At 39.3% G+C, this 72,089-nt stretch overlaps 1 protein-coding gene across 1 annotated transcript; it reads left to right on the top strand.

Moving 5' to 3' along the window:
* Positions 1-1,731: 1,731 nt before the first annotated feature.
* wnt7ab (wingless-type MMTV integration site family, member 7Ab) lies at positions 1,732-17,316 on the top strand. The gene is made up of 4 exons (XM_073822643.1): positions 1,732-2,006; positions 2,562-2,788; positions 8,658-8,929; positions 14,615-17,316. The coding sequence occupies exons 1-4, from the start codon at positions 1,936-1,938 to the stop codon at positions 15,095-15,097; spliced, it is 1,053 nt and encodes a 350-aa protein (XP_073678744.1). The 5' UTR covers positions 1,732-1,935; the 3' UTR covers positions 15,098-17,316.
* Positions 17,317-72,089: the final 54,773 nt, after the last annotated feature.

Raw genomic sequence — 72,089 nt, forward strand, 5'->3', positions numbered from 1 at the left:
TACACACAGCTGGGTAGATTACTTACAAATTGCAATCTGTTACTGATTGCAAATTATGTGACAAAAATTGTGGTTAGTAACGTACTGTAATCCATTACATTACACATTTTAGTAATATAATCAGATTACTTTTAGATTACTTTTGAACTGTCTTGATTTCAGATTGATTTAAATACAATAATCAATGTAACATATTGATATAAAAATATACAAATACAAAAAATAGGAAAATAAATTCCACTTGTTGTTATCAACAACATGAAGTGCATAAAAAATTATATGGCATCAAGGTTTCCCAAAAAGAAAAAAGATATAGAAGATATAAAAAGAATAGAGAAGTTTTTTTTTAAAGAATAGAAATAGAAACAGAGAGTGCTAGAGTTTGACGGTCAAATAAAGACCAGTGTTGGGGGTAACGCATTACAAGTAACGCAAGTTACGCAATAATATTACTTTTATCAAGTAACTAGTAAAGTAATGCATTACTTTTTAATTGACAAGAAAATAGCTGAGTTACTTTTTCCACCATTTATTGATTATAAGCTGTCTCCTGTCTCCATGTAAAGAGAAATTGTAAGATGTTACTTTAGTTCTAGAATAAATGTGAACATGCATTAATTCATCTCACTCACTAAAAAAACAGATGCAGTATTCCTCAAAATGAACAAAAACAGTGAAATTCAACTCAGAATATGATGCAAACCTGCAATAATTAAATATGTTAAATAATACAAATATCCTTTATGTATTTAATCCCATTTTATTAACCGATGTCTTTGCTGCTGACCTTCGATGAATCCAATTCATCCATACTAATAAGCAAAAATTACTCAAGATAATCTAACATTTGTTTTGCTTTGAGTTGACATCTTTTCTTCTGCGGTCTACTGTACAGACGTGAATTTACTTTTCTCTAAACCTGAGACTTTTGGTCTGAAAAGACTTTTACATTTGAAAAAAATAGAACTTTTTATATTAAAAACAAACAAGCAAGCCCTGCACAGATTTAAAAGTAACGCAAAAAATTAATGTTACACATTACTTTCCATAAAAAGTAACGTAAAAAAGTAATGTAACTAGTTACTTTTTTAAAGGAGTAACTCAATATTGTAATGCATTACTTTTAAAAAGTAACTTAAATTTAAAAGATGAAAAATAGGAATTATGGAGAATCGATAAATTATGAATACAATATTACATTTTGTAATCATGTAATCCATAAAAAGTAACTGGTCAACCTCGGTCAACCTCGGTTGTTTTTAAATTGTGCTCTATAAATAAAAATTGTATTGTATTGTATTGTAACTGTAGTCTGATTATGAGTATTTTAAAATGTTAATAATTACAAGTTGCTACTTATTTTTTGGAATCTGATTACGTACAGATTACATTGTAGTAATACATTGTAGTTAAACACCTAATATAAAGTGGGACCACAGTACTTTACATCACACTGCTTCAAACGTGTGATGTAAAGTGTCACCTGTTATGTTAAGACATGTTAAGGAATGTTAGTGTTAATTGATTATTCAACTATAACTGCTGTCTTCAAAGGGGTTGTTTTTAACAATAGTAGTATTTATGCATCTGAAAAAAAAACGCAGACACACGACTTCTGTGATGCATATGAGATTGTATGGGTGGGCTCAACAGCTCTAAAGAACACGCCCAGATATATAAACTACAGTAGGAGAATGAAGAGGTCAGATCACCCAGCCTGAGACCGGCACATCTGCTCTACCTGTGCCGCTATGCGCGCTCAACACAACCTGGATACACCTTGACGGTGGAGCTACATGTGCGGCCAAAGGAAAAGTGTACTAGTTGGAAATCACAGGCTACTTCAAACGGACTTTATTTGCTGATAAACTGATTATTCAAACGGAAAACTCTATTTCAAGATACTTTTGTGTACTTTTGCAAAACGAGTCCATCATGAGCAGAAGAACGCGACGTTGGATATTTCACATTTTCCTTTGTCTCGGAATAATCTACTTGAAAATGGGGTGAGCTGATGGAAAAACTCACAAATGCACAAATGCATTGTACACTATTATTATACCAGAATGTTGTTAGAATAATTAATGCTGCCTGGTGTTTATTCTGCATTAGACGAACTTTGTAAATTGCTCTGGATATCCAGTTGCCCTGCACTCTTAAAAATAAAGGTGCTTTAAGAGGTTCTTCACAGCGATGCCATAGAAGAATCATCTCTTTCTTACCTTTTTATAATCTGAAGAATTCAGATTCTTCAATCTTCAGATGTTAAAGGTTCTTTATGGAACCATTTTGACAAATGGCATCGTGAAGCACCTTTATTTTTAAGGGTGTATTTCACAATAGGATATCATACAGCAATTATTTTGATAAGGATCTAATGCGCACTTCGCGTGGATCTTTGGAAACCTCCAGTGGACAACCACTGGACCCCTCCGTTGCGCGCTGTGCGTCCGGAGGTGTCCGGTGGTGCTCCATGTGCCCGATTATTTTTGGTATCCAATATTTGTTTGATTAGCAACCAAATGTTACATATCTAAACGTTCTTCACTCATCAATTATAGGCGGTTCTCCACTGTGCTGGCGCTTGGAGCGAGCATCATATGCAATAAGATCCCCGGACTGGCGCCCAGGCAGCGGATCATCTGTCAGAGTCGGCCGGACGCGATCATCGTGATCGGACAGGGCGCGCAGATGGGCATCAACGAGTGCCAGTTCCAGTTCAAACACGGCCGCTGGAACTGCTCCGCGCTCGGAGAGAGGACCGTCTTCGGAAAAGAGTTGAAAGTGGGTATGTTGGAAATCTTCTCTCGTATGTCTTAAACAAGAGTTTGGATGAATCTGAAAGAGGGAAGTGTTTCCTGGTCTGGTTACGGATTATATACAGTTTGTTTAGTTTTGGGTAAAACAGTTACCTCCTTTACTAGTCCCAGCTCATAGGCTACGTTATAAAGATCGACCGGTTCAAGATTTCAAGATTTCCGTGGCACATGCCTGAAATGTCTGGCAGATGAGACACATGAGCGTGTTTCTTACCTGAGCTCATACATGAGCATCTCAGAAACTACCCTTACCAAAAAGAAGTGTACTTCAAGTCAGTGTTGGGGACATTTACTTTTAAAAGTAATGCATTACAATATTGAGTTACTCCCTAAAAAGTAACTAATTATGTTACTTAAGTACTTTTTATGGTTATATAAAGTAATGCGTTACGTTACTTTTGCGTTACTTTTAAATCTGTGCAGGGTTTGCTTGTTTGTTTTTAATATAAAAAGTTCTATTTTTCTCAAATGTAAAAGTCTTTTCACACCAAAAGCCTCAGGCTTAGAGAAAAGTAAATTGACGTCTGTACAGTAGACCGCAGAAGAAAAAATGTGAACAGCAATAAAAAAAGGAAAACAAATGTTAGATTATCTTGAGTAATTTTTGCTTATTATTATGGATAATTTGGATAATTGAAGGTTGGCAGCAAAGACATCGGTTAATAAAATGGGATTAAATACATAAAGGATATTTGAATTATTTAACATATTTAATTATTGCAGGTTTGAGTTGAATTTCAGTGTTTTTATTCATTTTGAAGAACACTGTATCTGTTTTTTAGTGAGTGAGATGAATTAATGCATGTTCACATTTATTCTATAACTAAAGTAACATCTTACAATTTCTCTCAACATGGGGACAGGAGAGCTTTAAATCAATAAATTATTTGAAAAATTACTAGTTACTAGTTACTTAAAGTAATATTATTATGTAACTTGTGTTACTTGTAATGCGTTACCCCCAACACTGCTTCAAGTTTATTTTATTAAGTATACATACTAAGTAAGGTTCAAGTATATTTTTAAGTATACTTTATGCAGTAAGTATACAAATATCAGTGTACTAGTAGTGTACTATTTCAATACTCTGGGACTAAATTGGCCTACTTTCTTGTATATAAAAGTATACTTTTAAGTATGACAGTAGTAAACTTTGAGTACACAACTAGTTGACATCTATGTTTTCAGTTTGTACTGCAAGTATACTAAAAGTGAACTTATAGGTATACTGATAGTTTACTAATTAAATACTTTTTATGCATGTTTAGTTGTATAGTCTTAGTAAACTACTAGTTTAGTAGTTTTATACTGCAAGTATACTCGCATGTTACATCATACTTTAAGTATACTACTATGTCCCTATTTAGGTATTAATTATTATATATTTTGTTATATGAATATATGAACATACTGTACAAACCATCAAAAGAAAGAACAGGGTATCTGCTTGTAAACAAAAACATTTTATTCTAGCTTCATGCATTGTTTGTTTATAAACACCTGAATGTGGGTAAGTTTAAATTAATTAATGAAATAAATAAACAACATTTTGAACAGAAAGCTAAAAAAAAGACTATTCGTTAATTAAAACGTAGATGGAGTTGATCAACACCTCAAAGCTTGACAGTCATTATTTCCTCTTCATGGGTCGTCATTTTATTTCATAACGTTACACAGTTGTCCATATCTATGGTTTTGATGCTGTTTTATGTCTGACGATTGTGTTAGATTACATGTGGAAGCATCTGTTGTTTCGGGTTCGTCTTGTGTTTTGGAAAATCTGTTCAGCATATGTGTAATAGCTCAAAAATCAAAGAATAATCAAAACACGGATTCCCAGAGCACAAGTATAGCTCAAATATAATTTTTTCTCAGTATAAGTCAAGTATACTCAAATGTCATTTAAAGTATATTTCTGAGAAGCATATAAAGCACATTTCTGAGAAGTAGACTGAAAGTATACTTTCATATTTTAAGTTTAAAAGAAGTATACATAAGGGTAGTCATTAAAGATGGCAATATCAAAAAAAGCTACATGTTCTTCAGTGGTTCTTAGGTTCAGCAAACAAACCACTTCTAAAAGACAACCATTTTGGAGAACCATCTTGAATTGCTGTATAGGTCTTTGAAGCTGAAACGTCCTTGCAGTTTTATTTTATGTAGCTACTTGAGATCAGTATTGATGTAGATGGTTTTATAAGAACTACACTCTTAAAAATAAAGGTGCTTCACAATGCCATAGAAGAACCTTTTTTGTCTAAATGGTTCCATAAAGAACCTTTAACATCTGAAGAAGCTTTCTGTTTCACAAGAGGTTCTTTGTGGCGAAAGAAAGTTCTTCAGATTATAAAATCTAAGAAAGAGATGGTTCTTTGTGGAACCAAAAAATGGTTCTTCTATGGCATCGCTGTGAAGAACCTTTTAAAGCACCTTTATTTTTAAGAGTGTAAGTAATATAAAGTTATGTGTGGGACTGTGGTTCTCCTCTCATGTAAGGTATAAACCATTTTTGGTTCTTGTTAAAGCTTTATTTTTAAGTTTCAACAAGAAGCCTCTTTTCTGTCTTGTGAGTTTGGTATTAACATTTTTCAATGCATGTATCAGTGTTTGGGTTGGTATTTGCAGCCTGAAGAGTTTTTCCACAGGTGTAAATTACAGAGCATGATAAGATGTCACCTGAGCCAAATGGACTTTAACTTTGCCAGCCCAACCTGCTTAAAAATAAGCCACAGCAAACCACACATGTTTATAAAAGTTCGTCAAAGATCCATCTGAGTAGTTAAATTAATAGAGGAAAATCTGGGTAACAAAATAAAAGTCTGCTGGTGAATATATATGCTTTTATTATTCTGCTTTGAAAGAGTTTCTTGATTCAGGATTTGGAAGGAAAGAATAATAAATTTACAATTTGAGTTAATTGTTAAGCACCTGCCAATTATTCAAATACAACATGTTCGTCAGTGATTTATGGAGAAGGAATGAGTGATAACCTCAGGAAGTAGATCATTCGTTTTTTTGCCTTTAGCTCATTCAATGCAATGTTTATTGTGCCTAATAAAATTTAATAAATGTTCTCTGTTGGTAATACACTCAAAATACTACCTGTGATTATTTACAAAAAGCACACGCTTATTATAATGACTACATAATTGTCTGCACATATCTGTTTTATGAATACATGTGCACTAGTGGTCTGAGAGATTTGGAAATAAATCTGTTTTAAAGTTTCTAACCAGTTTAAGTTATACATTAATGCAGATATTTCATGCTTTATTTAAAGTATTGATTTTTGGCCACCCAAAGCTAAAGCTAACTATTCGAAGCTTGTCTCAGTGGTATGCAGTAATATGATAAAGTCTTGTTGTTTGAAACTGTAATAATTATAGTAATAATTGCTGTTTTACAATATTAGATTTTTTACTGTAGTGTAAATGTAATTGAAATATTTAAAATACATTACAAGAGAAAACAGTTATTTTAAACTGTAATAATAATTACAGTAATATTTAATGTTTTACTGTATATTTTTACTGTAGTGTAATGTAATTAAAATATTTCAAATACATTAAAAAGACGTTATTTTAAACTGAAATAATAATTATTGTAATAATTATTTTACGGTATTATTTTTACTGTAGTGTAATAAATGTAAATTAAATATTTCTTACTGTAGTGTAATAAATATAATTTAAATATTTAAAATACATACCTTTTTAAACTAAATTAACTACAGTAATAATTACTGTTTTACTGTTTTATATTTTTACTGTAGCATAATAAATGTAATTAAAATATTTCAAATACATAAATTTTTCTAAACTAAATTAATTACAGTAATAATTACTGTTTTACTGTATTATATTTTTACTATAGTGTAATAAATGTAATGAAAAATCTTTTGAAAACATTAAAAGGGAAAACAGATATTTTAAATGGAAATAATAATTATTGTAATAATTATTTTACTGTACTATTTTTTACTGTAGTGTGATAAATGTAATTATAAAACGGTTAGTTCCATTCCTCAATTCTGATTGGTCAGCAGCTGTGTTTTATTCACGATACAGCACAGCTACGACCGCTTCACTCAACATTCTGTGTATCATTGAACCTCCTTAGCAACCACCCTTAGCAACGTAAACAAAGCTTTAGCAGTTAGGAACTACTTTTTACAGCGGAAGGCAGTTAATGATTTTACTTTATGAAAACGTACAACTTAATATATATATAAATTAATATATATTTTTGGATTTTAATATTTTTATTGTGTGGTAACCGTTTTATAAAAGCAATAAGGTACTTGAGGCCGTGCTGTATCATGAATAAATCACGGCTGAAGGGGTTGCAGGCACTCCGCTTCGCGTCGTGCCTAACAACGCCCTTCAGCCGTGATTTATTTATGATACAGCACGGCCTCTCGTACCTTATTGCTTAATTAAAATATTTCAAATACATTAAAAAATAACTGTTATTTTAAACTGAAATAATAATTATTGTAATAATTATTTTACTATATATTTTTACTGTTGTGTGATAAATGTAATTAAAATATTTAAAATACATACTTTTTTAAACAAACATAATAAATGTAATTAAAATATTTCAAATACATAAATTTTTCTAAACGAAATTAATTACAGTAATAATTACTGTTTTACTGTATTATATTTTTACTATAGTGTAATAAATGTAATTAAAAATATTTTGAATACATTAAAAGGGAAAACAGATATTTTAAATGGAAATAATAATTATTGTAATAATTATTTTACTGTACTATTTTTTACTGTAGTGTGATAAATGTAATTAAAATATTTAAAATACATTAAAAAACTGTTATTTTAAACTGTAATAAAAATTATAGTAATTACTGTTTAACAGTATTTTTTACTGTAGTGTAATAAATGTAATTTAAATATTTAAAATACATTAAAAAACTTATTTTAAACTGTAATAAAAATTATAGTAATAATTACTGTTTAACAGTATTTTTTACTGTAGTGTAATAAATGTAATTTAAATATTTAAAATACATTAAAAGAGGAAAGTTATTTCAAACTGAAATAATTATAGTAATAATTACTGTTTTACTGTATATTTTTAATGTAGTGTAATAAATGTAAATAAAATATTTCAAATACATATTTAAACTAACTTAATTACAGTAATACTTACTGTTTCACTGTGTGCTATTTTTACTGTAGTGTAATACATTTAATTAAAAATATTTTGAATACATTAAAAGGGAAAACAGATATTTTAAATGGAAATAATAATTATTGTAATAATTATTTTACCGTTTATTTTTTTACTGTAGTGTAATAAATGTAATTTAAATATTTAAAATACATAAAAAGAGAAAAACTGTTATTTTAAACTGAAATTATAATTATTGTAATAATTATTTTACCGTATATTTTTACTGTGAAGTGTAATAAATGTAATTAAAATATTTTAAACACATTAACAAAGAAAACAGTTATTTTAAATGGAAATAATTCGAGTAATAGTTTTACTGCATGTGTAGAGTAATAATTACTGTTTTTTACTGTAATACATGTAATTGAAATATTTAAAATACATTTAAAGAGAAAATAGTTGTTTCAAACTTGAATAATAATAGTAGTAATAATTACTGTTTTACTGTATGTTTTTACTGTAGTGTAATAAATGTAATTTAAATATTTAAAATACATTAAAAGAGAAAATAGTTATTTTAAACTGTAATAATAATTAGAGTAATAATTACTGTTTTACTGTATTTTGCATCAAATAAATCCAACCTAGGTGAGCACAAGGCAGTTGTTAAAGTCTGTGTTTTCCGTCCTCTGTTAACAGGCAGTAAAGAGGCTGCGTTCACTTACGCCATCATCGCTGCAGGAGTGGCTCATGCCATCACCGCCGCCTGCACGCAGGGAAACCTCAGCGACTGCAGCTGCGACAAAGACAAACAGGGATTCCACGGTCATGCCAACGGCTGGAAATGGGGCGGCTGCTCAGCAGACATCCACTACGGCCTAGGCTTCTCCAAAGTCTTTATGGATGCTAGAGAGATCAAACACAGCGCCAGGACACTTATGAATCTGCATAACAACGAAGTAGGACGAAAGGTATGTATCTGATTATACAAGCAAAGGTTTGGCTTTGTATGTTTCCTGTAAATACAAACATGACATGATTCAGTTTTGAGTGCTTGCTTTAAAGGAACAGTTGACCCAAATAGGGATGCACTGAAATGAAAATTCTTGGCCGAAACCGAACAAAATTACACTAGGCCGAAAGGCTGATTACCGAACATGGTTTTTCGTGTTTTTCCTCCATGTATTTTGCCAATTTTTTTCACCATTGCATAAATGAAATAGCCAAAATGTGCTTTTTACAGTTTTGTCTTGATTTTCAAAAAAATAAATAAATAAATAAATTACAAAACAACAATTTAAAAATATTTATTTAACACTGAACTTTTTTAACATTCTATTGGAGCTGGGGAAGGAGAAGGGTTTCAGAGGAACTCTGAAAGCATGCTGCGAAATGCCCAAGTGAATGCTACCAGCCATTTAAACGTAAGGCTGCAAGCTCATTGGTTGCATATGCAACATGAACCAATCAGCTTGTGCCAAGTCATATAACTCTGTGAGCTTGTCAGTTACGTTAACAACCCGTCAGCCTGTGCCATCTAGAGTTTAATGGCAGAACTAGGTATTTCTGTCATGATAACTCTCAGAAAAGTTTAGCATGGTAATGGATATGACAGTGTTAATGTATTTGGTCTTGGTGGAATAGATCTGCTACGCTGCTGCCACTGCTGTAGTTGTTGATTATTGCTGCTGCAAGCAAGTACAGGAATTGCTACTGCCAAGACATATGCTATATGGTGCTGTGAGTATTTAAGACATAAAGCTGCTGCACAAATATCATAAAATAACCTGTAGCAGATCTATACAGGTGGAGCTGGAGAAGGTGGGGGGTTTCAGAGGAACTCTAAAAGCACGCTGCAAAATGCAAGCTGCAAGCTCATTGGTTGCGTATGCAATGTAAACCAAGTCGTATAACTCTGTGATATCAGTTGCGTTAACAACCTGTCAGCCCATCTAGAGTTTATAATCAGAACTATGCATTTTTTGAAAACCCATATGACCTGCTCTTTAAGTTATTATTCACTGAACATCTTCCCATACGTTGCAGCTCAAATCTCATTTTTTATGCATATTCAAGCTTGATGTATCATGTTCAGCTATGAGACGCATGATGTTTGGCCATGCCTCATCATGTCAAGTCTGAAAATGAGCATGTGGGTGAGTTAATGAGCAAATTTTCATTTTTGGGTGAACTATTCCTTTAAGAGGTATTATCTATCAGTGAAGTGATGTTTTGGTTACACTGAACGGATCAAGTGAAAGTCAAGTACAGGGAAGGATTCAGTAACTATGGCACTGCGGTTAGCAGCCGTCAACAATCCGGCACCGAAGCCAAGACTCAACTGGCACAGTGATAATAGGAAGCTTTTAGGGGTAAGAGCAGTATAAGTGCTAGAGTTTGATTACAAATCAGATCAGCTCTAACACACCGAGCTCTGTGCAAAACCACTCCCACTTTCTGCTCAGTTAAATAGACATTGGCTTACACCAGTATCCCCTATCGCTATCTTTGATGGAAATGTTTCATCTTTGATGTTGTGTTTTTGTCTCAACTTTCAATGCTCAAACCGCCAAACATCCCTAAAAGGCTTTTTCACTTTCACCTGCATTTAGAGGACATGCATTTCTGCATATACATTTGTACGTTGTCTTTGATGTGGAATAAGGGAAACAGTCCCTTGGGAAAAAGAATTGTACTGAACTTGTAGTACAACTTGCACTTGTAGTGTATCTTAAAAACATATAATCATAAAGCAGGCACTATATTTCAAGTCTTCTGAAGCTTATGGCGCAGTTTGGACATGATTGTAATCAAAAATTATTGGTGCTTGTACGTCTCAAATGTGATTATTGTCAAATCTGTTGAATACAGTTTGACAGAAATTGCCTTTATCAGTTAAGTAAGTCCCCAAGTAAGACCCCAGCAGGTCTGTCAGCCAAAGAGAGAGCAGAATAATCACTCTTGCTCTCCAGTCAAGTTTAATGAGGGGTAAAGAAGCTTCCATCTTATGTCTGGCTTGTTTCTCGTTTGGTCACAGGGAGTTGATTCATGGCACCAACACTTCTCCTCATTCACCCCGGCCCCCACATGCAGCCAGCAGAAGGAGCCGCGTTTGTACCGTCTTATCTGAGCAGCTAAATTGCCTCTTAGTGAACTGACTAGCCTTACAGGATCATTCTAGCTGCAGGTTTTGTCTCGAGCAAACTAAAAGAGTGCTCTGTTTGACTGTTCCCCTCCCATTCGTAATTCATGCCTAATGTAATGACGTTGGCTCGTGGTGCCCATCTCTGAAGAACAGATAGCAGAAGGTCTTGGTATTTAAGACGATTTTGATTGATGTCATTGGTATGATGTTGAGGAAAATAACATTGGATGCAATGACAATAGTTATTGTACATTTGTTCTTAGAATGTGAATTAATGGGTTGAGCAGATACTTCAGATACTTCAACCAAGTGGTAATCAGTCTTTCTTTTCGGGTTAGACCAAAAATCACCAACAACAGCAGTCTGATTGCTAATACTATTTTTTTTTTTTATGTAAAAATTATAATGTTCCAACCGCTTCATGTTTTCATATTATTGTGCGTTTCTCACCTGCTTTAAATCTGAACAGATTTCAAACACAATTGTTTGTAAATGGTTACAGAGAAAAACTGGTGATCATACACTAAATGACTGAGGATTACACACTAACAGACTGTCAAGTCATTCTGAACTTTACAAGCTCACGCAGAAATGAATGCATTGTTGCTAAAGAAGATACGTAATAAATGAAAACAACCTGTTACTTATAATCAGTGTTTGGAGGTTCTGCATTGCAAGTAACGTGAGTTATGTAATCAGATTACTTTTTTCAAGTAACTATCAAAGTAATGCATTAATTTAATAATATCTCTAACATATTTTTGTTAAAAATTTCTCAGTCCTTTCGCGTCAGCATATTGACGCCAAGGGTTTCTTATTTAAAGCCATGGAGAACCCTGCACGTTGAAAAATGGTGCTAAAGGGGTACTTTTTGTGTCAAAAAGTGCTGCCAAGGGGTCCTGACCAAGTGTCAACATGTGAGAATTTGTTGGTAAAGCATCACCCATTTTACCTTGTCGGAAAAGAGCTCTGTTCACAGTGAGCCTTTTCTCTTTAAATGATAATGACCCACTGCTCACCTCACCCCTCTCTTCCATGGGGCGTCCCAGAACAAGACACCTAACTATATCAGTATGTGGGTTAGAGGTGGTCTTATTCAAATAGCTAGCTGTCTACATTGAAACCGGCTAGAGATTCCAGTTTGCTGAATGACACAGTTGACTCAGACATAACAATCTGGCTGAAAGTTTTCTTTTCAGCTGGCAAACATGGCAGGAACAAAATGCAAAGAAAGCTAAAAAACTGAAAATCTGATGTCTCCTTTAAATTTACATCGAAATATCTGAATAAGTAATGCAAGTTACTTCGTTTTCCCATTTATTTATTGACACCTCTGCTGTTCCCATATTGAGAGAATTTGGGACTGAGAAGCAGAGGCACTTCTTTCAGCCTGAGGTTTATTAAAGGATTACTCCACTTTCAGAATAAACATTTCCTGGTAATTTACTCACCCCCATGTCATACAAGATATTCATCCCTTTTTTTTCAGTCTGAAAGAAATTAAAGTTTTTGAGGAAAACATTGCAAGTCTTTTCTCCATATAGTGGACTTCAGTGGTGATCAGCAGATTGAGGGTTAAAAATGCAGTTTAAATGCAGCTTCAAAGAGCTCTACACGATCCCAGCCGAGCAATAAAGGTCTTATCTAGCGCTACAATCACTAATTTTCTTAAAAACGTAATATTTATACACTTTTTAACCTCAAATGCTCGTCTTGTCTAGCTCTGTGATGCGCATGCGTACTCTGTGTATTCCCGTTCAAGACAGTTAGGGTACGTCAAAAAACTCCCATCTCATTTTATCCTCCAGTTTCAAAATCATCCTGCATCACAGTTTTACCAGTTTTTTTGTAAAAGGTGTTTGACCCTTCTTGCATGTTCACTTTGTAAACACTGGGTCGGTAGTTCTGCAGCGATGTAGAATGATTTAGATGTTGGAGAAGAAAATGAGATGGGAGTTTTTCGACATACCCTAACTATCTTGAACCAGAGTGCACATGCGCAATGCAGAGCTAGACAAGACGAGCATTTGAGGTTAAAAAGTATATAAATTGTATGTTTTTTTAGTAAATAACCAATCGTTTTGCTAGATGAGATCTTTATTTTTCATCTGGGATCGTGTAGAGCCCTTTGAAGCTGTACTGAAACTGCATTTTTAACCTTCTGTCCATCGAGCACCATTGATCCTGGAAAGTTCTCAAAAAAACGTAATTTTCCTTTGCAACTGAAGAAAGAAAAAGAACATCTTGGATGACATGGGGGGTGAATAAATTATGAGTATATTTTTCTTTTGGAAGTGGAATAATCCTTTAATTTTACTTTTGGTGTAGTTACTTAGTTACTGTTTATGGAAAGTAATGCGTTACGTTACTTTTGTGTTACTTTTTAAATCTGGGTAGGGCTTGCTCGTTTGTTTTTAATATAAAAAGTTCTATTTTTGTCAAATGTAAAAGCCTTTTCACACCAAAAGCCTCAGGCTTAGAGAAAAGTAAATTCATGTCTGTACAGTAGACCGCAGAAGAAAAAATGTTAACTCTTTAGCAATAAAAAAAGGAAAACAAATGTTAGATTATCTTGTGTCATTTTTGCTTATTAGTATGGATGAATTGGATCATCAAAGGTCAGCAGCAAAGACATTGGTTAATTAAATGGTATTAAATAAAGGATATTTGTATTATTTAACATTTAATTATTGAAAGTTTGTGTTGAATTTTAGTGTTTTTATTCATTTTGAAGAACACTGTATCTGTTTTTTAGTGAGTGAGATTAATTAATACATGTTCACATTTATCCTAAAACTAAAGTAACATCTTACTCACAATTTCAAACTCACAGGAGAGCTTTTAATCAATAAATGGGGGGAAAAGTAACTGGTGTTACTTATTCGAAAAAGTAACTCAGATATTTTCTTGTTAATTAAAAAGTAATGCGTTACTTTACTAGTTACATACAAAAAATAATATTATTACCTTTATTTATATCTTTTTTTAGACGCGGTTCATTACGTAACTTGCATTACAAAGTAACATAACACATTACTTTCTATAAAGAGTAACTAAGTAGCACAATTAGTTACTTTTTAACAGAGTAACACAGTATAGTAATAAATTATTTTTAAAAGTAACTTTCTACAACACTGCTTATAGTCAGTAGCGGACTATCAAAAAAGTCAGTGCCCATCATACACTACACAATTTTTGGTGAAATTGGTCCAAATGATCAGAATCTGCAGACTGGCTTCTGACCTTCAGGAACTAGTGTTGACTCCTGCAGATTGTGAATCAGGTCAAAAATCTCAATAGTCATGTAGTCTAATCCAGCCTTAAGTTCAAAGCAAAGCTTTCCAGTCTAAAGACTGAATTTTAAACAAAGCATCAACATGAAATGATGTTGCAAGCGCGCATATTTCCTCACAAAGAAGTTTGTGCAATTTGTGAATTTATGGTCAGGAATGAATCATTTGATTAATTAAAGCACTCATTTTTCACTTTCTTGCTCCTGTGTTTGTCCCAGGTCCTGGAAAGGAACATGCGGCTGGAGTGTAAATGTCACGGTGTGTCTGGATCCTGCACCACCAGAACCTGCTGGATGACCCTTCCCAAGTTTCGCGAGCTCGGCTACATCCTCAAAGACAAATACAGCCACGCCATCCACGTGGAGCCGGTCAAAGCCACGCGCCACAAACGACCTACTTTCCTCAAGATCAAAAAGCCGTACTCGTACCGCAAGCCCATGGACACGGATCTGGTGTACATCGAGAAATCGCCCAACTACTGCGAGGCGGATCCCGTGACAGGCAGCGTCGGGACTCAAGGGCGGGTGTGCAATAAGACGCTCCTGCACCATCCCAACGGCTGTGACCTGATGTGCTGCGGCCGAGGATACAACACGCACCAGTATTCGCGCGTGTGGCAGTGCAACTGCAAGTTTTTTTGGTGCTGCTACGTCAAATGCAACACTTGCAGCGAGAGGACAGAGGTGTACACATGCAAATGAGCGATGCTTATGGACCTCCTCTTTGAAAAGGTCTTTTATCCTGACCTTAAAAGAGTACTCTTTCACTTTGTTCTTTTGCACAAGACCTTACTTCAGACAGGCTTCCTTCACTTTGATGGATTGTCAAAGCTTTACTCTGAAGAAAGAACTGCGTGAGAAGGAACGTGGAACTAAAAAGTGTAAATTACAGTACTTTAGATGCCACACAGTTGACCCTGCTCTCTGCGCTAAATCTGCAGGATCCTGAAGCTGTCTGGATTAAAATAAGGCTCTCTCTGCTGTAAAACCCGTAACAATTACCTGCACCTTGATTTTACCAATGGAGCTACTTGGACGCCTTGCAAACATGCAGTGAAGCTTATAGATATTAACAAATACCCCCCTTGTCCAAAAATCCTAAAGGATTCCAATAAGAATTTTGTACAGGATTCTTATTGGAATTTCTATCATATTTTAGAATATGATAAAATATTCTTATAGGACAAGACATATATATTCTGTAGTATCATTCCTATAGGATTTTTTTATGGGATCAAATTGTTCATGGGATGCTTGTTCATGTCTTTATGGGAACTCTTTTTTTATCTAAAGGTGCACTTTTCCACTGTTCTTGTTTTACTACCAAATAGTACTTGCAGTTTGCGGTTTACATCACCCTGATGTAGATGTTGTTCATTGTATGTTGCTTGTCAACAAAATCCTAAAGGATTCTAATAAGAAACGTGTACAGGATTCTTATTGGAATTTCTATCATAGTTTGGAACCGTATCTATAGGATTTCAGAATGCTTGAAATATGCTTTAAAATATAACAGGATGCCATTAAAATCCTGTAGAAATTATCCTACAGGATATTTATGCCTTGTCCTAAAAGAAAATCCTATAAGACAATTTCTAATGGAATCCTTTAGGAACGGTTCCAAAATATGATATAAATTCTAATTGGAATCCTGTAGAGGATTTCTATTGAAATGTCCACTGAGGTGAGTTCAAGTAAACTGCAAGACACTAAACTATTGGTTAGTAATATATACAATAAAAAGTGTACCTTTAGGATTCTTTAAAATGCTTGAAAGATGCTTTAAAATAAAACAGGATCCCATTAAAATCATGTAGAAATTATCCTACAGGATATTTATTTCTTGTCCTATAAGAAAATCCTATAAAACAATTCCTAATGGAATCCTTTAGGAATGGTTCCAAAATATAATAGAAATTCTTTTTGGAATCCTGTAGGATTTGTAGAAGATTCCTATTGGAATTCTTTAGGATTTGTAGAGGATTCCTATTGGAATGCACATTAAGGTTAGTTAAAGTAAACTGCAAGACACTAAACTATTGGTTAGTAATATATACAATAAAAAGCGTATCTTTAGGATTCTTCAAAATTCTTGAAAGATGCTTTAAAATAAAACAGGATCCCATTAAGACAATTCCTAATGGAATCCTTTAGGAACGATTCCAAAATATGATATTCTAATTGGAATCCTGTAGAGGATTCCTATTGGAATCCTTTAGGATTTTTTGACATAAAGGGGTAATAGAGCAAAACAGCATGGTTCCAGAGGTAGAGGACAATCCTTATACTTTTTTTTTTGCTTCAAATCAAAGTTTGCAATGATTCATCTTGAAGCTGACTGGTTCAACTCACGACTTTGATTGCCTTATTGAGGATTTTTAATTGAAAAAAAAAAATCCTGGAACCAAGGTTGCTGAAAATGTGGGCAATCACTGTTGTTAAATTCTTCCAAACTACTGATTTTATTTATTTATAAAAAAAAAATGTTAACTGTAATTCACGAGACACTGGAAAGAATTAACGGATCTGGGTTAATGTTTATGCATTCACTTCTGAATAGCTTTTTTAGTTTACATAATGCATTGTTACATGACAACAAGCAATATTTTTTTTTCGTATGAGAAATTGCCTGTATGCTGCTAGTCTGGAATAATCACATTTGCTGTAATATTAAGAAACTACTGACCACAAAGCTTTTTGTAACTGGTATAGTGATGAATCCAGATATAGAATTACACTGAAAATATTGGTAAGAGAGTATATTTTGTGAAAGAATATTTTTATATGAATGTTTTATTTATACCTTGTCATTTCTGAACACCCGATGTATTGCATTTGCATTATGCAATAATTTTAATTTGTGGGTGACAAAGTTGGAATGTGTATGTTAATTATTAAAATCAAACGTAGATCTCATGCAACCATGGCTATGTTGTTAGTATTGTTTGATAGTTGTAAGTAACACTATTACTAATGCTCTTACTGAGATTTAGTGATTTAGTGAACAAACATATGGTGGATTTTTTAAATTGGGAACTGAACCATATGTGACCATGGACCACAAAACCAGTCATATTTGGCAGAGATATAACTACACGCTTAAAAATAAAGGTTCTTTATTGGCATTGATGGTTCTATGAAGAACCTTGGAATCTTTCAAATGCAGAAAAGGTTCTTTATATTTGAAAAAGGTTCTAATATAAAGGAACTATTCACTAAAAAGGTTCTTTGGGGAACCAATAATGGTTCTTCTATGGCATTACCACAAAAACACCACTGGAGCCTTTATTTTTAAGTGTGTATAAGAAAATCTGAGGGTGCAAAAAAATCTAAATATTGAGAAAATCGCCTTTAAAGTTGTCCAAATGAAGTTCTTAGCAATGCATATTACTAATTAAAAATTAAGTTTTTATATATTTACAGTAGGAAATGTACAAAATATCTTCATGGAACATGATCTTTACTTAATATCCTAATGATTTTTTTGCATAAAATCGATAATTTTGACCCATGCAATGAATTGGCTATTGCTACAAATATATCTGTGATACTTCAGACTGGTTTTGTGGTCCAGAATAGTCGAATGTTGTGTTTGGGCTCATCTGCACTGCACTAAAACACTTAAAATTAAAGTTAAAACACCCTAACGTCGCACAAGTTTTGCACAGACATCACTTACGTTTCCTTCAGAATATGTGTTTTTTGTTAGTAGTGTTAGTGATACTGGCACATTTCGTCTTGCTGAGGAATTCAGGCTAAATAAACATTACACAACAGCAACACCTACAAATGCTTGGTTTTGGACAGTAATTCTGGGCTCCTCATGTAATTGATGAGCGCAGTCAGTGTTATGGTGATGACTTGCTTAAGTGGGCGGAGCTGGAGCTGTCAGGTGATTGATGACTTTGACATTTCTTTCATTCAGACCTTTGCTACTAGTTGCTAAACAACTCCATTGCCTGCTGCGAAATGTCAGTCAGTCACTTAGGTAGTCAGCTCGCCCATTAGCGCTTACATGTGATAGCATTCACATAGCTTTCTTAAAAACACACTCATACACAGAAATTACCACAATTAAGAAGTCACCTTTATTTATAAAGCACCTTTAACAATACAGATTATGTCAAAGCAGCTTTACAGTGTTAAATAGGTAAATAGTGTGTCAATAATGCAAAGGTCAAGAGCAAACACTCAATTTTCAGTTAAAGGCAATTCATCATTGAATTAGAAATATGTGACTCTGGACCACAAAACCAGTCAAAAATACGTTGCATGGGTCAAAATTATTGATTTTCTTTAGGATAGAAAAATCATTAGCATATTAAGCAAAAATCATGTTCCATGAAGATATTTTGTTCATTTTCTAGCGTAAATATATCAAAACTTAATGTTTGATTAGTAATATGCATTGCTAAGAACTTCATTTGGACAACTTTAAAAAACTTTTTTGCTCAGATTGCAGATTTTCAAATAGTTGCATCTCAACCAACTATTGTCCTATTCTAACAAACCATGCATTGATTTAAATCAGCTTTGAGATTATGTATAGATCTTAAGCTTTAAAAAAATTACCCTTATGACTGTTTTTTTGGTCCAGGGTCACATATTAATCATCAAAACTCAAGCTTCTGTTTGTAACTGTGTTGTAGTCAATTGCCAAAGGGTAGTAAAAATTATCACCTAGATCGCAATTAAATTCACAGCTGTGTTTGTACATAAACATCACTTTTTCACTGCCAAAGCAGACACTGTCAAACTTGTGTAATATATTAAAACTTAATCTTAAACCGATGTCATGACCAAAAACCAGTCTGCGGTCTGATATTTCTCAAAATTTCTCAATAAATTAAACCAAAATTGAATGATCTGTCAGTTCTGAGCTTTGCTATCCATATTTATCACTGCAAAAATGCTTTTCTTACTTAGATTTTTTGCTTGTTTCCAGACAAAATATCAAAAAAATTAAATCAGGAAGTATTGTTTTCAGTAAAAACAAGTCAAATTTAAATGCATTTTTGCTTGAAACAAGCAAAATAATCTGCCAATGGGGTAAAAAAAATAATCTTGTTTTTTTGTTTGAAATAAGATTTTTGGCAGATTATTTAGCTTGTTTTAAGCAAAAACTCACTTAATTTTTTGAAAACAAGAAAATAATTTTTACTTGTATAGAAAATCCTTCTTAATTTAAGAATTTTTTAGATATTTTGTCTGGAAACAAGACAACAAATCTAAGTAAGAAAAGCAATTTTGCAGTGCTGGAAGTCAGTTGGCTACATCATGTACAAAAAATGCTTTTCTTACTTAGATTTGTTGTCTTGTTTCCAGCCAAAATATCTAAAAATTCTTAAATCAAGAAGGATTTTCTAGACGAGTAAAAATTATTGTCTTGTTTTCAGACAAGTGAGTTTTTGCTTAAAACAAGCTAAATAATCTGCCAAAAATCTTATTTCAAACAAAAAAGCAAGATTATTTTGCTTACCCCATTGGCAGATTATTTGGCTTGTTTCAAGCAAAAATGCAATTAAATTTGACTTGTTTTTTTCTGAAAACAAAAATAATTTTTTGATATTTTGACTGGAAACAAGAAAAAAATCTAAGTAAGAAAAGCATTTTTGCAGTGATGAATTTGGATAGCAAAGCTCAGAACTGACAGATCATTGAATTTTGGTTGAATTTAATGAGAAATTTTGAGAAATATCAGACCGCAGACTGATTTTTCCAACTCTATGGATACTGACACATCATGATATCGGTTTGAGATTAAGTTTTAATATATTTTAATAGGCCACATATTGAGATTGATTTGGTACATTCTCCAATCATTGGACCGCAGGGACAGACGTCAGAGCTGAACTTTAAACAGACATGCTTTTCCACAATGCTTGGTCTCGCTTTACACAGTCCTCGTTGATTATAATGAACAGTAAATGTTGATCGGACCATTTTTCAGTCAAATTGAGGGTAAAAACCACAAACTATCAGTAGTCCAAAGATAATAATAACAGCAGTAATTGCATGTAGTGAAGAGAGAGAAGAAAAGTGTGTTTTGCACCCGCTGCCTGTCTATAAATCACCCAACACATAATTCCATCAGTCATACGTTTGTTTTTCATCTGGTTGAGACATGCACATGCACCTTAGAGGAGTGCTGCAAATTGCAAAGCAGATTTCCTCTGCTCTTCATACATGTGCAATCCGTACAATAAGTGGAATAGGTGTGTTTCTGACTTCTGCAGGAAATATGGTATGGTAATATCTGACATCCACCGGCAACGCGTCCGCGTCCTCTGTGTTATGGGATACGAACTGTTGTTTTTGACAGCTTCTCTTTGCCTGTAACCTTTCCAAAAGGTTCAAAGCTTCAGAAACCCCACAGGGAACATTACTAGACGCTTAGATTAGACTTGTAAAGTTGCAGCTCTCAGGCAAGCAAAGCTGATATTGTTGAGGAGAAAAAAAAAGCTTCCCCTTTAGGTCTGTATTTCGCAAGACTGTTTGCGATATGGGGAGATGGATTTGTGAGTGAACTTAAGTAACAATTGCCTTTGAAGATCATGCGAGAATTCTTGTTCTGGGATTGGTACAAATCGTGGAGTCCCATATGATACTTTTCATCTTGTGCTGTGTGGTTCGGTGTGGGGTATGGTGGTCCCTCATGCGCCCCTCCAGCTTTAATGCCATCTGAGAAACGATTACTGCAAACTTCACGTGTTTGAAATAACTCCATGTGGAAAACGCAAACAAAAGCCTTTGAGAAATGATCCCATTTTCTCTTTGGGTGTGAATTTCTGACACAAACCCCATGGTTGTGTTCGGGTCAAATTGACCCGGAAAAGATTTTCTTTTTCCTGAAAATACTAGTTAATGTTATCGCATTGGACTCAAACTTCCTGACTTTGGTGTGAGAAACAAATATTCATAATTTCTTATCAATTATTGTAAAAATTATTTATAAAAAATGCTTTTTTCACTCAAAAAAGGAGGTGCCTACTTTCGGAATAAATGAGGCCTTTGATTAATCAGATGCAAATAGAAACACAAAACCAGTCCTAAATGAAAGAAAACAAGTTGACAAAAAGAATGAATCTAACATTTGGTGATAATACAGGTCCCTCTCAAAAAATTAGCATATTGTGATAAAGTTAATTATTTTCTGTAATGTACTGATAAACATTAGACTTTCATATATTTTAGATTCATTACACACAACTGAAGTAGTTCAAGCCTTTTATTGTTTTAATATTGATGATTTTGGCATACAGCTCATGAAAACCCAAAATTCCTATCTCAAAAAATTAGCATATCATGAAAAGGTTCTCTAAACGAGCTATTAACCTAATCATCTGAATCAACTAATTAACTCTAAACACCTGCAAAAGATTCCTGAGGCTTTTAAAAACTCCCAGCCTGGTTCATTACTCAAAACCGCAATCATGGGTAAGACTGCCGACCTGACTGCTGTCCAGAAGGCCATCATTGACACCCTCAAGCAAGAGGGTAAGACACAGAAAGAAATTTCTGAATGAATAGGCTGTTCCCAGAGTGCTGTATCAAGGCACCTCAGTGGGAAGTCTGTGGGAAGGAAAAAGTGTGGCAGAAAACTGTGCACAACGAGAAGAGGTGACCGGACCCTGAGGAAGATTGTGGAGAAGGACCGATTCCAGACCTTGGGGGACCTGCAGTGGACTGAGTCTGGAGTAGAAACATCCAGAGCCACCGTGTACAGGCGCCAGGTCAAGCCACTTTTGAACCAGAAACAGCGGCAGAAGCGCCTGACCTGGGCTACAGAGAAGCAGCACTGGACTGTTGCTCAGTGGTCCAAAGTACTTTTTTCGGATGAAAGCAATTTTGCATGTCATTTGGAAATCAAGGTGCCAGAGTCTGGAGGAAGACTGGAGAGAGGGAAATGCCAAAATGCCTGAAGTCCAGTGTCAAGTAACCACAGTCAGTGATGGTCTGGGGTGCCATGTCAGCTGCTGGTGTTGGTCCACTGTGTTTTATCAAGGGCAGGGTCAATGCAGCTAGCTATCAGGAGATTTTGGAGCACTTCATGCTTCCATCTGCTGAAAAGCTTTATGGAGATGAAGATTTCATTTTTCAGCACGACCTGGCACCTGCTCACAGTGCCAAAACCACTGGTAAATGGTTTACTGATCATGGTATTACTGTGCTCAATTGGCCTGCCAACTCTCCTGACCTGAACCCCATAGAGAATCTGTGGGATATTGTGAAGAGAAAGTTGAGAGACGCAAGACCCAACACTCTGGATGAGCTTAAGGCCGCTATCGAAGCATCCTGGGCCTCCATAACACCTCAGCAGTGCCACAGGCTGATTGCCTCCATGCCACGCCGCATTGAAGCAGTCATTTCTGCAAAAGGATTCCCGACCAAGTATTGAGTGCATAACTGAACATAATTATTTGAAGGTTGACTTTTTTGTATTAAAAACACTTTTCTTTTATTGGTCGGATGAAATATGCTAATTTTTTGGGGTTTTCATGAGCTGTATGCAAAAATCATCAATATTAAAACAATAAAAGGCTTGAACTACTTCAGTTGTGTTTTAATGAATCTAAAATATATGAAAGTCTAATGTTTATCAGTACATTACAGAAAATAATGAACTTTATCACAATATGCAAATTTTTTGAGAAGGACACTAAAGCAGACACAGTTTTCATATTTGTTCATATTTGATTGAGTACACTGTGAAAAAATTGCAATTTTGTACAAAATTAAAACATTTAAAAGCAAACTTCCTGATTAAACACTAAGGCACACCAGTGTGAGAAACAGTGCACATTTGGGAGCAGCTGTGGCCTAATGGTTAGAGAGTCGGACTTGTAACCCAAAGGTTGCAGGTTCGAGTCTCAGGTCCAGCAGGGATTGTAGGCGGGGGGAGTGAATGTACAGCACTCTCTCCACTCTCAATACCTCGGTGCCTCCCTTGAGCAAGGCACCGATCCCCCAACTGCTCCCCGGGCGCCGCAGCAATGGCTGCCCACTGCTCCGGGTGTGTGTGTTCACTACTGTGTGTGTGCACTTGGATGGGTTAAATGCAGAGCACAAATTCCTAGTATGGGTCACCATACTTGGCCTCACTTCCTTTTTTTTGTATTATTTTTTGTTTAATATTGTGAAAATTATTAGAAAAAAGTGGAGGAGTGGAGATGAAGCAGGAGAACCGGATTAAATTAATATAAACAGTTTATTTAAACAAAACACTGAAACTAAATACAAACAAACAAAAACCGGGAGCAAGCAATGAACGCATGTAACAATACATCGACGGACACTGGGGAGTGAGCAGACACAGACTTTATACACAGAAACATGGGCGTGGTCACAAACAAGATAACGAGATGACGAGGGGGAAATACAAATATGGGCAAGACTAAACCAAAAGGACTAAACCAAAAGGGGGAGAACAAGGACTAAACCAAGTGAACTAGAAACATGGGGGGAAAACACTTGGAAAACATGACAGAACAGGACAAAACACAGACATATTCCTGACATTACCCCCCCCCCGAAGGCGCGTCTCGCGCCTAATAACATCCAAAGGGGAGGGAGGGTGGGTGCCCTGGAGACCGCTAGGTAGGGACACAGAGGACACAGGATACAGAGGTGGTCTCCAGGGCGGATCAGGGAGCTCAGGTGGCCATGGCGTGTCAGGAAGCTCAGGGGGCCATGGCCGGATAAACAGTCCAGGAGGCCATGGTAGATCTGGGGGCTCAGGAAGCCATGGCCGAGTAAACAGTCCAGGAGGCCATGGCGGATCTGGGGGCTCAGGAAGCCATGGCCGAGTAAACGGTTCAGGAGGCCATGGCCGGGTTAACAGTTCAGGAGGCCATGGCCGGGTTAACAGTCCAGGTGGCCATGGCGGATCTGGGGGCTCAGGAAGCCATGGCCGAGTAAACAGTTCAGGAGGCCATGGCCGGGTTAACAGTCCAGGTGGCCAAGGCGGATCTGGGGGCTCAGGAAGCCATGGCCGAGTAAACAGTCCAGGTGGCCATGGCGGATCTGGGGGCTCAGGAAGCCATGGCCGAGTAAACAGTCCAGGTGGCCATGGCCGGGTAAACAGTCCAGGTTGCCATGGCCGGATCAACAGTCCAGGTGGCCATGGCTGATCAGGGGAGTAGCCCCCCCCCCAAAATTTTCTTGGGGGAACCTAGGGTATAGTCCACCCAGGAGAGCACGGAGGGGCGCGCAGGAGAGAGCTCCGGCTCTGGACGGCGCGCAGGAGAGAGCTCCGGCTCTGGACGGCGCGCAGGAGAGAGCTCCGGCTCTGGAGGGCGCGCTGGCTCTTGAGGAGCGGGCTCTGGACGGCGCTCTTGAGGAGCGGGCTCTGGACGGCGCTCTTGAGGAGCGGGCTCTGGACGGCTGGACGACCCCAGCGGAGATTCAGGAGGGCTGGGCGTCTCCAGCGGAGACTCTGAAGGAGCAAGCTCTGGGCGAGCGGTCACTGGAGGACGCTCTGGCGGCGCGGTCACTGGAGGGCGCTCTGGCGGCGCGGTCACTGGAGGGCGCTCTGGCGGCGCGGTCACTGGAGGGCGCTCTGGCGGCGCGGTCACTGGAGGGCTGGGCGGAACCAGCGAAGACTCTGGGAGACTGGGCGGAACCAGCGGAGATTCTGACTTGACGGTAGCCATCTTGGGTGCAGATTCAGGCTTGGTGGCCATCTTGGCCGGGGACTCAGGCTTGGCGGCCATCTTGGCCAGGGACTCAGGAACAACGGCCATCTTGGCCAGGGATTCAGACTTGGCGGCCATCTTGGCCAGGGATTCAGGCTTGGCGGCCATCTTGGCCAGGGAGTCAGGAACAACGGCCATCTTGGCCAGGGATTCAGGCTTGGCGGCCATCTTGGCAAATTTTGACTTTGAAGAAGAAAATGAGACAGGAGTTTTTTGACATACCCTAACATAAACCGTAGTGAACCTGAAAAAAACAGTTCACGCAGACTTAAACAAGATGAGCGTTTGAGGTTAAAAAGTATATAGTATATTTGTTTTAAAAATGACCCTTCTTCATCAATTCAAGCTCCATTTAAGATACATTTTGGAAGTTCAAACTTGCAGGTGTTACGGTGGCGTGCTGGACGAACGAGACATGAGACGAGATACAAAACAAACAATATATTTAATATAAATCTTCAAGATGAAACAGGCAGGAACAGGCAGGAACACAGAGAACTTCCACACACGTTGTGATAACATTAAGGACCGACAAGAGACTGAAAACAAAGACTGACTTATAAAGGGTGATTACTGATTAGGCACAGGTGACGGGGATGACGCTAACGAGGGTTAAACCAAAGTACACAGATCAACAGGGGGAGACAACGGGAGAAACCAATGACAAACTGACAGAACTGTGACATTACGCCCCTCCGAATAGGCGCGTCCTCGCGCCGTAGAAAACAAAAAACAGAACAGACAAGAGGGGCGGAAAACCAGAAAAGTAAAGTCCATAATGGAGGAGGCTTTGGCGGAGGATGCAACCCCAGGAGGGGGACCAAAACAAAAGTCCAAGTGGCCGACACGACTGTCCAAGGGGGCGACGATGGTGGGAGGAGCTAGGTAGGACACAGGAGGGACCCGGAGCAGGAGAGGTTGAGCCAGACCCAGAGTGCAGCTGTGATGTCGACCCATGGTGGAGCCGACGGAGGGAGGAGCCATGGTGGAGGAGAGGCTGACGACTCCAGGGGGCCGACCGACAGAGGCGGAGCAGCTGGCAGAGGAGCCCGAGGCAGAGATGGAGAGCCGAAGATCCAGGGCGACACCGTGGATCTGGAGGGCCAAGGTGGAACTGTAGGCTCTGGCGACCGAGGCGGAGGCGGAGTTCCGGAGGTCCGCGGCGGAGCCGGAGCGACAGAGGATGGAGGCTCTGCCGGAGGGAGGGAGGAGTCTGTAGGAGCCGGTGGGACGGCGTGATGAGGCACAGCCGGAGGAGCAGAGTCCTGAGGTGACGAAGGGACGACGACTGACCAGGGTGGAGCCGGGGGAGACGATGGAGCCTGGTGGAGCTGGTGGACCGACGGGCAACGGTGGAGATGAGGGCGTTGAGAGCCGTGGTGGAGCCGCAGGGTTGGAGGGCCGAGGCGGAGTTCTGGACTCTGAGGCTGGAGGCGGAGCTGAGGGATCCTCCAGCCCGGACGCCGATGGAAACTGGCAGACCCGCGGCGAGCCCACTGCACAGGTGGTGGGCTGAGGGTGAGCAGAGGGGCTGTCAGGGGACAGCGGTGGCCATTCATACGGAGACATAGGCAGAAGAGGGGGGGGGGGGGACAGGGGGGGGGACAGGCAGATTGATCATGACAGATCGATAATTCGGTATTGAAGTCTATTAAATCACCAGAATTATCGTCCATACCTTCAGAACAGAAGTCAATTAAGTCCCCAGAGTTATTGTCCATCTCACCCTCAGCGGTGGTGCAGTGGGCAGGGCTCTCCATAGCCCTCACTTGCTCCACATCCACCATCGCGGATGTAGTGGCCGGCTCTCGCACCTGGTCGGATGTACAGGACTCTGGCTCTGTCGCTCGGGGATCAGGTTCCTCCTCCGCGGTGGGCTCGGGCTCACGCTCCGCTTGTCGGGGCGATGGTGGGCTGGGCTCTGGGTCTTGAGTGGGGCTGACGTCCTCCTCGACGATGCCGATAGTCCAAGAAGATTCACAGGACGCCAGCACCGACACGATGTAATCGGCGATGTCCTCTCGAGGGTCCTCCCCGGACAGCTGCGCTTTGGTGGCAATGTTTAGTCCAGCACGGTAAAACGTGCACAGGCAGCTGTCCGGGTAGTGTGTGAGTGGTATGAGTTGCACAAAGTCTCTGGTGTGGTCCTCGAGAGAACGGTTCCCTTGCTCCAGGAGAATAATGAGAACGGCAGGGTTATCCATAAAGAAAACAACAAAACAAACACTGAGTGTTACGACTCCCTAATTTTGGCATCTAGGGTTTTGGGAGGTAACATTTAAATAGATAAAAAAGAACAATCAAGCTCAGTACTTTTCTCTGCTTTGGAAGTGTGGATGTGTGTAACTAATAAAGAACAGACAGAGACAATCGGATTCAGACTTTACGTTTAGTGAGATTCTCTGTTATACACTTACATAGCTCTCAATAAGAATAATATCAATTAATCATATAAACAATAAACCCAAGATACCTTCAAGAAATCCAACGATAATCTATTTACAAATTATATACAAGTGAAAGACAACAAAAGTGAGGGACAAGAGCGGTGCTAAAAGAAAGAAAATAATAAAACATAAATCCTCTAACTAGCCCCAAATCAAGACTAAACTAAACAAAAGAAATGAAAGAAAATAACATCTTCAGCGTAAAACGCCACTGACTACTCTGACTCACAAACATAAATACAAAGATGGGCATCCGCTCGATAACTAGTGTGTCTAGACAACTTTACCCTGCGTGTAGTAAGATGTAAGTCACGTGACATGCTGAGCTGGTCCCATCACCATGTGTCGAGGTAGGACTGAGAGTCGAGTCACAGCGCAAACGCGTCCAAATGGATAATCAAAACAAGAGTAAAGTTTAACAAGAGCAAACTCAAACACACGATAATTCAAATTCAGCAGAAATAACAAAACGAGAGCAAGACAAGCAAACGTGGGAGAGCAAACAAATGAAAAGCAATCGCTCCCCCGATCTCACGTCACATCCGCGTCTTTATACGCGCCCATTGACGTCTGATTGGTCCTTCAGGTGTTACTCAGGATTGATGATTGACAACAGCGCGATCCAACCACAGGCTCTGTGAGATAATAGAGAGAGAGAAAAAGAAAAAAAACCCTCTCCCCGAACAATAAGAGACATAACACTGAGAAAAACGAAAAAACAAAACGCAGGGGAAAATGCCGTGAACTGTTTTGGTCGGTCCTTCTGTTATGGTGGCGTGCTGGACGAACGAGACGTGAGACGAGATACAAAACAAACAATATATTTATTATAAATCTTCAAGATGAAACAGGCAGGAACACAGAGAACTTCCACACACGTTGTGATAACATTAAGGACAGACAAGAGACTGAAAACAAAGACTGACTTATAAAGGGTGATTACTGATTAGACACAGGTGACGGGGATGACGCCCTAGAGGGTTAAACCAAAGTACACAGATCAACAGGGGGAGACAACGGGAGAAACCAATGACATAAACTGACAGAATTGTGACAGCAGGCACCATTGAAATCCATTATATGGAGAGAAATCCTGAAATGTTTTCCTCAAGAAACATAATTTCTCATTGACTGAAGAAAGAAAGATATAAACATCTTGGATGACAAGGGAGTGAGTAAATTATCTGTAATTTTTTTGTTCTGGAAGTGGACTTCTCCTTTAAGTCAAAAATATAATTGGGATTGCATCAATAAAAATCTTTTATTAAGTACCTGATGAGGCGGAAGAGCTGCAAATCTCCACTTTTTACAGTTTGTAAAAGCCGCTCTCTGCATCTTAATGAATAGATATCTTTATAAAGCAAATAACTGCTGATCTGCAGCTAGCGTATTAGTGCTGGCAAATGGTGATGAATCGTCCTCTTTGAAGCTGCTGTATGTCTTTCATGTCCTCTGGCTTAATGACCACATGTGCAGATCAACAGTGTTGTGACAACAGCAGCACGTCTTAGTCCAGATTACTGTTGTTGAATTAAAGACATGTTTACTGTGTCAACACTGCCTTAATATACAGGAAAAAATGGACTGTCTTGTTGGACTTTTTGTCTCACAAACATGATTCAAGCTAAGAATACAACTGGTAGCACTGATTGCATTTACAGCTACTATGACAAATAAATACTGTGAACTACCAAGAAAATAATAACAGATTGTTTTAAATTTGCTCTGCATATTGGATTGCTAATGGAAATTCTGGCATAAATTAGTTTTAAAGGATCTTAATGGGATTAAAATGAACATCTATTAAAAATCAAGATCGATCATATGGCAGGACTCTTCCAGTCTGTTCTGTCCAGTGTACATTTTAGCTCCAATCCTGAACAACCTTAGTAAGGTCTTTTGATTAATAATAGTCGCAAATAGGAGCACTACTTATTTCCATCATTAGGTTGGCTTGAGAAAGACAATTTACTGAAATGCTATTTAAACTTAGTTAATATTGTTCTTCTGAGACTAAAAATTCTGACTGCTGCTCCTTCTAGAGATTTAACTCTACAAACTCCAAACTCAAGCCAGATCTTCAGACTGATCTGACTTCTGTTGCTGTATCTTTTCTAACTGATCCGACTTAAGGTTTTCCTAAAAATGACGATTAAAACCGGGAAAAATCCCATAGACTTACATTGACTAATGTTCAAATGAGCCACTTACCTATCCAAGCCTAGCAACTAGAATCATGTTAGTAATCATGCTAGAAACATGTTAACAACATGTTAATTATGCTAAAAAACATGCTAGTAACTTGCTAATAATGCTAACAACATGCTACTAATGTTAACATAATGCTAGCAACATGCTAATCATGTTAGAAACATGTTAACAACATGCTAATTATGCTAGAAACATGCTAGTAACTTGCTAATCATGCTAACAACATGCTACTAATGGTAACATAATGCTAGCAACATGCTAATCATGCTAGTAATATGCTAATAACTTGCTAATCATGCTAGAAGCATGTTAACAATGCTAGAAACATGCTAACAACATGCTAATTAGGTTAGAAATATCTTAACATGGTAACAACATGTTAATCATGCTAGAAACATGCTAGTAACTTCCTAATCATGCTAACAACATGCTACAAATGCTAACATAATGCTAGCAACATGTTAATCATGCTAGTAACATGCTAATAACTTGATAATCATGCTAGAAACATGTTAACAATGCTAACAACATACTAACGACATGCTAATTAGGTTAGAAACATGTTAACAACTTTTTCCAACTTAAAGGTTTTTTTTTGGGGGGGGGGTATTTTATTTTTACTTTTGAACTGTTATATAAACAAAAGGAAAAACAAAAAAAACAAAAATCTTACACAACTTGTTACACAAGACAAGACAGAGAAAAATCAAAACATCAAAAACTAAACAATACAGTACAATGTGATATACAGGATATTGTAAATATTAAAGTATAAAACCTCACTCAAAAAGAGAATCCATCCAGTCTATTGAATTTTCTTCCATATAGCGGAAAAAGGGTTGCCAAATTTTATGAAATACTTTACTTTTCTTAACCAGTATGTTAATTTTTCCAATGGTACACAGTTATTAACCTCAGATAACCATAGATTTATGGGAATAACAGTATCAGATTTCCACTTAATTGCGATGCACTTCTTAGCAATTATTAGCAAAATTTCTGTGAGTCTTATGGCATAATCTTGCGTAATATTGGAGTTGGTGTAATTACCCAATAAACATACTTTTGGGTCTGGTGGAAAACTGACTCAACCTAAAGTTTGTCTTGCCAAATTTTTTATCCAGTTTCCAATGCTGTAAAACTGAGAAGGTATTTAATATATTTAGTTCAGATATACATATCCAAATGATTGCTGCGGTATACCATAATTTAACCAGAAATATCTGATTTAAATAAACATGAATGTTTTTGAATCATTAGATCATTAGATGTTTTTTTTTTTTTATTTGCATACACTCTTAAAAATAAATGTTATCTATTGGCATCAATGGTTCTATGAAGAACCTTGAACATCAATGGAACCTTTCAAATGCAGAAAAGGTTCTTTAAAGTCAAAAAAGGATTTTAAAATGTTCTTCAAAATGGTTATTTTAAGAACTTTTTACTGAAAGGTTCTTTGGGGAAACAAAAATGGATCTTCTATGGCATCACTGCAAAAACACCCTTTTGGAAACTTTATTTTTAAGAGCGTATATATGATCTCTATTAAAAATGACCTGATGGTAAATATTGCTTAAAAGCGTGTTTTACCAATGCTTCATTTTAGAGATGTTATAGTATTGTGACAAACTGAATTAAGTAAAAAATTATCTGTGTTGGAATTAAACTGCAGGAGTGAAGCTGAAGATCCTGGTCCTTCAACACAACTCTGAAAAACTGCAATTCTAAAAAAGAAAATGCAATTACACTCCATTTAGTAGGGTGTAATTTTAGAGGATTCTTTTTTAATCCTGAGAAATCCTGCAGGACTGGTTCCAAATTATGATTATGAAATTCCAATAGAAATCCTGCACATTCCATTTGTGCATTACAGGATACATTTGTAGATGGTCATTTTAAAGGATACCCATCATCCTCACTGATGATTTTAAGTATTAGTTGTGCTGACAGCTTAGCAGAACAGGTGGACAATCATTCGCAAATCGATGTAAAATGCATATGTAACAGTTTTTTTTAGGCAATCTGTGTGTTCTAGTTTGCACTATAAACTGAATGTTTACACATTCCCTCCCCAGTCTCTCTCTCTCTCTCTCTCTCTTTTGTTTGAAGTAAATGTACATTGGAGTTAGAGGAAAGATTGATGTCATAATGACTGTGATGGCATGCTTTAGTCATTTAAACTGGCAGTATCATCTCAAATTATTTCATGGCTTTCTGCAATGATACATTCAGAGCAGGTCCAGACAGGAGCGGAGATGTAGGAGTGAAGGCTGCGAGAGACAGCAGAGGCTGTGTGTTTCAGTGCCTGGAGGACATGCCTCACTCTCTCTCTGTGTGTTCATGCCGTTCTTCAAGAGGAGCTCGCTGTAAAAAACATCTGCATATATGATCCTTGCTGTAACTCTTGTCAGCTGCATTGAATTGAATTTTAAACGTGCTCTATAAGTGATAGTGAGGATTCAGTATTTGCCAAATAAACATATGAGTGATCTTAGTTTCCTTTTCATCATGAAAAAGTTGTGATGAGACAAAAGTAGCTACATATTATTTTAATATTTATATCTTCTCATGGGACAATACTATAGAAATGAAACTTGGATGTCTAGCTTGTATAGCAGTATACATTTACTGTACTCTGAAAATAACTCAACATACAGCCATTATTGTCAAAACAGCTGGCAACAAAAGTGAACTTGTCCAAAGTGTCAATATATTGTGTTAGCATCATTGTTATCTGGCACTGCCTTAATCATCCTGTGTATGTAATTGACCAGAGCTGCAGGTTGTTGCTGAGATACTCACGGAGCTGCTGGACGTTAGACACATGGTGCTTCTCCACCTTACGCTTGAGGATGCCCCACAGGTGCTTAATAGGGTTCAGGTTTGGAGACATACTTGGCCACCCCATCACCTTCATCTTCAGCTTCAGCTTCCTCAGCAAGGCAGTTGTCATCTTGGTGGTGTGTTTGGGATCATTATCATGTTGGAAAACTGCCGTTCGGCCTAGTTTCTGAGGGAAGGCATCATGTGCTATTTCAGAATGTACAGTACATAATGGAATTCATGTTTCCCTCAATGAACTGCAGCTCCCCAGAACCAGCAGCACTCATGCAGCCCCAGACCATGATGCTACCACCAGCATGATTGACTGTAGACAAGACACAATTTTCTTGGTACTCCTCACCAGGGCATCGACACACATACTGGACACCATCTGAGCCAAACAAGTTTATCTTATAGTCTCATCAGACCACAGGATATGGTTCCAGTAATTCATGCTCTTGGTTGTCTTCAGCAAACTGTTTGTGGGCTTTTTTGTGAGCCAGCTTCAGATAAGGCTTCCTTCTGGGACGACGCCTATGCAAACCGACTTGTTGCAGTGTGCGGCGTATGGTCTGAGCACTGACAAGCTGACCTTCTACTTCTGCAACCTTTAAAGCAATGCTTGAGCACTGACAAGCTGACCTTCTACTTCTGCAACCTTTAAAGCAATGCTTGCAGCACTCATGCATCTGTTTATTGAAGCCAGGTTCTGCACCTGATGCACAGAACGAGTGCTTAACTTCATTGATCGACCCTTGCAAAGCCTGTTCCTGAGTGGAACCCATCTTTGAAAACATCTGTATGACCCTGTAGAGTAACTCTGACCAATGTAGAGTAATTCTGACCACTGTAGTGTAACTCTGACCACTGTAGAGTAACTCTGACCACTGTAGAGTAACTCTGACCAATGTAGAGTAACTCTGACCACTGTAGTGTAACTCTGACCACTGTAGAGTAACTCTGACCACTGTAGTGTAACTCTGACCACTGTAGTGTAACTCTGACCACTGTAGAGTAACTCTGACCACTGTAGAGTTACTCTGACCACTGTAGTGTAACTCAGACCACTGTAGAGTAACTCTGACCACTGTAGTGTAACTCAGACCACTGTAGAGTAACTCTGACCACTGTAGTGTAACTCTGACCACTGTAGTGTAACTCTGACCACTGTAGAGTAACTCTGACCACTGTAGTGTAACTCTGATCACTGTAGAGTAACTCTGACCACTGTAGTGTAACTCTGACCACTGTAGAGTTACTCTGACCACTGTAGTGTAACTCAGACCACTGTAGAGTAACTCTGACCACTGTAGTGTAACTCTGACCACTGTAGTGTAACTCTGACCACTGTAGAGTAACTCTGATCACTGTAGTGTAACTCTGACCACTGTAGTGTAACTCTGACCACTGTAGTGTAACTCTGACCACTGTAGAGTTACTCTGACCACTGTAGTGTAACTCTGACCACTGTAGAGTAACTCTGACCACTGTAGTGTAACTCAGACCACTGTAGAGTAACTCTGACCACTGTAGAGTAACTCTGACCACTGTAGTGTAACTCTGATCACTGTAGAGTAACTCTGACCACTGTAGTGTAACTCTGACCACTGTAGTGTAACTCTGACCACTGTAGAGTAACTCTGACCACTGTAGAGTTACTCTGACCACTGTAGTGTAACTCAGACCACTGTAGAGTAACTCTGACCACTGTAGTGTAACTCAGACCACTGTAGAGTAACTCTGACCACTGTAGTGTAACTCTGACCACTGTAGTGTAACTCTGACCACTGTAGAGTAACTCTGACCACTGTAGTGTAACTCAGTTTCAGGGTGTTACTGAACCTCTAATAGCCATCTTTGTGGAGAGCAACAATTCTAATTCTCAAATCCTCCGAGAGTTGTTTGCCATGAGATGCCATGTTGAACATCCAGTGGTCAGTATGAGAGAATTGTACTTAAAGCTAATTTTAACTGCTCTAATACAAGATACACAAGTTTGTATGGTCCTGTCAAGCAGACAAACACATAAACATGATGAATAGGACGCATGGCTTTGCATGGTTAAACAACACACTGCTGTTATCACTTAGGGTGTACTCACTTTTGTTGCCAGCTATTTTGACAATAATGGCTGTATGTTGAGTTATTTTCAGAGGACAGTAAATCTATACTGCTATACAAGCTGCACATTGACTACTCTAAAATATATCCAAGTGTCATTTCTATAGTATTGTCCCTTGAGAACATATACTAAAATGGTTTACTTACTTATCTTTACTAATAATTTTGGCATAAAAGTAAAATGTATAATTTTGACCCATACAATGTATTGTTGGCTATTGCCACACATATACCCTTGCTACTAAAGACTTTGTTGGTTTTGTGGTCTAGGGCCACATATATAGACCTGTATGATAGTACAGTTTACATTTTAGATGATATAAATAATCATAGTATTGCTTTATAAAGTCAGAACAGGCTGTAGGTTTATGACGAGTTTAGTGGAGATTTAGCAAAAGCTTTGACCCAGTTAGAAGTTTCAAAGAAAACACTAATAAAGCATGATCAACAGATGAGTGTAGAAAGTGTAAAACATGATTTAAGTGAGATATAAGAGTTCAAAACCTCTGTTCAGAGACTATATACACTAAAATGTGTTTGAGGTGAAGTAAATAATAAAGAAAAACAAATGTAATTTCTACATTAAATAATTGAGTTCAGGCAAAAATAAAAAAAAGTAAATATAATATTAGTTCTTATATAGTAGTTCTTTAAATAGTATAATATTATAAAATTAATATATAATTAATGACTAATATGATTTTTTCCACTTTCACTGATGTGGATTTTTGAACCAGCATTTGTTCTATTCATAGATATCAAACATTCATTAATTTTCAGAATTGTAACCCTTTAAATGCTGGTTTGTTTACATAATGCAACAGGTGTTTTTTATGAAAAAATGAAAAGTAGTGGTTAATTTCATATACTAAATGCTAAGCAGAATATTTTTCTTTGCTTATTAGATTCTTGGGTGTGTCAATAAAGAACAACAACATTAATTTTGAGGCATTTATATTTTTTTATGTAGTGTTAGATTTTTAAAAACATTTAAAAGCCAAATTTGAAAAAATGGCACAATCTAGTAAAAAATGGTAAAAATGTAAAATTTAAAGCCTTGCCGACAGAATGAATGCCTATTAGCAAATATTGCATCATTTTATAGTCAAATGGCCCTGGGTTAAAAAATTGCAGTTTTAATGGGTTTCAATGTGGACTTTTTGTCCTTAAGGCCCTGAGTGTGAGTATTTTTTGTACGGAGGGTAAAATAATTCTTTTGTGAGGGTGAAATATGAAAATTTCAATAAAAATAAACACCCGAGCCAAAATTGATGCAGTTGGCATTAACACAGGCACACTTATAACAAAAAAACAAAGCTGAAATGGACAAAAATGTCCATAAGGTCACACAAGGGTTAAATTTTACTTTTAAATGTGCATGCAAAAACTTGCCAAATAAAAATTAAGTAATTTTTTTTTTTCAGCGTATATGACCTCTATTGGCAAGAGTTCAGAGTAAGGCCAAAAGGTCATGCTCAGTGTCATAGCAGCACTGCTAAACAATAGAAATGTTAATGAGCCAAATTTGATGTGACAAAAGACCTAATGGAAAGAAGAGAAAAGCCTTTGTGTCTGACCAAAAAGACAGAAACCCTGGTGATACAGCATTGATGAATATTAACCTGAACTCACAGACAGCCTGTTGCACACTAACTAACTCCCTAAATGCTCAAGTTAGTGAGCTGGTTGTGCTGTACAACAGTGTCCAAAGGCAGAGACAGACAGAGACGAATGTGCTTGCGGAGGGTATTGTCTTGTGCTGTGCTCTTTCAGGGTTTCTCCAGGCTCACAGAAGCCATCTCTTCCATGTGTCAGTGGTTTTAGCCAGTCACTGAATGTGGGAAGGTGTCAAAGGAATCTTTTCAGGCTGCGTCTCGGAGGGGAAAGTGAACACCGGCTCTGCTGTCTTCCATTGTTGAGGCTGTCTAGGGAAAAGAAAGTAGCACACTGGCATTCTGTGCTGTAACAGGTGTCATAACCCGTCTTTGTAAATGAGAGGCCGAATCTACTGTTACATTAAAGACAGAAGAATCCAGAAAGCCGGTGAGGACAGGGAGGAGTCCGGCAGCATCTGAATGGAGCTGCTGCAAAGAGATGTGTATGGTGCCATAAAGACATTAATTAGGCACAGGTGTCTCCTATAGAGGATCCAACTGAAACATTAGCAGACCATTGTCTTTTTCAGGCCTTTGTCTGAAGGGACACGAGACACTAATGCTGGGCTGGCAGAACTATTGGACTTTATGGCCTTATTCAGCTTTCAACAGAATACAGATCTTTAATGACTCACTTAATGTTTTCCTTGAATGCAAATGCAAATGTCATATAAATCAGAAAAGTACAATGGAATATCCCATTAAAAAAAAATCAATGTATGAACATTTTTAAAATTCTGTATTATGTTCTAAAATAAAACAGTATGTCTTTATATATGGTTATAGTTACTTAAAAACTGGATGTGGGTCAAAGATGAGAAAGGCTTTAAGCATAAAAACAATAAGTGTAACACTGCTTTAAATTGTTGTTGTTTATCTCAACAAATATTAAAACTTTTTTAGTTTTTTTTTTCTGAGCAAAAATAAACATCACAAATTTTCTCAATTTACAGAAGACACCCACTAAAATGTAATTTAGTGTAACAATCTTGTCAGGCATATTAACAACAATTTAATTAAAGACTAGAATTAGTTGTAATTCTACATTTTTAAAATATGCCACTTTCCTAGAATTTTTTTACTCATCTAAAACAAAATAAAATTTAATATGCTTTCTTATTCTTATATATATATTAATATGTACAAGTCAGAATAAGCAGAATAAGCACAAATAAATATTGTGTTACACTGAAAGACAATGTAACATTATTTCATTATTACTTAATTTTCACATTTTATTTTACAAAAACTTATTTGAAACCTTAAAAGTAGACACTTTACTTACATTTAATGTGCTTTCTATAGATATAAAATCACTTTTGTACATTTTTTTGATGTGGACATCTTACCGTCTTTGACCCATGTACTTAATATTGTTTTATCCTCATGTTTTAAAATAAAACAGTATGTCTCTATATGTGGTTATAGTTTACTTAAAAACTGTATGTGGGTCAAAGATTAGAATTGTTGGCTAATTGGGCTTAAGCCCCGAATGTTTTGTCAAAAGCCCAGAATCTTTTAGGTTTTTAGCGCAATTTTCCACCGGACAAAATTGCGATTGTTAACTCATGATTTCTGTTCTGTCTGTGCGCACCAATCTTGCACTTCTCTCTACTCCTCAACCAGACCACCTAGAGACTTCGGGTTTTCGGCATTATGTTAAGGAAGGTCTAATCTCGGGAACGCACAAAAAAAATCCAGGAAAACATTTACTATCTCTTAGTGTTGTGATCCCATGACGTGATAAAATTGCGCTAAAACACTCACTGAGTTTTTATTACTTGTTTAAAATAACTTCAACTTTGTTTCATTTCCTCTTGTAGGCTCTACTGGGTGAATTTTTTACTGAGTACCCTAACTATCATCATTTTCCCAGATAGTGTATAGATTTTTAGGCATTCTATTATCTCAAACAGCCTGAAAAATAGTGCATTTAGCTGACGTAATTGGGAGAAAATCTACACGGGGGAGCATGCCCCCGGACCCCCCTAGGTTTGGGCTAAGCCCCGAATGTTTACATCGTCTGGCTCCGCCCCTGAATGACAATATAACATTATTTGAAACATTTGAATTTTGACATTTTAAACTTATTTAAAACATTAGTAACAAAAGTAGACACTTTACTTACATTTAATGCGCTTTCTATGGAAATAAAATCACTTATGTAAATTTCTTTTGACGTGGACATCTTATCACTGCAAAAAATGCTTTTCCTACCTAGATTTTTTGTCTTGTTTCCAGCCAAAATATCAAAAAAAAAAAAAATCAAGAAGGATTTTCTAGACGAGTAAAAATGATTGTCTTGTTTTCAGAAAAAAAGTGAAAAGTCAAAATTAAGTGTGTTTCTGCTTGAAATAAGCAAAATAATCTGCCAATGGGGTAAAAAAAAAACATCTTATTTCAAAAAGAAAACAAGATTATTTTTCTTACCCCATTGGCAGATTATTTTGCTTGTTTCAAGCAAAAACGCACTTAATTTTGACTTGTTTTTCTGAAATCAAGACAATATTTTTACTCATCTAGAAAATCCTTCTTGATTTAAGAATTTTTTGGATATTTTGGCTGGAAACAAGACAAAAAAATCTAAGTAAGAAAATCAGGTAACACTTTAGAATAGGTAACACCTATTAACTATTAACTATGACTTTTCCCTCAATAAATTCCTAATTTGCTGCTTATTAATAGTTAGTAAAGTAGTTGTTAGGTTTAGGTATTGGGTAGGATTAGGGATGTAGAATAAGGTCATGTAGAATAAGGCATTAATATGTGCTTAATTAGTACTAATAAATGGCCAATATTCTAGTAATATGCATGCTAATAAGTCATAGTTAATAGTTAATAGGTGTTACCTATTCTAAAGGGTTACCGAAAAGGATTATTTTGCAGTGCATATTTTTCATGTTGCTGTTTACATTTTAATGTTTTATGAATTGTTTTTTAATGTTTGATAATTGCTTAAGATTTCTTGTTTTTGCCAACCCTAAATATGGCTTTTTAATGCCAGGTTCTGTTGTGACAACTTACCCATTATATTGTGATAACATGCTATTTGGATCGTAAAAAGTCAATGTGAATGGTATAATTTTTCCTTGTCAGTAAGGAAGTCCAGACAGAAGTTTTTTTTTGTTTTTTTTTCATCCTGAGACAACCCTGAGAAATCTTTTCTAGAGTAAACAGTTTGACGTAAGTTTGCTCTGGCAATTAGATTTTCAGTCCACACTTCCATCGTTTTACAGCAGATGCTGAGAAAAACAAACCTTTAAATATACTTTCCAAATGCTTGTCATTAAATGCTGAATGTGTCTTGTTGATTGATCTGAGTGAAATGAACAGGTTGATTCACACTTCTGTCATCTGCAGCTTTGAAGCCTGTCAGATAATGACTCCCAATATCATGACTATAGCTCTACTTAACACATATGACCCTGGTTAGCTGTCCTGAAAGACCTTTTTTTGTTTTCAGAGATATACTGGCCAAGACTGAGACGCTTACAATGCAAATCATACTTGTTATAACAAATCATTTTCGATGGCTAGGCCTATATTGGCAAGACCATCTGAATCTTGCAAGAAGAAGCCTGAAAATATTTTCCAGGTAAAGTGAAGCTTTCTTGTTGGGACCAAACAGGTGAAGTCTTGCTGCAGGTGACAGTCGTTCAGAATCCTGAAAGAGAAACAAGTTTATACACAATAAAAGCACAGCACACAGGATGTTACATAGACAGCTTTTGGATTCAGGCCATTAACCCATTCAGACTACAATTATAATGCTATTTATTTTTAGAATGGCTTGTAAAAAGCAAACCAACTGCACATTGTCTTGCCAGTCTCATCTCTGCAATTGAAAGCGCACCAGTTTTCAAAGCAAAGTGTCATGTAATTGATGGTTTTATTCAAAATGACTTGCAGCACATCTATTATATGTTAATGGGTGTGACTCCATCCATTGGCGGTTTAACAGATGTGGCGTCCAGGAACTCATAGACATTTACAGCCATTATTCTAAATGCTTAATGTGTTCAGGTTGATGATTGACTGGTATCCAAAAGTCATTGTCTCACTAAAAAACAGTTTTTCAGTTTAATTCAGTAAGTAACAACAGGCAGTATGAGTTCTTGGTTGAAGAAACAATCACATCTATGCCTTTGGCAGATGCTTTTATCCAAAGTGACTGCACTTAGAATGTGTATTTTTCGGTAACACTTTACCATAAGGTTTTATTTGTTAACATTTACTATATTAGTTAATATAAGCTAACAATAAAACATACTTCTAAAGCATTTATTATTCTTAGTTAGTCCATTTATACATTACTTACACATTATACTACAGGGCCGTTGAATGCTTGAATCTGATTGGCTGACGAACGTTCTAGAGGTGTACATTATTTTCAGGGTAACGCACGGCGAACGTAGTTCCAGGCAGCTTTTGACCGCAGTACATGTCTATATCACTTCGCCACACATTTCAGTTATTTCAAAGGTCCTTACAGCCCAAAACAGCAAAATAACCAAAAGCTGCAGTGACACTGGCAAAACTAATACATATGGTAAACAACAGGATAAAAACGATTTCGTCCATGTTTTTTCCACAATATTACGTTTTATCATGTACGGAAAACACATACTCTATTTCTCTCGCTCTCTCTCACTCACAGACGCACACACATACAGTTAGCACTCGCGCTAATGTTGTTAGCGCATCTCTGACGATAAACAACTTAAAAACGACATGACAGTTCTCACGCGAGGTAACAACGGCGTGGTCTTGAAGAAAATGAACTTAAAGTTTAACTGTCAGTAGAGACGATGCTGCCAGTCACCTTTGAGAGACACACAGACTTGAGAGAGGTAATTTACGATCTTAAACTCTCTCCCCCCTCTCTTGCCGTCCGTCTGCTTGTCTGTCGGTCTGTCTAAACTTCATTATTAACTGCATTAGTTTGCTATCAACGGCTCAAGCGTCGTTACTAAGTCTAAAATGACGTTTTGGAACTAGCAACGAAGCTGTTGGATGAGCTGCGTAAGAAATTAATCCTACTTACAATAGCGTTTTAAGGATAAAAACCGGACGAATGTCTTGAAATATATCATCTGATCGATGTCTTGAGGTGTGGTAACTGTAGTATAAGCGGAATAATTGACTTCGGGCTTCGCGTCGTGACCGCATCACCACCTCGGGTGTGCATTATTTTCTAAGAATTCTACGGCCCGAAGTCAATTATTCCTTACTTATTAAAATCAAAAGTTGAATCTGTTAAACTAACAATAAACAGTTGCATTTTTATCAATCAATCAATCACACTTATTTATACAGTGCTTTAACAATATGGGTTGTGTCAAGGCAACTTTACAGTATTAATTAGGACAATAGTGTCAATAGTGCAAAAGGTCCATGTTGCAGTAAAGGACTCATCTGGTTCCTGTGGTCTTGCGCCAGCGGCCGTCTAGGTGAGGAGTTCTTTACTGATGATCCGTCTTTGGGGTTCATCTAGTTGATGTGGTATCCGCTGACATTCAGGGCTGTAGAGGTCGTCTCTAGATGTTGATCCTGCATCTGGGCTGGGTATGGACTGGATCTGGTGGCTACGTTGACCTCAGAATAAGTACAAAACAGACTAATATTAGCGTAGATGCCATTCTTCTTATGATGCAGCGGGTACATCAGGTGTTATGGGAAGTGTTCCCGTTTCCGGTTGACCTAATTAATGCAGCCTAACAATCCTTAACGGATTTGGGTTATAGAAATTTGTTAAGTGTAGGCCAGCTTAAAGAGATGTGTCTTTAATCTGGATTTAAACTGACAGAGTGTGTCTGGCTGCCGAACAGTGTTAGGTTGATTGTTCCAGAGTTTAGGCGCTAAATAAGAAAATGATCTGCCGCCCGCAGCTGATTTTGATATTCTAGGTACTATCAAATTGCCAGAGTTTTGAGAACGCAGCGGACGTGAGGGACTATAATATGATAAGAGCTCACTCAAGTACTGAGGAGCTGAATGATTGAGGGCTTTATAAGTAATTAGCAGGATTTTAAAATCTATACGATGTTTAACAGGGAGCCAGTGCAGTGTTGACAGAACCGGGCTAATATGGTCATACTTTCTGGTTCTAGTAAGAACTCTAGCTGCTGCATTTTGGACCAGCTGGAGTTTATTTATTAAGCGTGCAGAACAACCACCCAATAAAGCATTACAATAATCTATCCTTGAGGTCATGAACGCATGGATTAACGTTTCTGCATTTGACATTGAGAGCATAGGTCGTAATTTCTATATATTTTTGAGATGAAAAAATGCAGTTTTGCAAATGCTAGAAATGTGCCTTTCGAAGGAAAGATTGCTATCGAATAGCACACCTAGGTTCCTAACTGATGACGAAGAATTGACAGAGCAGCCATCGAGTATTAGACAGTGTTTTAGGTTATTACATGCTGAGGTTTTAGGTCCAATAGACCATTTCAAGAGCTATTCGGCGGCTTAAGGAAGTGACGTCTTTGGTCCTTGGACGTTTCCGGTTAGTGATCGAGCGCATTCAAAACAATGACGGGAGGCGTTTGATGCACAGTGGGATTGCGATCATATGTATACAATCCTCCTGCTTAAATGTCTAAATCAGAATTAGATCCTCGTCATTCGGTGTTTGGGTGCTCCCTCTGGGCCGGAGCTAATCTTCTGAGACGTGTTTAACGGTAGATTTCCGAGAAACGTCCCCGCGTTGCGGCAGTGAAGGGGAAGGCTGGGTAACAACTAGCAACTCTAGGATATACAGCTTCGATTCAGGCAAGTAAATGACGTTTTTAATTAATTTGATTATTTGTATTTTTCTTTCTTACGTTAACTCTTCAAGTATGATGCAGCATAATTTAAAGGTGCATTTTGTCATTGTTTACATATGCACCTAGCATTTTGATTCGTGTGTAGTAAAAACAAGTTTTTATTTCTGTTTTAATGCCAAGTGTTATGTGGACTATAACTAAGTTCACATTATCGTCTAGCTATTTTGTCAGTTAACAAATGCAGTGAGTAACATGAAAGTAAACTTGAACGTCGTATAAGCTTTGGTAATGTTAATTCTTACGTATACTGATATATTAAGCAATAATAGCATTATTGTTTTAAAAATATTGTGCATTATAATAAATGATAGTTTTTTCTACTTTTGTCCTTAGGAAGCCCTTTATGACCTTATGAACACCCAGACTTGAGGATGAAATTCAGTGTAGTACTTAAACAAGTGTAGTGTAGTACTGACTGCTGCTTTGATGTTCCCCCTTTGTCCAGAGACTCATTACACCATTTCACTTCAAATTGTTGTTTCATTTGTTGAAGTATTTTATGTTCATACAAATATTTACATATCAATACATTTGCTGGAAATAAAAAGTTGAAAGTGAGAGAATGTTTTTTGTTTATATACAGTACTGGTCAAAAGTTTTGTTTGAAAGAAGTCTTTTATGTTCATCAAGCCTGAATTTATTTGAGCTAAAATACAGTCAAAAACTGTAATACTGTATAATATTACATTTTTAAACGATTTTAATAAAAAAAAGTGTGATGCAATGCTGAATTAGCATCAGCCTTTACACCAGTATTCAGTGTCACATTATTATATATACAGGTCCTTTTCAAAAAATTAGCATATTGTGATAAAGTTCATTATTTTCTGTAATGTACTGATAAACATTAGACTTTCATATATTTTAGATTCATTACACACAACTGAAGTAGTTCAAGCCTTTTATTGTTTTAATATTGATGATTTTGGCATACAGCTCATGAAAACCCAAAATTCCTATCTCAAAAAATTTGCATATCATGAAAAGGTTCTCTAAACGAGCTATTAACCTAATCATATGAATCAACTAATTAACTCTAAACACCTGCAAAAGATTCCTGAGGCTTTTAAAAACTCCCAGCCTGGTTCATTACACAAAACCGCAATCATGGGTAAGACTGCCGACCTGACTGCTGTCCAGAAGGCCATCATTGACACCCTCAAGACAAAGGGTAAGACACAGAAAGAAATTTCTGAACGAATAGGCTGTTCCCAGAGTGCTGTATCAAGGCACCTCAGTGGGAAGTCTGTAGGAAGGAAAAAGTGTGGCAGAAAACGCTGCACAACGAGAAGAGGTGACCGGACCCTGATTGTGAAGAAGGACCGATTCCAGACCTTGGGGGACCTGCGGAAGCAGTGGACTGAGTCTGGAGTAGAAACATCCAGAGCCACCGTGTACAGGCGCCAGGTCAAGCCACTTTTGAACCAGAAACAGCGGCAGAAGCGCCTGACCTGGGCTACAGAGAAGCAGCACTGGACTGTTGCTCAGTGGTCCAAAGTACTTTTTTCGGATGAAAGCAATTTTGCATGTCATTTGGAAATCAAGGTGCCAGAGTCTGGAGGAAGACTGGAGAGAGGGAAATGCCAAAATGCCTGAAGTCCAGTGTCAAGTAACCACAGTCAGTGATGGTCTGGGGTGCCATGTCAGCTGCTGGTGTTGGTCCACTGTGTTTTATCAAGGGCAGGGTCAATGCAGCTAGCTATCAGGAGATTTTGGAGCACTTCATGCTTCCATCTGCTGAAAAGCTTTATGGAGATGAAGATTTCATTTTTCAGCACGACCTGGCACCTGCTCACAGTGCCAAAACCACTGGTAAATGGTTTACTGATCATGGTATTACTGTGCTCAATTGGCCTGCCAACTCTCCTGACCTGAACCCCATAGAGACTCTGTGGGATATTGTGAAGAGAAAGTTGAGAGACGCAAGACCCAACACTCTGGATGAGCTTAAGGCCGCTATCGAAGCATCCTGGGCCTCCATAACACCTCAGCAGTGCCACAGGCTGATTGCCTCCATGCCACGCCGCATTGAAGCAGTCATTTCTGCAAAAGGATTCCCGACCAAGTATTGAGTGCATAACTGAACATAATTATTTGAAGGTTGACTTTTTTTGTATTAAAAACACTTTTCTTTTATTGGTCGGATGAAATATGCTAATTTTTTGAGATAGGAATTTTGGGTTTTCATGAGCTGTATGCCAAAATCATCAATATTAAAACAATAAAAGGCTTGAACTACTTCAGTTGTGTGTAATGAATCTAAAATATATGAAAGTCTAATGTTTATCAGTACATTACAGAAAATAATGAACTTTATCACAATATGGTCTTCAGGGCAGGTGCGTGCTAGACCCTTTTTGCTGTGCCCCAGTAAAATCTCAAATTTGAGTTATAATTTACTTTGATAATCCCGAAATAAAGACATTAAACTATATGCAACAACTGAATTGACGCTTCTAAAAGCAACGCAGTTTAATCGAAGACTATGTACGCAGAAATCCATGCCCGTGCGCATCTGTGTATTTAACGGCAACGCGCACGTCATGCAGCCTTTTGCGCAGAATTACTTGGTTACACAAGTTTGTAAATGTTGTAAATGCAGTTGTCAAGCAGTTTGTGATACATTTTGGAAACAGGAGATGAGCGCCTGTTCTAATGCGCCACCTGGCCCGTTCTCGAAGACTTACTTTTAGTCATTATTTGGGTAGCACACATATTCTGAATGCCTTCAGCAGAATTCAAATTAGCCATTTTAATCTAGATTAATCTAGATTAATTCCAAGATTTATATATATCATATATATGTGTGTGTGCAGTAAACACGTACATAAAAACATGAACACTATGTAGCGTGTCTGTGTGTGCATTTATTAATCTGCAGATATACTTTAATCTAATACAGGTTTATGCAAAACACGGTAGCCAGCACTGAATTGCATTCATCTTGTTTATTTGTGATCACATGATGACTCAGAGCATTCATACCCTCATCTTGCACTGTTCTACAGCAATAAACTTTACCAAACTAAACACATTTTGAAATAAGTAATAATAGCATGGAGCGCTAGTTTAATAGCATACATTTAGCGTTGCATTGAAACGATACGTATTGTGAAAAGTAATGTACTTATAAATATGAATATTTGCATAGAAATACAGACTGACCAAGCAATGCAAGTGAATTAATCACGAATAACCTCTCTGGATATCTTAGGGATGAAACATGTAGTAAGTTGCACTGTCTTGCTTCAGACTGATGTCATCCATTGTACAAATAAATGTTCGTAACATTTCCATTCACATACAGACTGCCATATGCTCTTAGAGCAATCTCCCGTGTACATGTACGCAGCATCGATTAGATAATGAGCAGCTTTTTACCTTAACTGTAGCGTTATCGCCATACTTAAAAAGTATGCGCTTGTATTGACAGATCGGAGAAACGGCGCTACCAGAAATGCTTCAGGACCAGACATGAGCAGTAGCGTTCCAACGCGCTTGTTATTGTTTACGTCCTTGAAATGGTCTATAATTAACACCTCTAGGTTTTTTTTTTTTTTCAGAATTTAGCATTAAGAAATTACTCGTCATCCAGTTTTTTTATATCAGTTATGCATTCCATTAGTTTTTCAAATTGGTATGTTTCACTGGGCCACAATGAAATATAGAGCTGAGTATCATCAGCAGTGAAAGCTAGCATCGTGTTTCCTGATGATATCTCCCAAGGGTAACATGTAAAGCTTGAAAAGCAATGGCCCTAGTACTGAGTCTTGAGGTACTCCATACTGCACTTGTGATTGATCTGATGAAACCTCGTCAACATAATTTTCAAGTCTATTCAACAGAATGTTGTGGTCAATAGTGTCAAACACAGTGCTAAGATTCAGCTGCACTAATATAGAGATACAACCATGATCAGATGATAAGAGCAGGTCATTTGTAACTCTGAATTTGAACCTATCGACCATGATATTCCGTTAAATAGATTATAAAATGATGTTGGCATTAGTGGAAGTGCATTGGCATGATTCAAATCGTACTTAACTGACCAGTTCGTGGCAGTGAATGAAGAGGTTTCATCATATCAATCACAAGTGCAGTATGGAGTACCTCAAGACTCAGTACTAGGGCCATTGCTTTTCATGCTTTACATGTTACCCTTGGGAGATATCATCTAGAAACATGGCGTTAACTTTCACTGTTATGCTCAGCTCTATATTTCTTTGTGGCCCGGTGAAACATACCAATTTGAAAAACTAATGGTATGCATAGTTGATATAAAAACTGAATGACGAGTAACTTCTCACTGCTAAATTCTGAAAAAAAAAACAGATGTGTTAATTATTGGACCTAAAACCTCTGCATGTAATAACCTAAAACACTTTCTAATACCTGATGGCTGCTCTGTCAATTATTCATCATCAGTTAGGAACCTAGGTTTGCTATTCGATAGCAACCTTTTGTTCGAAAGGCACATTTCTAGCATTTGCAAAACCACATTTTTTCATCTCAAAAATATATAGAAATTACGGATGGAGTACCTCAAGGCTCAGTACTAGGGCCATTGCTTTTCATGCTTTATATGTTACCCTCGGGAGATATCATCCAGAAACATGGTGTTAGCTTTCACTGTTATGCTGATGATACTCAGCTCTATATTTTTTTGTGGTCTGATGAAACAAACCAATTTTCAAAACTAATGGAATGCATAGTTATAAAAAACTGCTAAATTCTGAAAAAAACTGAGATGTTAATTATTGGACTGAAAACTTCCACATGTAATAACCAAAAACACTGTCAAGTATTCGTCATCAAGTGGGAACCTGAGGTATTTGATAGCAATCTTTAATTAAAAAGCCATGTTTCTAGCATTTGTAAAACCACATTTTTTCCATCATAAAAATATATTTAATTAAGACCTATGCTCTCAATGTCAAATGAAAAAATGTTAATTGGCGTGACCTCAAGGATAGATTGTTGTAATGCTTTATTGGGTGGTTGTTCTGCACACTTAATAAACAAACTCCAGCTGGTCCAAAATGCAGCAGATAGAGTATTACTAGAACTAGAAAGTATGAGCATATTAGCCCGGTTCTGTCAGCACTGCACTGACTTACTATTAAACATTGTATAGATTTTAAAATCTTGCTAATTACTTATAAAGCCTTGAATGGTTTAGCTCCGCAGAACTTGAGCAAGCTCTTATCACATTATAAGGTTTATATACTAAGTTTTTTTTCTCCATTTCTTTCACTGATAGAGTTTGGGTTTCTTGCCACTGTTGACTTTGGCTTTCTTAATATTTGGCAATATTGTTGACATGATTGCACAGACACTGTTTGAAAAGAAAACTGAAGTGAGCTTTACGATGACATCATTGAATCAATGGCTTTAACTAAAAAACTGACTGTTTACTATTATCCTCTAGCATTATTGACACACAATTTTCCTGTTTAACACTGTAAAGCTGCTTTGACGCAATCCGTATTCTATAAAGCACTATATAAATGAAGGTGACTTGACTGTATGAGAGCACTGGATGATTACCATATTTAAATGCTCAAAAGCATGGTAATACTATGTTACTTTTAAGTTAAAGAAAACTCTATTATGATAATATGCTACTGTAGTCAGAAACAGTAAGCTAACTATTCATGAACTCAGTCTTGAGTTGATTTTCTCTTATACAGTGGAGAGAAACTCAAAGTGGTGTATTTGAGCCCAGAGAGCTCGTCAGGCAGGTTTGCTGTAATTATGTGAAAAATTGCCTGAATCCCTGGAGGCTTTGAGCCCAGCGCAGGCAGGAACTATGTGAACCGGCATGTACTTCCACTGTCACTGCTCATTTTACAACCTCGCTCACTCGTTCTGTCCTATCACACAAACAACAGCGTTTGTGCTATATAATCAAAATCTTTAATGAAGATCATTTATATTTTGTGAATATACAGTATATATTACATCTGTCTATGCACCAGTTACACTGAATAGTTTTGTTGATACATAAACAACAGTTAAATAATAAAATCATAATTGCTGATAATTTTTATTACATAAACTCATATTCATGTGTATCTGTTTCTCTATCAAATATTTATAATATAATTTGATTTTGAAAAACATTTGGAAAAGGCACAACATTTCTAATTTCTCACACTAGATAGATGGCAGTATTTTTTCTTTGTTCTAGGTCTTGCCCTAAGGGTGTGATGAACGCATGATTGATTTCACATTGCATGTTTATTTGACTGTACCAAAAGGACTAGACTTGAATTATTGTTGTCTTTCTACATACATATCTCTTATGTGTTTAAGGAAAACCTGCAGCTGTGACTAAATTTCACATTTGCATGTTTGCATGATTGCATATTCATTTTGTAACTTGATCACAGGAGTAACTTGATCTTTTCATCCTAATGTGATCTCATTCCCTCACACGAGATTCCCTCTCTCTCTCTCTGATCAAGCTTCCAGTGGAATAAAGAGAAATGGCATGATGAAGATCCTGTAATTTTGACACTATGTTGGCAGTTTTTTAAACCATTTTTAGCTTCAGATTACACCTAATACCATAAAATACTTACAATATATAACACTATTCTCCTCATATCTAATTTGTCTCTATTTCATGTCATGAGTACAATCCCGCTTGGCTCCTGATATGTTTCATGACGTCATGGGTTACACAATTAGCCACGTTACTCGGTCTGAATGTCTCCGTAGTTGCTTACTTCTTACCATGCTTGTTTTATAGTGTTTGAGTTCTTTGGTCCTGTGGAGACAAGTTTGAAGATCACCCATAAAGGAAGCCCATATTCTGCTCAATGAGGCAAAGGAGAAAAACATGGCCCTGCAGGTAGCCATTATCCCGCAGGGAAGCCTGGCGCTGCTCATCCAATATGGAGAAGAACTGATCCTGAAGAATTCATGTTATGGATATGAATGCATTCAACTGATATTTTGAGTAGACATCTTCACATATGAAGATGGGTTTAAAGATTGTCTGGTCACTTCCTCACCATCCTCCTCATGTTTGAGACACATGTGCTCTTCTCAATTGCGAGCACTTCAACCATTTGTTGCACATTATTACTGTATTTTCAGGTAATTTCCTGTGTGTCACCTCAGAGTTAGAGTCTAGTAAAACAGAAAATCCTGGCTTAAGCGTTCCTAATTACCTGATGCAAACTTTAAATTATCCAATATCAATAAGATAATAGTTTCTTTTGATTTTTACTCATTAGAATTTGTAGGGGTGCCAATAATTTTGGCACAAATATTTTGTAGAGTCTACATGGAGATACAGCAAAAATGACTTTTTATACTTTGTTTTGTTCATATTTACCAAAGGGTGTCAATACTAGTGGAGGACGCTGTATATTTAATTAATGAGAATTGCATATTTTACCTCAATGTGCATCATGATGAAGCACAACTCAAATGATATAATAAATAAATCAGCTAAGCCAACTTTTTCCAAGCAGAAGATCCAGGATTTTTTTGGTCATAAAATGTTTTTAATACAACAGAAACTGTGTCTAACGTGATTACAATTTAATAAAAACATCGAAAGCTGGGCCTATTAATTGTAATGATTTAATTTCCACTGTTATTTAAACAAAGAATAAGTGGGGAAAGACTGTCTAGGGTTACTTGACTATAACCCTGTTCCCTTAAAAAGTGTGAATGAGATGCTGCGCATCAATACACTATTGAGAACATTCTTTGTTCGACCAGTGTGTAGCATGTGTGTCAAACATGCCAAGAATTAGCTTAAGTAACCTTGGTAGGTGACGTCATATCATTGCGTGCACCTGAGGTTATAAATAAACATGAAACAGGCGTAACTTCAGGAACCCTTTGTCTGAAGAGACGTCCAGGCATGCCTACAGTGCGGCATTGAGGCGCAGCATCTCATTCCCACTTTTTAAGGAAACATGGTTACAGTCAAGTAACCCGAGACGTTCCCTACCAATAGCTACACTCTATGCTGCGTATCAATACGCTTATGGGAACGAGAATACCAACGCCGCCGCACTGAAAGTGTCTAGACCCCTCAAGGTTGTGTAGTGTTTGTGCACAAGCATTGAAGAGGTCCTAGATATGACTCTGGGATGTTGACTCAAGGACATGCGAGCCCGGAGTAGCATGGACATCCAAACTATAGAATCTGATAAACGTGTGTGGGGAGGACCAGCCTGCTGCTTTACACACTTGCTGCAAGGGGGCACCTCTTGCTATAGCCGTGGAGGATGCAACCCCCCTGGTTGAATGGGCCCATAAGGCCTAGAGGCAAAGCCTCATAGGCTAGAGCAATAGCATCCCTCACCCAATGTAAGTGAAGTCTTTCATGCTCCAGTGTTGAGAATGGTGGAGGTCAGAAGGCTTCAAGAACGACCAAATTTAGATAATTAAGATAATTAGGGTGAGGGTGCAAGATGGCTTTCACCAGCCCAGGGGCAAAGTCTAAGCAGGATGATGAGGTTGCCAGAGCCTGCAAATCCCCAATTTTCTGGAGAGAAGTAATAGCTATCAGAAAAACCATCTTTAGAGTCAGAAACCTGACATGCGCTAACTCTAATGGTTTAAAAGGGGTCCCTACCAGACCCTTGAGCACTATAGGTAAGCCCCATTAAGGGACTGTCGCTCCAGTGGGCGGCCTCAAATGCCTAGCTTCACAAATGTGACCCTGGACCACAAAACCAGTCATAAGGTTAAATTTTACAAAACTGAGATGCATACATCATATGAAAGCTCAATAAATAAGATTTCCACTGATGTATGGTTTGTTAGGATAGGACAATATTTGACCGAGATACATCTATCTGAAAATCTGGAATCTAAAGGTGCAAAAAAATCAAAATACTGAGAAAATCACCTTTAAAGTTGTCCAAATTAAGTTCTTAACAATGCATATTACTAATTAAAAATTACATTTTGATATGTTTATAGTAGGAATATTACAAAAAATCTTCATGGAACATGATCTTTACTTAATTTCCTAATGATTTTTGGCATAAAAGAAAAATCAATAATTTTGAACCATACTATGTATTTTTGGCTATTGCTACAAACTTACCCCAGCGACTTAAGACTTGGTTTTGTGGTCCAGGGTCACAAATGAAGCGGACGACTAGTGGGTGCTTTCCTACGGAGACCCCGTCAATCAGAGCACGGCAGAGTAAGAGGCGAGACCCTGAGCAGAGCAATTGGAGAAAATGGGCTACGAATGGGCCATCGCGTCCAGACCCAGGGGAGCTGGAGGACTCAGAGAGAAGTAGAGGGTACATTGTGCTGTCTCCTGTGAAGCAAAGAGGTCCACCTCTGCTTCGTAAAATCTCTCCCAGATTTGACTGACTACTTCGGGGTGGAATATCCATTCCCCTTGTGTCACAGCTTGTCTGGACAGCAAGTCTGCTCCCACATTCATATGCCCTGGAAAGTGAATCGCTCTGAGGGACAGAAACTTGTCCTGCGCCCAAAGCAGAATTTGCTGTGCTAGCCTGTTCAGGTGGCACGACCGCAGTCCGCCCTGGCGATTTATGTAACAGACCACCACTGTGTTGTCCACCCGCACTAGGACATGGTAGCCTCTTAACTGCTGGAGGAAGTACTTTTCAGGGCCTGAAATACAGCCATCATTTCGAGGCAATTGATGTGCCAGTCGAGAAGACGACCTCTCCAGATCCCTTGAACTGGATGGCCATCTAAGACCGCACCCCAGCCCGTGAGGTAAGCGTCTGCCATTAGCATCTTGCGATGACAACATAGACCTAGAGTGGGACCCAAAGTCAGAAACCGGGGTCTGAACCACATAGAAAGGGCCCTTGAATGAAATCCCTTGGCAGTGAGCCACAACTGAAATGGTCTCATGTGCAGGAGGCCCAAAGGTATCACCATGGATGCAGCTGCCATGAGACCTAAAACTCTCTGAAAGTAATGAACAGTAACTTTGTTCTTTAGGGTGTTTAGAATGGACTCGACATGCACAGCAGACAACTGTGCCTGCATTGTGATCGAGTCCCATACAACCCCCAAATACATTGTCCTCTGGGCAGGAGAGAGAACGCTTTTCTTGGCGTTGAGTCTCAACCCAAGAGATTCGAGATGAGCTAGGGCGACATCCCGATGTCGAAGCACAAGCTCTTGAGACTGGGCTAGAATAAGCCAGTCGTCTATGTAGTTCAAAATGCGGATCCCCTGGAGTCGCAGAGGAGCCAGTGCTGCATCCATGCATTTTGTATACGTGCAGGGTGACAAGGCTAGGCAGAATGGAAGAACCCGATACTGGTAAGCTTCGCCCCTAAAAAGCAACTCTCAGGAACTTCCTGTGTTGTGGCAAAATTTCAACATGAAAATATGCGTCCTTGAGATCGATTGCCATGAACCAATCCCCTGACTGGATCTGGAAAACAATTATTTTGATCGTCAGCATCTTGAACTTCTGAGGTAGTGGTTTAACCGACGAAGGTCCAAAATTAAAAGTAATAGCCTGACTCTCTGTCTGGCAGGGGAACACGTTCTATGGCCCCTTTGTCCAACAGAGTTTGCAATTCCTGTGTCAACGAATGCGCTCATTCTGGTTTCACGGAAGTGAAGACCACACTGTTGAAATACGGAGGATGACGCGCAAACTGTATTCTGTAGCTTTTCTTTGCAGTCCTTACGACCCACAGAGAGATATTTGGCAGAAGTTTCTTCACTAACACTTCCACCTGTGCTCAGGTCTTTCAGCAGGTCCGCCCGGTACGCTTGCAAAACCGACATGGTGTGCAAGGCAGCACCAGCCTGACCAGCTGCTTGGAACTCCTTCCCCACCAATGAGGATGTAATGTCTACAGGGCTTGGTGGAGAGCGCTGGCTTTTTAAGCAAAGATAAGCTCCCAGGGGAGAGATAGCCCGCGAGCGTCTCTTCTACCTGGGGCATCATTGCATACCCCTGCTCCTTAGCACCCAAGATAGTCTAATAAATCGATGTCGCGGGTACAAAGATGCGAGAGGAGTACGGCTTACTCCACGAACGAGATAAATCATCATGGAGGTATGGGAAAAAAGGGGAGAGAAGTCTCTCCTCCTGGCCACCCGACAGAAACCTGTCATCAAGTTTGGAGTGCCTGGGATTCTCTTACTCTTGTGGCCAGTCCAATTTAAGCCTGGCCACTGCGTGAGTCACCACTTCCAGCAACTCCTCAAATGCCTTGTCATCGCGTGAGGAGCACTCGCAGGCAGCGCTCTCTGTCTCCATATCGTCAGAAGCAAGAAAACCCGCAGCAAGGGTGGAGTCATCGTGATTGGGGGAGAGCGTGAGAGCGGGTGCTCTTGTGCGAAGCGATCTGATAGAAAAAGCCTTGCAGTGCTCTCACTCAGAATCCTCAAGTGCGGCAACTGTGTGCTCTTCCCCGAGGCACTCCATATGATAATCATGCATGTCATCATCAGGGATAACTTGAGCACACGGTGGCAAGCATCTCCTTATGCTGGACATGACTTTTCTTTTCTTTTTTAACAGTGATATTGAGACAGTAAGACACACACACAAACACACACACACACACACACACACACACACACACACACACACACACACACACACACTCACAAGTGGTCTCTGAAGACAAAGGATCCTGAAGTTACACCTGTTTCACATCTATTTATAACCTCAGGTGCAGGCAATGATATGACGTCACCTACCGAGGTTACTTAAGCCAATTCTTGGTGTGTTTGACACACACATGCTTCACACTGGTCAATTCAAGCGTTTCGCGAATCATTTGATTCAGAAGAGGAATTCAAAGCACGTATCATGAATCATTTGATTCAGAACGGGAATTCAAAACTAGGGGTGGGAAAAAAAATCAATATTGCAATATATTGTTGTGCTCTCTGTCGCAATAAATAATCAATACACTAACGGCCAATATCGATATTTTATTACAACACAAAATGATTAATTTACCCGTCGTCAGTGTCACTGTCACTACCCAATATCTACCATTATGTTTGCGGGGGGCGCTGTTCGAGTAAATAGGGGTAAAGTGGCGGAAGCAGCGGCCAGTGAAGAACACAAGTTAACTAACAACAACAGAGAAGAAGCGCAGAAAAAAGAGAAGTGAGAAGAATGGCGGAAAATAACAAAAAACAAGTCAAAGACGCACCCGCTAGTTGCCTGTTTCACACATACTCCGTCTGCAGTGCGTAGGCCTATGCGTTGAGTATTTTTTTCCGCACCCATGTTAACGGATTAGAGCGTTCACACTGCACGCGGTTGCTGTCCGGCAGTACGTCTCAGAAGCGGTGTGCAAGTGCATTCAAGTGCATTGAATAATACGTTGTTTATAATACGTTGAGTTTAATCGTGAATATATCTAGTATTGTATTAGTGTACTGTGATAAAAGAGTATCACAATGCTGAAAAAGCACGTTTGTATTTGAAATCAAAATAACGGATAAATGGTGTGTTTGTGGTAAACAGCCGCGGATCAGGAACGGACTGCAAACGTGTCCTGTGTGAAAGCAAAACGAGTCCGTGCTGCTTCTGCATCGCGTACGTAACACACACGGACTGCATACGCACTGCAGACGGAGTATGTGTGAAACAGGCGTTAGTGTTCCTCAAGAAGAATATGCCTTGATGAGACCACTGTCCAGGTTAACATAAAGTACTTTACAGTAACTTACTACTGACGTTTCAGTATCATGGTTTACACATGTTAGTTAATGTTCATGTTGTTTTTTAATGTTAAGGCACTTTTATCTGTCTAGCTGTACAGTGTTTACATTTAAGACCAGGAGGCAGTGAGTTATTATGCAAATGCATATTTCTTTGCACAGTGTTGGAAATGTTGGCATTAATAAATGCATAAGATTTCCTTATTATGGGTATTTTTTTCTTTTTCAGTCACATATATCGTGATATATCGTTGATGAAATTTCTTCCAATATATTGAATATCGTAGATATCGTGAATCATGATATTATCATTATCGTGGGCCACATATCGCCACAGAATTGAATCGTGAGTTACCTGTATCGTCCCACCCCTATTCAAAACGCGTATTGCAAATCATTTGATTCAAAACGGGAATTCAAAGCGCGTATCGCAAATCATTTGATTCAAAACGGGAATTCAAATCGCATATCGCGAGTCATTTGATTCAGAACGGGAATTCACCGGAGATAAAAATCATTCAAGCAGAGGCAGGGATGCAAAGACCAGAGGGGGTCCCCAAAGACCCCCCCCCCCCTTGATTCAGAAAGGGTATTTAAAGCGCATATCATGAATCATTTGATTTAGAAAGGGTATTTAAAGCACGTATCGCGAATCATTTGATTCAGAAAGGGTATTTAAGCGTGTATCGCAAATCATTTGATTCAGAAAGGGTATTTAAAGCGCGTATCGCGAATCATTTGATTGAAAACGGGAATTCAAAGCGCATATCGTGAGTCATTTGATTCAGAACAGCAATTCACCAGAGATAAAAAATAATTCAGCAGAGGCAGGGATGCAAAGACCAGAGGGGACAACCCCCCTCACCCCTTTGTTTTTTTACAACTTAATTTTTATCACAAACAAAAGCTAAATTAATTAAAATATGACAGTAGAATTTTCACTTTTAAAACTAAAACATTTTGTTAGTCAGTGTTTATTTTAGTTAATATAAATAAAGAAGACCTTAATGTGTATTGTGATGGATTTTTCATGAGCACGATTTTGGCATCAGTCACGTCACATGTGCACACGCTCTAGCGTAGAATACGCAAACGCCGTAAGGGAAAATCAGTGAAAAGTCCCGGATGAGTTTGCGCAAGCAAACGTAATCTTTTAGCTTTAAATCGGTTTGAACAATCAGGATAAGCGCAAGTAATTACCATTTTGAATAGCCGCTATACCCACAATCTCTGTGCACTGTGTAAACAATGAGTGTCGTATACATGCGACAGATCGCTTCCGGCGTTTGCGTATTCTACGCTAGAGTGCGTGCACATGTGACGTGACTGATGACAAACTCGTGCTCAGGACAGATGGACGTGGCTGTGTATCAAAGGTAAAAAATGATATAAATACTGTTCAGTTTTTCGCAAAAAACGATCGTTTCGTGTCTTAAGACATCCATGTATCATCACGAGCCGCAGGGTGTAATTTGGATTTGTCTGTGCATGTTTTTGTTTACTTTTAAAGGTTTGGTGCCCATCCACTGCCATGATAAGGCTGGCAGACTGCACCGGTTTTCATTAAAAATCTTCGTTTGTGTTTTTCTGAGGAAACAAAGTCACCTACATCTTGGATGCATTGGGGGTAAGCAGATAAACATCAAATTTTCATTTTTGGGTGAACTATCCCTTTAAACAAAAAATTGTTTCTTTTTTTCTGTAGGGAGTGTTATTTGCTTTCAGACAAACTAAACAAGGTTTAAACTGATTAGACTAATATAAAAATGCACTTTAAAAGACACAGCCATTTTGTGTTTTTCAGTGTAGGATGTTTCATAGTGTGTACTGTGTTTGTTCTGCCTTTCTCTTCTACACTTACATGTATTCATTGAGGAATTTGTCTTGTAAATAGCATGTCATCAGAATATTTATCAAAATCCTATCTCAAGTATCACTTTCTACTGTGTCTTTAGGTATCAGTCAGCTTGTCATGCTCCAGGAAATTCCCATTTTCAAGTAGTTTTGTTGAAATGCCTGGGACCAAATGTCACGAGTAATGAGCCTTCACACCTGAAACACCGCAGAGTAAACTCACATGAAAGACTTGACCAAAATTAAGTGTCTCTATTGAGGTTACGAAATTAGAAGGAGCGGAAATTCCCTCGCAAAAAAATCACCACTGAGGAAAGCCTGGTCTCTAAATGCATGTTTATGGATGTGGCATTTACCAGGATCAAACTTGTGTCTTTAAGATTTTTTTTCATGCATTTTGCAGCTTCTCTCTGCACTCACTTGCAGTTGTGTAAACAATTATCAGCAGGAAATGTCATAATGTGAAGGATTGCTGACAAAGTCTCTTGATGGCAGCTTCTTCAAATTGTAATTTGTAAAGTGTGTAATTTCTGTGCTAATAGCGGCACCAAACGATATTGCACCAATAACGAAGGCATCAAACAGGTTTCCCAACACACCTTTCTGATATTGTTTAGTCTATATTAGCTGGAGAGAGCAAACTAGCATTTATCTCAGTAGCAGTGACACTGGTGAGTGCCACCCAAAATACAACGTGCAAACTACATACGTACAGTTGAAGTCAAAATTTACATACACCTTGCAGAATCTGCAAAATGTTAATTATTTAACCAAAATAAATGGGATTATACAAAATGCATGTTATTTTGTATTTAGTACTGATCTGAATAAGACATTTCACATAAAAGACAATAAATTTAGTCCATAAGGAAAATAATAGTTGAATTTATAAAAATGACCCTGTTTAAAAGTTTACATACACTTCATTCCTAATACTGTGTTGTTACCTGAATGATCCACAGCTGTGTTTTTTTGTTTAGTGATGGTTGAGTCCCTTGTTTGTCCTGAACAGTTAAACTGCCTGCTGTTCTTTAGAAAAATCATTCAGGTCCTACAAATTCTTTGGTTTTTCAACATTTTTATGTATTTGAACTCTTTCCAACAATGACTGTATGATTTTGAGATCCATCTTGTCACACTGAGGACAACTGAGGGACTCAAATGCAACTATTACAGAAGGTTTAAACACTCACTGTGTCACGTTTCATGATATCCACTGTGTTCTTCATGTCACGTATACTTGTGTACGTCTGTGTGTTACATGTCTCCTTGTGTTTCTGGTCTTTGTCATTGTTCTGATTTGGTTTCTCCCTTTGTCTCCCCCCATCTATCTGTCTGATTTGGTTTAGCCCTCATAACCCTCACCAGCTGCTGCCTATTTACACACCCTATATATTCTCACTGAAATCTCTCCTGTTTGTCAGATGGTTGTTCGATGTCATTTGGTGTGGTATTCATTGTTAGTTTGTCTGGAGTTTCCTGGTCGTTGTTCGTGTCGGTTGGTTCGTATCTGGATTTCGTCTTTGGATTGTACTTCACTGGATTTTCACCATTCATCGCACCTCATCACTCTGGCCATCTTGTCCCTGCGTCACCGTCCATCTGAGAGATCCATCCAGTTCATCCATCCTATTCATTCATCCTGTTCATTGTATTTTATATCTATCTCATCTGTTCAATAAACTGGTTTTACCTGCTATTGTTTCCATCTCATCCCTCCCGTGACAGAACCATCTGACCAATCATGGAAGCAGCAGGTTCTCCTCCCCCCACATGGGAGGAGATCATCCGGACTAATATCTCTCGGATGGACGCTCAAGAAAAGAGCATGAATGAGTCGGGACAGGCTATTCGTGCTCTTGTGGCGCAGGTGTCCAAGCTTACCCAAAAGGTCCATCTACTTCAAGCTCCCGCTGCGCCACCCACACCGCCAGCCCCACTCGTACCACCCAGTTTTGTCTCCCAGTCAGAGCCCCGATTACCAACTCCGGAGCTCTACAGTGGTGAGCCGAACTTCTGCCGAGCTTTTTTAACAAAGTGCTCCATGTACTTTTCTCTGCAGCCCAGCCAGTTCCTCAAGGAGCAAAGCAAGGTGGGGTTCGTGCTCACCCTGTTGACTGGGAGAGCAGCACTGTGGGGAACAGCGGTGTGGGAGAACCAAGACCCTTGTTGTGCCTCATTCCTGGCACTCTCCAAGGAGATGAAGAGGGTCTTTGACCACGCGGGTCCTGGCGGATCTCCGACAGGGGGAGAGATCCATCTCAGATTACTCCATTGAGTTCCGGACCCTGGCGGTGGAGTGCCAGTGGAACGAGGAGGCGCAGTGGGATATGTTCCTGCATGGGCTGGCTGATCGCGTCCAAGATGAGATCTATGCCCTGGACCTACCCGCCACCCTCAACAGACTCATTGACCTGGCGCTGCGGGTAGATGCTCGACTCTACCGAGCCGAACGGCGGAGGTTACCCGTTCGGCTTCCCACTGGGGAGGGATCTACACCTCGAGCCAGCGGCGGAGATGCGGTCAGCCCCATCGTTGATCACAAGCCCATGCAGGTGGGACGAGCTTGGCTTTCCCGGGAGGAGAAGGAGAGGCGGAGATCCCAGGGCTTATGTCTGTACTGTGGGGCGTCAGGGCACTTCGCCTACAACTGCCCGGTAAAAGGGCCAGCCCGGCAGTAAGTTTGAGGTTACTGTCGGGTGGGATCTCCACTGAGAAGACCTCATCCACATCTACCTCCACGCTCCTTCCGATAAGATTAAGATGGTCAGAACACCCACATGACTGTTTTGCACTTCTGGACTCTGGGGCGGAAGGTAATTTCATGGATCACACTCTTGCATGTCGGACTCAAGTTCCCCTTCTCCCCCTTACACACACCATCTCTGTTCACGCACTCAATGGCCAAACCCTGCCCACCATATCATTCACCACCAAACCCATTACACTCACCGTATCCGCAAATCATACTGAAAACATTTCATTCTACATTTTGGACTCTCCCTTGCACCCATTGTTTTAGGACACCCTTGGCTCACCGAACACAACCCCCGGATTAACTGGCAGCAAAAAAAAACATATCGGAGTGGAGCAATAAGTATTATGAGTCTTGTCTTGTGTCTGCTTGTCCGTCTGTCTCTGTTTCTGTGTTTCAGGAGAAGACGTGCCCACGGAGTATCTAGATCTGAAGGAGGTGTTCAGTAAGTCTCGGGCTGCTTCTCTCCCTCCACATCGTCCCTATGACTGTGCCATAGAGTTACTGTCAGGTACGTCTCTGCCCAAGGGCAAATTATACTCATTCTCAGTTCCAGAGAGAGAGGCTATGGAGAAATACATTTCTGATTCTCTAGCAGCGGGGTTCATTCGACCCTCCTCTTCTCCAGCGGGGGCGGGGTTCTTTTTTGTGGGGAAGAAGGACGGTTCTCTGCGACCTTCAGTGTTGCGTATTTTGAAGAAAATTATCGTACACGAGTCAAACATACAGAATACAGCTATTTATCTAGACCAACAATATTGACACGACCTGCAATTAACCACAATAAATAAGTAAATAAATAGCCGTACATTAGCGTGAAGGTTAAAACTCCACCTCTGAGTCGCTGTCATCGGAAGCCTGCGTGACGCCAGATGTTGAGGAGGTCCTTTTGCGGTACATATTTGATGCCGTCATGGACCGCAACATAGTGCTTGTTGGCTTAAAAGCAGGGCACCCTCCCGCATTCTTAACACACTCTGAGGTGTGCATGAGCCCATTTAGAGTGTCTGTAATGAGCCGATTTCGTGGCTTTGTTTTGATGAGGTTGACTTTGGAAAAAACACGTTCACATGATGCATTTGAATGTGGAAATTCTCCACGGATCACGATGATTGGCCGAGAGGACTAACGTCAGCATACGTAATAGCACGTTAATCACAATCATGATGGCACGGCAGATGAAGGATCCACATAGCTAGATCAATGAGCATAGAAGTTGTATGATTACAACGAACATAATTTGAGGTGTCACAAAATTCTAAACCTATCATACATTATGGGATTTTTTTCATTATTGATCGTACATCGTACAGAGGTCAAAATTATGGTACAAATACGAAAATTATCATACGTCTGGCAACACTGGTGACCTTGTATTGACTACTGGGGGTTGAATAATATTACGGTAAAGAATACTTATCCTTTGCCGTTAATATCTTCAGCCTTCGAGAGGTTGCAGGGAGCGTCGGTCTTCACAAAATTGGATTTAAGAAATGCTTATCATTTGCTCTGCATCAGGAGGGGAGATGAATGGAAGACTGCCTTTAACACCCCCAGGGGGCACTTTGAATATTTGGTCATGCCCTTCGGTTTGTCCAACTCCCCAGGGGTCTTCCAGGCACTCATCAACGACGTGCTGCGAGATATGGTCGATCGATTCATATATGTTTACCTGGATGACATATTGATTTCTTCCTCATCTCTCCAGGAGCATGTGCAGCATGTTCGATGAGTGCTTCAGAGGCTGCTAGAGAATGGTTTTTTTGTCAAGGCAAGTCCAGATTCCCGTAAGGCCCTACAGAGGTTTCTGGGGTTCGCCAATTTCTACCGGCGTTTTATTCGCAATTTCAGCCAACTAGCCTCTCCTCTGACTGCCTTGACCTCCCCCAGAACTACGTTCAGGTGGTCAGACGCAGCTGAGGCTGCGTTTGCCAAACTGAAGGGCCGCTTTGTTTCAGCCCCCATCCTAGTCACCCCTGATCCATCACATCAGTTTGTGGTGGAGGTCGATGCGTCAGAGGTGGGGGTAGGTGCAGTGCTATCCCAACGTTCCTCGACAGACGACAGAATGCATCCCTGTGCGTTTTATTCCCATCGTTTGTCCCCTGCCGAAAGTAACTATGATTATTGGTAATCGAGAGTTGTTGGCAGTCAAGTTAGCATTGGAAGAATGGCGTCACTGGTTAGAAGGGTCGGGGGTACCTTTTATTGAATGGACTGATCATAAGAATTTGGAATATATCAGAACTGCTAAAAGATTGAACTCTAGGCAGGCTCGGTGGGCACTTTTTTTTCCGGACGTTTTGATTTTACTCTCTCGTACCGCCCGGGTTCCAAAAACATCAAACCCGATTATTTATCACATATTTTTGACCGTTCCGATCGCCCGTCTACCCCCGAGTGCATTTTTCCGGAGACACTAACTATCTCCACACTCACATGGGAGGTCGAATCGAAGGTTAAAACAGCCTTAGAAGGGGTAACGCCTCCGGTCGGTTGCCCACCGAATCGTTTATTTGTGCCAGAGGAATTACGGTCCAAAGTTATTCAGTGGGGGCATTGTTCCTATGTGGCTTGTCATCCAGGAGTCAGTCGCACCGCTCATTTGGTCAAGCAACGATTTTGGTGGCCACTCATGGCTCGCGACGTTCGCAGTTTTGTTTTGGCTTGCTCAGTTTGCGCCACTGGTAAGACTTCTAACAGACCCCCTGATGGGCTCCTTCAACCGCTGCCGATCCCTTCAAGACCCTGGTCCCATATCGCTCTAGATTTTGTAACCGCCCTCCCATCCTCCCAGGGTAACACGGTAGTTTTGACCGTGGTGGACCGGTTCTCGAAGGCGGTCCATTTTGTTCCCTTGCCCAAATTACCCTCAGCCAAGGAGACAGCGGTAACAGTCGTTGACCACGTCTTTCGGTTACATGGCCTCCCGACGGACGTGGTTTCTGACAGAGGACCCCAATTTCTGTCCAAATTTTGGCAAGAGTTTTGTAAGTTACTGGGTGCAACTGTTAGTCTGTCCTCTGGGTTTCATCCTCAGAGCAATGGTCAAACTGAGAGAGCCAACCAGGATTTGGAGAGAACGTTGCGATGTCTGGTCTCCAAGAATCCTTCCTCATGGAGCCAACAACTATCGATGGTGGAGTACGCCCACAATTCATTGCCAGTATCATCCACGGGCCTGTCTCCATTTGAGGGTAGTATAGGTTACCAGCCACCAATTTTTCCTAGTCTGGAATCCGAAGTCGCCGTTCCCTCCGCTCACGCATTTGTCCAGAGGTGTCATCGCACTTGGACTAGAGCCCGTGAGACTCTACTCCAAGTGGGAGCGTGCACCAAGGCCAAAGCCGATCGCCACTGGTCTAGGCCTCCCGTATACGTTGTTGGTTCCAAAGTGTGGCTTTCTACTAAGAACATTCCTTTGCGATCCGTATCTAATAAGCTTGCTCCTAAATTCATTGGCCCATTCTCTGTCACCAAAATCATTAGTCCGGTGGAGGTCCGCCTCAAACTTCCTCCAGTGTACAGGAGAATTCATCCCGTGTTCCACATATCCAAGATTAAACCCGTATTTTTTGCTCGTATTAATCCGCCAGCCCCGGTTCCCCAACCGCCGCGACTCGTAGAAAGGGAATCCACATATTCGGTTAATCACATTCTGGACTCTAGGCGGAGGGGACGCGGATTCCAGTACTTGGTGGACTGGGAAGGTTATGGTCCGGAGGAGAGAAGTTGGGTACCTGCTAGAGACATTCTGGATCACTCCCTTATTGATGATTACAATCCACAGGTAAGGGAGTCTGGGAATGCCAGGAGGCGTTCCTAGGAGAGGGGGTACTGTCACGTTTCATGAAATCCACTGTGTTCTTCATGTCACGTATACTTGTGTATGTCTGTGTGTTACATGTCTCCTTGTGTTTCTGGTCTTTGTCATTGTTCTGATTTGGTTTCTCCCATTGTCTCCCCCCATCTATCTGTCTGATTTGGTTTAGCCCTCATTACCCTCACCAGCTGCTGCCTATTTACACACCCTATATATTCTCACTGAAATCTCTCCTGTTTGTCAGATGTTTGTTCGATGTCATTTGGTGTGGTATTCATTGTTAGTTTGTCTGGAGTTTCCTGGTCATTGTTCGTGTCCGTTGGTTCGTATCTGGATTTCGTCTTTGGATTGTACTTCACTGGATTTTCACCATTCATCGCACCTCATCACTCTGGCCATCTTGTCCCTGCGTCACCGTCCGTCTGAATTTATTTTGTCTTCTGGGAAACATCTATGTATCTTCTGTAGCTTCTGAAGAGTAGTACTAAATAAAAATATATGTAGGCAAAAAAATTTTTTTTTTCTTTATTCTGTTCAAATTCATTCTGTCCGGCTCTTACTTCATAATGTTTCCTTCTGGAGCATCAGCGAGTGTTTGAACCTTCTTTAATAGTTGCATATGAGTCCCTCAGTTGTCCTCAGTGTGAAAAGATGGATCTCAAAATCATACAGTCATTGCTGGAAAGGGTTCAAATACACAAAAATATGGTATCTGAAGGATTTTTCTGAAAAACAGCGGCTGTTTAAAAGTTTAGGACAAACAAGAGACAACACGCAGCTGTGGATCATTCAGGTAACAACACAGTATTGAGAATTTTAATACTGTATGATTTATAGGCTTATTTCCTCATGGGGACCTATTCAACAACTTTGAATATTGCAGTTTTTGGGGGAAAATTTTGTCCCCATAACATAGGGTTTACTTGAAAGAAACACAACTAGCTACACACATTGCTTTACATAAACTTTTGAACATAGTATGTAAAAAAAAAATAATTGGATCTATGACATTTAAATAAACATATAAAACACTACAAACATTTCTTCTACAGTTCATTATATGGAGCAGTCCTTACCAATTAGAAGTATACTTCAAGTTTATTTTATTAAGTATACTTAAGACATAAAGTATAAAAATATACTTGAACTTTACTTAAATATACAAATATCAGTGTACAAGTAGTATACTTTTAAGTGTACTATTTCAATACTCCTTGGGACTAAATTGGCCCACTTTCTAGTATATGAAAGTATACTTTAAGTATAACAGTAGTAAACTTTGAGTACACAACTAGTTTGCATCTATGTTTCCCCTTCAGACGTTACATATGGGAACTCGCCTGGAGAGACCAATCATCTCTGAGCCTTATTCAAAAGGCCAATGAACATTGGCGAGTGGTATTTGAATGCCAAGCCACTCCCCCGTACATACGGGTATATAAGATGGCGGCACACAACCACTCATTCAGATTTTCGCTTCGGAGCCTCTCTGCTTGAGCCTATTTATGCTGACGTTCCTGCGAGTTGATACTCTCTCCCCGCTGGGGTGCTGCCGATCTGAAAGAGCAACATCTAAAAGAGTGTTTTGCAGCCGCCAGCGGGATCCTGCGGGTGGCCGTTCTCACGGCCAAAACAAGCCTCCTGCTCTCCAGCGAGCAAGCCCCTTGAGTGCACAGTGGTGCCGCGGTTTCCTCCCTGGGCAGACCGGGACTAAAAGAGTAATTTCTCACGGCTGTGTAAGACGTTCTTTTCAGAATGGCTTTCCGGCCGTGCGCTTCTGGGTGTGGCAGTTTCCTCACCTCTCTGGACGGACATGAACACTGCCTCACATGTCTGGGCCGAGAACATGCTGAGGCAGCGTTCACAGATGGTTTGTGCGTTCATTGCGAACGCATGACCATGATTACGCTGAAGTCCCACCGCTCTTTCGCGAGGCGGCTCCCCTCGTCGTCCCGCAGTAGGTTGTTAAGCCATCAATGCTTTTTGGCCGCCGTGGCGAGACACGAGGGGGACTTACGAGTCACCGTGCAGAATGTGCCGCCGGCTTCCCAAGCCCTGTGACCTTCTGCACCTTAGCGTGATCCTGTCGAGTGGCCAGAGTAGTACGCTTCCCCGCACGCCGGGCTGAGCGTCTCCTTTGGCGCTCCACAGGAGGAAGAGATGTCTGTTGCAGCATCAGAGGGAGAGTCTGAGGGTGAGGCGGAGACCCCGGCGGCGCAGTGTCCCCCTGTGGTCGCTGTCCCATCTGAGGTTGACACCGAACTCTCGGCTATGCTCCTCCGGGCCGCCAGGGGGATCGGTTTGGAGGTGCCTCAGGTGCCTCTGGCCGATCCTTCCAGGCTTGATGATTGGTTTCTGGGGAGGGCTCATGGCGCCTCACTAGCAGATATCTGTAGAGCTGCGGGCTGGGCGACACCTAATACCTTCACCAGGTTCTACAACCTTCGCGTAGAGGCTGTATCCTCGCGTGTCTTAACATACACTTCAGGTGAGCCATTCCCACGAGGATCTGTACGCTATTTTCCCAGAATGTTCCCTCCGGCGAACCCTGGGTCCTCCATGCCCCGCAGTCAGGCCTAGACGCGGAGTAGTCCCTGACTGTGCTCCTGCTGGGTCTCCTTCGCCCCGCAGGTTGTGGCAATATGTCTCAGTAGATCTCATGTGCTCCGCCCCCACAACCTCTGCTTCAGTACAACTGGCATCCCTGTGGGGCCCCCTCTATTGGCCCTCAGGGCGTTGGGAAGGTTTGTTACATATCCATCTGCTGACACGTCCGCCTGTCAGCACGTGGGTTTGTGCGTAACGCGGCGTCAGGGTCGTGGCCTGTTCCATAGGGTCTGTTCCCATATGTAACGTCGTAGTGAAACGATTGAAGGGGAACGTCTAGGTTACGTAGGTAACCCTCGTTCCCTGAAGGAGGGAACGGAGACGTTACATCCCCTGCCACGACCCTGGCGTCGCGCTGACGCCGACTCGACCGGCTCCTCAGCGGAAACCTGAATGAGTGGTGCGTGCCACCATCTTATATACCCGTATGTACGGGGGAGTGGCTTGGCATGCAAATACCACTCGCCAGTGTTCATTGGCCTTTTGAATAAGGCTCAGAGATGATTGGTCTCTCAGGGAACGAGGGTTACCTGCGTAACCTAGACGTTTCAGTTTGTGCTGAAAGTATACTAAAAGTTAACTGATCGTTTTTAGTACGCATTTTTTAGTACACTTTGAAGTATAGTCTCAGTAAACCACTAGTTTAGTAGTTTTATACTCATAAATTTTCTTTAAGTGAACTTTACATCATACTATGTCCCTATAATTTGTATATATTTTGTTATATGAATATCTGAACATACAAAACATCAAAAGAAAGAACAGGGTATCTGCTTGTAAACAAAAACATTTTATTCTAGCTTCATGCATTCTTTTTTATAAACACTTGAATGTGGGTAAGTTTCATTAAAAAAATAAAAACATTGATCAACACCCCAAAGCTTGACAGACATTATTACCTCTTCATGGGTCAACATTTTATTCCATAACGTTACACAGTTGTCCATATCTATGGTTTTGATGCTGTTTTATGTCTGACGATTGTGTTAGATTACATGCATCTGTTGTTTCAGTTTCTTCTTCACTTGTGTTTTGGAAATTCTGTAAAGAAGATGTGTAATAGTACCCCTAGCATATAACAATGAAAACACGGATTCTCTGAGCACAAGTATAGCTCAAATATATTTAGACTTCTAAGTATAAGTCAAGTATACTTAAATGGCATTTTAAGAACATTTTGAACACTTTTTGAAGTTTTGAAGACTCAGGTGTCTCTACACACAAACTGGGATTGGAGAAAGTATTTTTAACAGTGAATCAAAACCTGGTTACCTGTAAATACCATAATCTGTTTGGAGGAAAATATCATCAGGTATCACACACACACACACACACACACACACACTGCAAATAACTGAGGAGCAGCAGACATTGAGTTTCCTTCCACACGGAGACCAACATCTCAGTCTCTGCAGTGCAAGATAACAAAGGTGAGTGTCAAACGACTCTTATATTGTTGACACAAGGCCGGTGACTGTGAAAGACACGAATGTGGGACTCGCGGGTTCCTTATCAGTGCTCCGGCGCAATCTCATGCCTAACAGAAGCAACGAAGATGAACCCAGATCAGCTTCTCCCGCCGAGATCCTGAACCCAAAAGACGCAAAGCTGTTGTGAGAGCAGCACATAGTGATGACTGATAGCACGCAGCATGATGCGAGTGAATGGAGATCTGCTCCTAGATCAGCACACGGTGTGAGCGAATGAGCTAACGCTACACACTGATGCAGCTACATTCCATGAGCGTTATGATGTGAAACAGCAAAGCGCAGGGAAACAATGATCACATTCATCACATTCATCCGTCATTTTCCTCTCCTTTTATCTCACGCTTTCTCCCTCCCCTTTCATAAGATTTTACCTGCACCTCAACCAAAAGTGGGGCTTTGAAGAAGCAGCGCTGACATCTGACCTCAGTTTGAGCTGCAAAACCTCTAAACGCTTACAGTGGCCTCAGAAAGTCACACTTATCACTGCAAAAAATGCTTTTCTTACTTAGATTTTTTGTCTTGTTTCCAGCCAAAATATCAAAAAAATTCTTCAATCAAGATGGATTTTCTAGACGAGTAAAAAACTGTCTTGTTTTCAGAAAAACAAGTACAAGGGTAAGAAAATCTTGTTTTCTGTTTGAAATAAGTTTTTTTTTTTTTTTTTTTTTTGCTTACCCCATTGATTAACAGATTATTTTGCTGGTTCTAAGCAAAACATCTAAACAAAAATTTTAAGTAAGAAAAGCACTTTTTTTGCAGTGTATAATTCCCTCTAGAGTCCCACTCACTGTAAAAAATGCTTTTCTTACTTAGATTTTGTGTCTTGTTTCCAGCCAAAATATCTAAAAAATTCTTAAATCAAGAAGGTTTTTTTTTAGACGAGTAAAAATAATTGTCTTGCTTTTATAAAAAACAAGCAAAACACCCCATTGGCAGATTATTTCACTTATATCACTTAATTTTGACTTTTTTCTGAAAACAAGAATATAATTTTTACTTGTCTAGAAAATACTCCTCGAATTTAAGAATTTTTAGATATTTTGGCTGGAAACAAGACACAAATACTAAGTAAGAAAAGCATTTTTTTTTTTTTTGCAGTACAGATACACTTTTAAGTGTTTTATACTTTTTTCTTAGATTTTTTTGTCTTGTTTCAAACCAAAATATCTAAAAATTCTTAAATCAAGTAGGATTTTCTAGATGAGTAAAAATTATTGTCTTGCTTTCAGAAAAAAACATGTAAAGAATAGGTAAATTTTTTTCTTGAAAAAAAAATAATAATCAGCTAATGGGGTGAGAAAAATAATCTGGTTTTCTGTTTGAAATAAGATTTTTTTTTACCCCATTGCCAGATTATTTTGCTTGTTCTAAGCAAAAACTCAAAATGCAGTGTAAAAATACCTGAATTGTATTAGGTAACAAAATATTTGTGATTTCTTTCAAGGAAACAAAAACGTCAAGCAAAATCTGGCAAAACGATGTTTGGTTTTAAATCATAAGACAGTATATATTAAATGAAGCATTGCATTCAAAATATCACAAACACGTCTCAATAGCAAACATTTGTCTTACGTTGCAAACACCTTTGGTATAATATGATATTTGTGGATATATCATATACACACAGTTATTCAAAACCTAAAGCTCTTTTTTCATGAGCTCCTATGTATATTTCTGTGCGAGATTGAAAGTAATTGGCAAAGAGATAATTTGTTGTAAAAGCAAAATCAAAATAGCAAGATTAATAGCAAGATTGAACTTTTTTTTTTTTTTTGCTGTACGCATTTGTGACCCTGGACCACAAAACCAGTCTTAAGTCGCTGGGGTTTGTTTGTAGCAATAGCCAAAAATACATTGCATGGGTCAAAATTTTGGACTTTTCTTTTATGCCAAAAATCATTAGGAAATTAAGTAAAGATCATGTTCCATGAAGATTTTTTGTAAAATTCCTACTATAAATAATTCAAAATGTAATTTTTGATTAGTAATATGCATTGTTAAGAACCTAATTTGGACAACTTTAAAGGTGATTTTCTCAGTATTTTGACTTTTTTGCACCCTCAGATTCCTGATTTTCAAATAGATGTATCTCGGCCAAATATTGTCCTATCCTAACAAACCATATATCAGTACAAAGCTTATATATTGAGCTTTCATATGATGTATATATCTCAGTTTTGTAAAATGTAACCTTATGACTGGTTTTGTGGTCCAGGGTCACATTTGTGGTTGTGAATACTGTCAGGTTTTAGTCTGTTTTCCCAGTGTTTTTCCCCCCATGTTTCTCATGTAAATGGTTTAGTCCTTGTCTCCCCCTAGTGTTTAGTTCCTTTTGGTTTGATCATGCCCATATTTGTATTTCCCCCTTGTCATCCTGTTATCTCGTTTGTAACTACGCCCTGTCTTTTGTGTATTTAAGTCTGTGTCTGCTCACTACCCTTTGTCCGTCGATAACGTTACATGCGCTCGTTTCTTGCTTCTGGTTTTTGTTTGTTTGTATCATTTTCAAGTATTTTATTTAATAAACTGTATTTTTCATCTACTCTGGTTCTCCTCCTCCATCTCTACACTCCTCAACCCAGCCAGACTGTGACAGAATGACGGACCCAAACAGAAGATGAATCGGGCTGAGGAAAAACTGTGGAGACTGCGGCAGGGCGGCCGAACGTTGGAGCGATATGTGGAGGAGTTCCTCGAGCTTTCACATCAGGTGGGCTGGCCCGATGCTTCACTCGGCGCTGTGTTTATTTTGGGACTGGATGATGAGATTATTCGCTGCGATCTTCCTGCCTGTCAATTTCCCTTCATCGAGCTAGTCAATCTCATTCTGTTTTTAAATGGGTCTGATTTTGAAGTCAAAGAAATTTGTCCTATCAGTCCGACTAAGTCTCATCATCCAGCCCCCTCTGCCGCACAGCACATCGCGCCAGCCCTCCATAAGCCAGGACCCCCCACATACTGTGCCAACGGTTCGCACCGCCAGCCCAGTCTCCTATCCCCTGTCATCCTCCATAGCTCCGCCGCTGTCTTCAGCCCGATGCGGCCGGCCTCCTCCCCGCACTCTAGTCTACCGGCCTCCGCCCAGTGCTCAAGCCTGCCGGCTTCCTCTCCACGCTCAAGCCCGTCAGCCGCCAGGCCAGCGTCAGCTCGCAAAATGGCCGCCACGCCAGTTCACAAGATGGCCGCCACGCCAGATTCTGCAAGCAAGATGGCCGCCACGCCAGATTCTGCAAGCAAGATGGCTGCCATGCCAGATTCTGCAAGCAAGATGGCTGCCACGCCAGAGTCTGCAAGTAAGATGGCTGCCATGACAGAGTCTGCAAGCAAGATGGCTGCCATGTCAGAGTCTGCTCACCAGTTGGCCACCATGTTACTATCTGCCCTCAAGATGGCTGCCAAGCCAGAGTCTGCATGCAAGATGGCCGCCGTTCCTGAGTTCCCGGCCAAGATGGCCGCCGTTCCTGAGTTCCCGGCCGAGATGGCCGCCGTTCCTGAGTTCCCGGCCGAGATGGCCGCCGTTCCTGAGTTCCCGGCCGAGATGGCCGCCAAGCCTGAATCCCTGGCCGAGATGGCCGCCGTTCCTGAGTTCCCGGCCAAGATGGCCGCCGTTCCTGAGTTCCCGGCCAAGATGGCCACCAAGCCTGAATCCCCGGCCGAGATGGCCGCCGTTCCTGAGTTCCCGGCCAAGATGGCCGCCAAGCCTGAATCCCTG

The sequence above is a fragment of the Garra rufa genome, chromosome 18 (genome assembly GCF_049309525.1).
Source record: "Garra rufa chromosome 18, GarRuf1.0, whole genome shotgun sequence".
NCBI classification, from domain to species: domain Eukaryota; kingdom Metazoa; phylum Chordata; class Actinopteri; order Cypriniformes; family Cyprinidae; genus Garra; species Garra rufa.

Coding starts and splice junctions, on each gene's coding strand:
- wnt7ab (XM_073822643.1), top strand. CDS start 1,936: ATGAGCAGAAGAACGCGACGTTGGATATTTCACATTTTCCTTTGTCTC. Junction 2,789..8,657: donor CGGAAAAGAGTTGAAAGTGG/GTATGTTGGAAA, acceptor CTCTGTTAACAG/GCAGTAAAGAGGCTGCGTTC. Junction 8,930..14,614: donor ACAACGAAGTAGGACGAAAG/GTATGTATCTGA, acceptor TGTTTGTCCCAG/GTCCTGGAAAGGAACATGCG.